The sequence below is a fragment of the Sprattus sprattus genome (assembly GCF_963457725.1).
Source record: "Sprattus sprattus genome assembly, chromosome: 19".
Classification (NCBI taxonomy): Eukaryota; Metazoa; Chordata; class Actinopteri; order Clupeiformes; family Clupeidae; genus Sprattus; species Sprattus sprattus.
Genome location: NC_137917.1, coordinates 25006585 through 25076921, shown reverse-complemented (window position 1 = coordinate 25076921; position 70337 = coordinate 25006585). Strand labels below are relative to the sequence as shown.

Below are 70337 nucleotides of genomic sequence, written 5' to 3'. Positions count from 1 at the left end.
TCGTGGTACAGTTTGTGTTTGAAATGGTTACCTAAATACTTGCATGTTAACTCTTGGCTTACTTTAATAGCTTTTACCAGCAAGCACAACATAATAAAGTAGTCAAAGGCTCTGTAGCAGAAGCTGCTTACCAACTCTTTAATATATTTTGACATATTTTGTGCTGGCAAGACTGGCATTACCAGAGACATAATAATAATAATAAACTTTATCTATATAGCACCTTTCAGGTGCAGCTCAAAGTGCTCAAAAGCAAATACATTACGTACACAGTGATCCACATAAAAACAGACGTAAAAAAAAAACATAAAAACTAGGATAGAGTGCATAAAGGTGAGAAAAAAATGTCATACATACAATGTATAACATAAGATAGAAAATAACACTCTGCAGAGCTATATTTCATCTAACCCCTTAATATCACGATTATCTCATTATGGGAGGAGACAAACCAGTAAAGGAAAAATTAATGGCAAGTCTATGGGCAAGACCGGAGACCTTACAGAGGCACTCAGTAGTCAGATGCTACTATATGTTTTGGGGATATACAGAGTAAGTCCACATACCAACGTTAGTGACGGTACACAGAGTCTTCTTGGGATACATCCTTACTTCCTGTTTGGCTAATTCAGTCTCAGAGTTGATCTCTTATAAGGTAGTTTAATTAATTCAGTAGGTTTTGTGAAGCAAAAGATCAGGTGACACATTTGATTAGGAAAAAATCAAATATGGAAAATCTTGTGATACAAAAATGTATTTTAGAGATGCTCTGATCTGGACCCCAAGATTATTTTCACTGTATGGTAAGCTATGAGTGTAAACCCAGCTCTTTCGCCTGGTGACTCCGGCCAAACTTGGTAAAAGGATCGGTTGGATTGTCTCCACCCGGTTTCAAATTTCTCCCGGTTTCAATTTCAAAATGTTACGGGGGCCTAAGCAGCTTGGGCCCTTATCTGCTAATTATTGTGTTAGAAGCTTCTCCAACCCACACGTGTGTATAACTGTTGCTGTGTAAAACAATAAGACTATTCTATATTCTATTTGCCTCCAGTGGCAGTCTTTACTCATCAGGTAGTTGCCCATTTGGCTGTACCTTGATCACCTTGTCATTTGCATTTTTCTTACACAATGTAAACTGTATTTCACCTTCGTATACACTCCAGCAAACTCTTAACAGTTTGTGTTTGAAATGGTTACCTTAATATTTGCACGTTAATTCTTGGCTTACTTTAATAGCCTTAACCAGCAAGCAGTACGTCTCTTCTACATGCTTGTAACTAGAGCTAAGCCTTGCCATTGGGCTTTGACTATCTGGCAAAACCTATATTTGGGAGCTGGTAGGTAGGGTTTTAGCCATGCCCAACCTATCACTGCTCACATTCATTGTAGTAACTTCAATGTTATCAATATTAATCAATCAATATTATGTAATATATAATCAATATTAATATTAATATAGAGGGGGAAAGACCAGATGACGAGTAGAACATTTTCAAATGTCAGAGTATGTAAAATATTCAAGTTGAGGCTAATACAAATTATATGAAATGTTACTTCACAAAGAAACAATTATAATTAGAAAACAAAAAAGGGGGATGGGATGCATGATGACAATATGTACTTGTTTCATGTCTCATGTCTATACTTACATGGTTGTAAATGTATTCTTTTCCTGTTCTTTTTCTTTGCAGGTGCCCCTAGACTTTTATGGAAGTACGCTGAGCGGTGATATTAACATTGGACAAAATGTTTGGGCTTGGAGAAACCAGTGGCCCTGACACTCCACCAGTAAAGACGTATAGATGTGTGGCTTGTTCAAGCACATTTCTTGGTTTGGCATCCTTGCTGGTGCATCAAGCAAGTCATGCAGGTGAATTTTCAAGTCCGAAGCCACCCCCTCAACCTTCATGCTCCAGCTGTGGGACTCTGTTCTTTACCAGGGACCTCTTGAAGCAGCACGTGTGTGCTGCAGCCTCTCCACCCACTGACCCAGAGTTTTACATATGTGATTGTGGAAAGGATTGCAAAGATTTCAATGAATTTTTGGAGCATAAAAAATCCCATCACGGAGAATCATACCAGATGAAAATGATACCAGGTGTTAATCCCGAGGGTCTGAACAAAGAATATTCTGGAAAGGCTGCAAACAGTCACTCCGTCCCTACGCATTCTTCCAGTGCTGATGTCAGTCTTCCGTCCAGCTCTGTCGACATGCCACCTGACTGCAGTGATTCTTATGTTTCTGGAATTAACGTAAATGAGAAGATTGCCACACAAAAAACAATTCCCCCACAGAATTCCAATTTATCGGAAGAACTTGACCCAGCATTAGACCCTTCAAAGCTTGATTTGCCATTGAACATCATAGAGATGCAGAATAATTCATTGGAAGCACAAGACCCCCCAGCGCTCGACCCTGCAAAGCTTGATTTACCATTGAACATCATAGAGATGCAGAATAATTCCTTACCGGATACTGACACTGATGAATCTTTACAAGTCTCGAATAATTCTGCTACCTACAGTGACAACGTTGAGGTCCAGCTGAATCAAAATCAAGATGTTAAACCAGACCGTAACAAAGTGGTGATGAAAATATTGGCAAAAGCATACATGAATGTCAAACAGCCACCTGAGCTTGAACCGAGTGCAAACAATCTAGTGGGCTCTTCTGGAGATGTGAGAACACCAGGTGGGTCTGATGCGGTGACATCCTCCATTAGACAGCTAAGACCCTCAGTAAGAAGGCCTTCCAACACAACAAGAAGCCCAACTGGCAGTCTAGGGTATGGTAATAATCCATCCAAGAAACCACTTGTAATCTCTGTAGCTAGGAGGTATTGTCCAGTAGTGCTTCTTGAGACTCGGCAAAAGTTTGTTGGCAGAAACGATGAAGGAAATTATCAGTGTGGTCAATGCAGGCGCCGTTTCAGTAACATAGACGAGCTAGCGCTACATCATGCTTTGCACAGGAAGGAGAAGATGAAGCGCTGTCGCCGCTGCACGCAGTTTATCATAAGTACGTCTGGACCTGATAACCACATCTGCTCCAGAGCACCAACCGCAGCTGATCAGGACCTCCTCAGCAAGGAGAAGGAGTTCACTAGCTTGCCCAAAAAATCGCTCAAAGCAGTTAAAACAACTCAAGGTTCCAACCGGTTTCACTGTCCTTTGTGCAATCATAGCTATTCACGCTTATACTCTCTTAAAATGCACAACTGCGAATGGATCTCATCCTTAAGAAATTCCGCTCAAGAGGCTGTGGTGAATGATTGTCCGGAAGTTGAGGTTAATGGAGGTGAAGTTAACTCTTTTGAGTATGTAAGCGTTGGCGTTGGTACAGTTGCTCAGCATCAAGTGAAGAAAGAGATGTTCAATGAGTCAGTAGAGGAGGCCAAACGTCAAACAGAGCCCAACAGTGAAAATCCTTTTGAGGTTTCAAATGAGCCCAATTCAGTTTTGAGAGATGGCCTGGTTCCTAATGTGCAGGCTGGCACAATTGAGCATGTTGGGTCAGAAGAGGCGGGTGATGAGGATACGGTGCAGATATTCATCGGTGAACAGGGAGAAGAGGAGGAACTAACCTCTTCAGCGGAGGAGGCTGAAATTGATGTTTTAATTGAAGAGGATGAAGATGATCTTGATCACAACGATGAGCTACATCAGTCCATGGTTGAAGGCAGTGCAGTTTTGAAAACAGAAAATGAAGAGATTCCAGTTGCTGTTTACGATGAGTACGGCAAGCGCTTTACTTGTGGACGCTGTCACAAGTCATTTACTCGCAACTACGGTCTGAAGAAACACCAGAAGATTTGTGCCAGAGGAAGAATAGGGCAACCCCATATTGGGGCTTCAGTTGCACGTAAAATCTTGGCATCTAAGAAGGTCTTTGATTGCGTCCAGTGTGGTAAGATATTTAGCCATATGGACAGTTTGGCAATTCACAAGAGAAGCTGTCATACTGAAATGACAAGGCTGAATGAACTCCCAGAGCCTTTTAATACAGCCAGTCAAGAGAGTGTTTTTGTCCTGCCGCCACAATCTGAGACTCCGTCCAATAGGCCAGCATCTACTGCTGAAAGTAAGGACACTAACTGGGGCATCATGTCTCTGCCATCTGTTCTCCCGCGGAGAGTGACGTGCGAGTGCGGATCATCCTTCACGTGTCCTAGACGTCTTTTTGAACACTTGCAAATGCACGCACAGGAGTCTTACATCTGCCCCCACTGTGGTGAAAGCCTGCAGTCATGGATGAAGTACGAGGTTCACCTGCGATCACACCTGCAATTCCCACCACAGCCACCTCCCGCGGAGCAGTCACAGCAGTATTACGTGCAACGTCCACAGCAGCCAGCTACCGCGCAGCTGAGCAGCCGGCAGCCTTCTAGTCACGTGGCGACCCAGGCATCGACTAACTGTCCTAAATGTTTCCAGACCTTTAAGAACCGGCGCTGTCTACTGAGGCACATGCGACTGCGTTGCCATGGTGAAGCAGCATCAGCACCCAAGAAATACTCATGCTCTCGCTGTGGGATGTCTTTCCTTTCAACTTACACACTCGATCTGCACAGGCAGAGTAACACGTGCACACCTTCTGTCAAAACAATGCGCTGTCCTGTGTGCGTGCGTTGGTTCAGAACGGTGGAGGGGCTTAAAAGGCACCTTATCGTTCATAGCCAACAGAAAGCTCAGTTCAGTTGTGGCTTGTGTCCACAAAGTTTCTCAAGTCCAGAGGATTTGGAGGGTCACAAAAAGAGTGTACACGACGATGTATCGGAGGAACAGGAAAAACACCAGTTTAAATTTTTCCGCTGTAATACGTGCCCTCGAGTTTACCACAGCATGAAGTCACTGAAAGAGCACCGCAGGAAAGTCCACAGTTTGATAGGAGGAATCCATGTGTCAAAGACTACTGAGACTTTGGGAGTTGTACAAAACAGCCAAATGAGTTTCTTCCGTTGTCAGCTCTGCCAGAGATCCTACCATAGCCAGCAGGCACTGAAAAATCACAGGAGGAGAGTCCACCGCATATTGGAAGGTGGTAATGGTCCACGCATATTGGCAGGTGGTAATGGTCAACGCATATTGGCAGGTGGTAATGGTAAACAAAGAGCAGATTCCTTAGGAGCTGGTAAGCAGAGAGCAGATGCCTTAGGAGCTGTGCAAAACCACCCGTCTAACATCTTTCGCTGTCAGATTTGCCAGCGTGTCTATCCTACTCTGAAGGCATGGAGAAATCACAGAAGAAGGGTTCATCGCATTCTTGGGGGAGGATCTGAGATGCAATTAGCGGAATCTTTGAGGGTCATGCACAACGTGGCAAATACCTTTGCCTGTCAAATCTGCCATAAAACCTACCTGACTTTGCAATCTCTTAAAGACCACAGAAGGAAGGTTCATCACATACCAGGGGGGCGGATTGAACCTCAAAGAGGTAATGCTACAGCCAGTCAGCCCTTTCTTTTGCCCTGTCAGATCTGTCATCGATCATATGGCAGTCTGCAGTCATTAAAAGACCATAGACGGAAGGTCCATCACATACCAGGGGGCCGGCTTGATGTGTAAAGGTAGAATAGATGGGAGCAGTGGTGTGATGGTAGCCTATTCATTGTGCAGGTGTCATGGCAACTTGCTTGTTTGCTCTTTTCTGTAAGGTTGCCAGGTGCTAACAGTGAACTGACTCTAAAATAATAAGTTCTATAAACAAGGCAATGCCACAATAGAACAGACTTTTTTTTTTTTTTTTTTTTCAATCATTCCTGATCACACCAACTTGTAATATAAACATGAAGATCAGTACAAGGAAAACATACTTTTAATATGTTCTGAGGATTGACGTCTCCCCGAGACTATTGTACATAAACAAGACCGGAGTTTTAGAAAAGTTAAGATGGACTAGAGCCCAGTCTTTTAGGGCTCTGTATATTATGTTATAGTGATCTTAATCTTTTTTAAAACTGTTGTAGAATGTAGTAATTACATATTTAATTTCCCCATGTAAATATATATTCAGCTGTAGGCTCCTGCTGTTAAACTTTTACGTGAGTTAATGAAATCTACCATCATGTGTGCCAATTTATTTCTTGTTAAGTCTTGCATATCTGTTGGATTGAGCCAGATAGTCTGTGTACATGCAATGTTAACCTTTTTGTATTTGTATCATTAAGAATTATGTGGAATAGCGCAGTTTATTAGAAACTGTTTTGTATACAATCTTTGTTCATGTATCAGAGAACAGAAAAAAAAGGAACATGCAAGGACAATAAAAAAAAACATCCAGACCCATTCTTCTCACTTAAAGATAGATTTTGTTTCACATGGTCATACATTGGAACTGCATGTTTAATGTAGTGGTACTTATTACATTATACATTATGGTATTACATGAAATTATACATGACCTTATTTTGTTATGCATTCGAACTGTCGTCTTAACATGGTACTGTTGCCATTGTATTGCATGAAGGGGCAATACAGCATATTTAAAAACTAAGTAGTAGGTTTCATTAGTCCTGAAATGATGTAATCACAACAAATCAAACTTTATTTTAGTAGCCACGTTCAGTTTAATTCCGCATTTGTGTATTGCAATATGAATCTATTAGTTAACTAACCACGTTCAGTTTATTTCTGCATTTGTGAATTGCAACATGAATCTATTAATTTTCAGTCAACCAGAACAAATGATTCACATTAATAATTAGTTGCATTAAAACATAATATGGACTTCCTTGAAAGTCAATCTGAAGTCTAAAAAAAGACACATTGTGTTGGATTTAGTGGTATCTAGCGGCAAGGTTGCAGATTGCATCCAATTTAACTTTTAGCCTTACTTAAGCGGTTGCGAAAACAGAGTTCACACCGTTTGTCAGATTTAAAAAAAGATTCAAATGATTTACTTTTAAACTATTTACTACCAGAGGTGCATGTATGCGGCCACAATGAGTTGTGAAAGAGCATCAACATTGGCGCAGTAACATCTAGCTTATTAAAACATTGATACAGTGCTTTCACTATGTTAACGTCAGAGTAAATATATTGTCAACAGATCGTGATTGGTTTAAAAGTACAAATATGCAAATGAAGTAGTTCACTAGACTTCAAGAAATACGTTTTGCTGATGCTATATTCCAGGGTGGAACCTTTAGCTACGACCGGGCACTGATGGATATTGGCCATAGTTCCGTTGGCTTGCTGAAAGAAAGCAAAACTTCTTGGGGAGGGACACACGGTAGACACCGACAACTACTTAACTCTTTTTCAAGAGCGCCACCTGCAAAACACCTGCGCGTGCGACACTGCTTGCATGAACAGGAAAGGCATGCGTCCACTTCTAAAACTGCGTCCTTTCGAGATGCTGGCACAGTCACTGTCCCCTCCATCGTGTATGACAAACTGGTGATGGTAATGTTTAGAACTGCCATAAGCAGAACTTTTATTATTAAGTGCACTTGAACCGGAAACGGGCAGTAGATTGTACCATGCACGGCATGAGGAATAAAGCACTCTAATGAACTCCCAGACATTGCGTATACCTGGTGATAATTATACACAAGTACAAGTCAGAACAGTGATAAATAAACGAGTGTGGAGCAACGGCCCTGCTAGCTACAGATACACAAACCAAAGTGTGTCGAGGACTACAATCGTTTCATGGGAGGGGTGGACCTCGGAGTTCAACACTGCTTATGTTTTTGTTAGCAACACAGTGCAATTAAGTGGTACCATTGGTTGTTCCACCATATCCAAGAGGTCGCATTTGTGAAGGCTCTTATATTGCACAAGGTGAGTGGCATCCCGATGCCGACTGCTTCTTTCAGAGAACTTGTCATTAGGGGCTACTGAGACGCGGGCATATCGATCTTACTCCACCTCGCAAACATCCTGGATACGTTACGCATGAGCATTTCTACCACTGATTATTTTTACACTCAGTTGTACCACTTAACGTTGGTTAAAAAGTGGCACTACTGAGCTCAGTGCTTCATCTGACTACAATGTCGAGAGTAATTTCTCCTTGTACGAAATGGCGAGTGTTGTCTATGTTTCGTAAGTTGTTAACGTTACATTAATAAATATATAGATGCATGCTTAAGTAGCCCTTCCATGTCTTTTGGCAATAAACCCAATTCTGATTTTGTATTAAACACTTTTCTCTCTGGCTAGCCTTTAGTGGAAAGTGCTGTGAGACATGGTATGACTAGTTATGTTCGTCTGTCTATTTTAAGTGTCATAACATGTAGCATGAGTGGTCAAACATTGTAGATAGCCTTTATGATTATGTGATATTTGTACGCATATACAATCATAATTGGAAGTATTCATGTTGGCTATTGGATATAGTGCTTTGGCTATGTTGCTGCATGACTTAATTCTTACCTGTCATTCAAATATCCTACCCATGTTCACACAGAAACGGATGTGTCAGAACTGTTATTAAATAGGATTGGTCTGGGTTTAGGGTGACCACCTCCATGACACGCAAAAAAAGGATAGGATAACTACACATCGAGTAAGAAATATTGATAAAAGTTTATTGATCTGTGACGAGATGATGTACTCACAAGCCTAACGTCTAGTGTGTCTCATGTTTTCCAGTAATGTCACCATGGAAACGCTGTGGCATCAGATAATCCAGAGGCCACAGAAGATTCTTTCCACCACCCGGAGCACATCCAACCAGATACAGCCCGTCCCTGTGTTCTGCACCGCTTGCGCGAGAAGGTTTCCAGACAAAAGGTCTTTGGAGGACCATGCATGCCCTGCAGCGAGCTTCATCTGCACCTGTGGAATGGGGTTCACTGAATACCAGGTGATGCGCTACCATCACAACGGGCACAGTGACACAAACTCTCTCCAGTCGGATCGTGGCAGCATCGTGAAGCAAAGCGTGCGAGATGCACGGCTGCGGGAGATGAAGCTGAGGATGCTTCGGAGCATCGATCGGCGGGAGATGAGGATGAGGCTGAGGATGGAGCTGAGGATGCTTCGGAGCGTCGATCGGAAGCAGCAGAAGCTGCGACCAGAACAGAACCCTAGCTTGTCAACGGCCTTTACAGCGCTGAGGAAACCCACACCGCCTTTGACCCATGCCATTACTAATCTACTGCGTTTGGCCGCTCACACGTCACATGTGTCCCCTGTTACAATTCCAATCACCTCTCCCGTGTCCTCCTTGGCTTCTGTGACTCCTTCCAACTCCTCTTCAAAAACCATTCCCTCTACAGCGCTTCCTATGCAACCTAGAGGCCCGGTTCTTCCAAAGCCCGGCGGTGCCACCGTGAACCTCAATGGGAAATTTCAACCTGTTGTGCTGCTTAGGACCAACAGGAAGTTCCCCGCCGGGGCCCGACACATGTGCGCGACCTGCAGGGCCGTTTTCAGGGACAAGGGAAGGCTGATGGAGCACGTTGCTTCTCATTCCTTTACGTACGTGTCCGGCTGCTGGCGCTGTGGCCTCCTGCTACTCGCTACTACGCCTCCCTCCTACTACCATTACTGTGGGTTGTATTACGCAAGCCGCAGAGAACGATTCACAACAGGTTCCTTCATTGGTGACGTAGCAGGTTCCTTCATTGGTGACGTAGCAGGTTCCTTCATTGGTGACGTAGCAGGTTCCTTCATTGGTAACGTAGCTGGTTGCTTCATTGGTGACGTAGCAGACCAAAAACAAGAAAACGTATTACGGTGTCCACATTGTGCGGTGACTTATAATCAACCGTGGCGATTGAACCGACATCTAAGGTTAGAGCATCTGAGCAGAGATGTGCTTTGTTCACCACCGACTGTAATGAATAAAGGAATAACAGAGTCAATAACACAGAAGGCTGTGGCATCAGTGACCGATAGACAGGTGATCAGGAAGTCTCAGGAACCTGAAGAAAAGAAGACTGAAGTGCTAGGAATGAAAGTGATCAATGGATTGGTGAAACGCACGGTGCCTCAGCCTGATGGGAAGGGGCTTCAACGAACTGTGGAAGATGTGATGAGAACTGGGGGAAAGGAGCCAGAAGCACTTTTGGAGATGATCACACGTGTAACAGGGGGAAGTGTGGCTGAGGGAAGACGGCACAGGTTGGTGGCGGCACAGGGATTAGAAGATTTAAAGCAAGAAAGGAGGGAGGTGGAAACTGAGACAGAAAAATGCACTCTGAATCCATTGAGGTGCGTGATCTGTGGCGAGATTCTCAGAACAGCACAGATGCTTGGGCAGCACTGGTGCAAGAGAAAAGTGACATTGCTGAGGCAGGAGAAACTGCAGAGTAGGGATCTCAAGTTTAAAGATGGTTACAGAGGTTCGCTTAGTAGGTCAGCCCCTTGCTCTATGGCGGGGAGAGACTTGGATGGGATGGTGACACTCCAACTACAGACTTCTCATTATACAGAGATAGGTGAACCAGTGCTTAAGAATATGAAAGTAAAGCCCACTGAGTTGAGTTGCACTGGTTTGTTGAAGACGGTTGCTGTGCAAACTAAAGCAGAGTTTGATGATGGTAGTTACGATGCAGCAATAAATCACTCGATTACTAGTCACTTCCCCACCAATGTTTGATTTTGGGGAGGAGATTGAGGCCATCAAAAGATCACTTGGAAATGATACTCTGCAGAGTGTAATGAATGTCCAAACATTTGATGGAGACTTACAATCTGTATTAGAGAAAGTAAATGCCTCATAAAATCTAAAGTTGTTAACATGGTTTGCCGCAAATATTTAGACAGTAGTAGACTCAATTACTCTGAATATTCTAACAACTTTGCCAAAATGTTTCAAAACTTTTTTTTTTTTTAACTAAACATGCAAGATTACAATGCAAACATAGATTTTCTGGAACCATTGTGTGTTTCTAGGTTGGTTAAGCTTGAAGAGTTTTGTATCCATTATAGGGGAAATCACTTTTTGTACTGAACATGCATTTTTTTGGTTTGAGTGGGAAAGGTGTGTGAAGTGTCATGAAGCTATGCCATTTGTTATGCAAGATTGCACTGCTTTTTGCAAGACAGTATCAGTCTGACAGATACAGTACGGGCTCATCTCTTGGTACAGCTGTTGTAGTTGATTTAGAAAATAAAATGACATTGCACTTACATTTTTAAAATGCATAATGTGCTTCTTTATGAATTTGTTTTTTGATTCCGCTATGACAGAAAATATCAGTACGAGGTACTTTTTGGTGTTTGTGAACATGAAGGGACTTGACCCATTTAGGAATGAAACTAATATACATACATTTTGTCACTCTAACTAAATACAATTAAAATCTCATAGAAGTTTATGTTTTTCTTCAGAACCTCCAGTGGGGGCACTAACCCTAACCGTAAGTCTGAATCAGAATCAGATTTTATTGGCCAAGTAAGTTCGAACAAACAAGGAATTTTACCTGTTGAACTGACTCTCAATGTGCTTACACATACTATACATTACAACACAATACAAAACAAACACAATACAAAAACAAACAGTGCAATGGTCTATGAAAGTTTGGGAAAGTATATACAGGCGCTGTGAATTGTTACAATAGTGCAAAGAAGAAGTGGAGAGTGCAAGAAATGCAGGGATATAATATATACTGTATGCTACATGGATTAATATGTATGTTACTATGAGTTGTTCAATAGTGAGACGGCGAGGGGGAAGAAACAGTTTTTGTGTCTTAAGGTTTTTGTGAACAGAGATCTGTAGCGCCTACTAGAGGGGAGGCGTTTGAAAAGATTACAATGCAAACATAGATTTTCTGGAACCATTGTGTGTTTCTAGGTTGTTAAGCTTGAAGAGTTTTGTATCCATTATAGGGGAAAACACTTTTTGTACCGAACACCACTGAACTGAACCAACCGTAAGTCTGAATCAAATTGTGATGTACAAGTGAATCCTTTAGCTACATTCGTATTCATTGCACATTAACCTAAAATAAACTTTGGGTTTAAACATGAAAATTGACTTTACGTATGTAGGCCTACGCCATCTATTATATCTTGTACTCAAAGTGCAGAAATGACATGCTTGAATAATAGCAACCTTTAAAGAAACACGTGCTGAATGATCTACCACTTTGCAATAGCCCACGAATACTCAAATAGAGTTGGGTCCCTGATCGCTATAGAACAGCACCTGCTGACTGGATTTTTTATTCTTTTATTTATTGCAATACAGTATACAAAATCATACAGACAAGTGTTCATTACATCAACCATAAAACATCAGATAAGTAATATCAAATAAAAATATACAGGACAGATACATTACATAAATTGGAAGGAAAAAGGATGATATTATTCCACATTGAAGAGCTCTCTGTTCATTTAAATCGCTCTATTACTGTTGGTTGTAGAAATAATGTCCAGCGTTTCAGTATACTGTGCACATTAATGTGAGAATCTGGTACCTGCAGGCTGGATGCTTATTCCTCCACATAGAAATAAACACATGATTCCTCCATACATGCCTATGACGTAGCAGACCTTTTCCGCTATTGCGCTGATGCATTCCAGCTAATAAAATGCTATGTGGTTAGCAAACCATGAAAAGCAGTGCTAGCAAGCTAACGGCAGTCTACCAGCATGTAGATTTGTAGTTCCAATTGCGACAAAGGAGAATATGCAAACTAGATAACGTTCGTCGGTGTTCGGTTATAGTCACTCGTTGTGGATTTTCACATTTAACCAGCCATCTAGTTACGTATGTTGCTCGCTGACAAATCGTCTGGTAAGAATACTCAATTAAATGTCAGAAAAGTCATGCGTATTGTATGTTTTTCACAACAGGGCATTTATATTCAAGATTTACATTAGTTACGAAACAGCCATGGTGAACAGTAAATTATTTGATTACCTATTATGAAAGAATAGAACATGAATGCGTAGTTGGTAGCAGTGTGGCTATAGCATTTTGTGCAGAACTTCTTGCCTCTTTCTTCTGAGATTTTTAAAGGTGTTTTTTTTCTGACCATAAGTGAGGTTGTTCTTTTGCTAGCTAGCATGCTCAGTCTTGAAGAATGTCCGTTTTGGTGCATAGCACTGACTTAATGGCAAACTCTAACCAAAGAGTGTGTTTTCGTGTATAAATTGGAATGGTATTTTACGTTACGCAAAGCTATTGACATAACCGATTCTGGTCATCTTTTAGGTTGTCTTCAGAAGTGGTCTAATGTTTACTATCGGTTTAGCCACCAGTTCATCGAACTGTCCGTGTCTTAAGCCTCCTCCAAAAACTAAAAGTGATCGGTTTGAAAACCTCAACACTGTTAGAAATAACACTGCCCCATCACCTGTGACATTTCTTGTGTGGACATACATTTCCAAACATATAGCCTACTGTAATTACTCTTTCACAACTCTTTGGGACATGGTTTGCTATTACCGTATCAATAGTGTTGCAGTTAATTGCAGTCTTGCAGGAAATTACTTAATTAACTTAACTTAATTGCATAATTGTTTTGAATCACAGTGGTTCTGCATAGCCGGGTGGAACATTGGCATGGGTTCAGGTCCCAGGTAGCAGGCCTACAGGTCAGATGTATGCCCGGGGGGGGGGTTAATATGGTGGTTTGGATGGTCGGCCACTGATATTCTTCCACATGTGCAAGAGGGCCCAGCACTCGACAGAGACCCTGAAACATGCCAGGCCATGTAAAGAATATATATAATATTTAGACTGAGGGGGTTGAGATTTTCCAGGGTCCCCTGAAGTTTTTAACCTTCCTCATGTGTAGTTGAACAATGATAGAAAGTAAAGAATAGGCCAAGGTGAATTATTTCATTCTTAAGGCAGGTCTACCACTTAGTGGAATTTGTAGTGGTAATCGCTCCTTGTGTAGCCTGGTTTGACTGCACTCCTCAATGACAGGTTAGGGGCAAACCTGCTTGAGCTGTTAAACATAAACCCAGGTTTGGTTACACATAGGCCTACACCAGTATAGCACAGCTGTTAAATAACTAGGCTAAATGCTCACGTAAATGGATTTCGAGTTTTTAAAATAATGTGTCCCAAATCATGTGTCTACTACAAAGAAAACACTGCCTGCTTTATAGTTTTGCCAGTAATGAAATGCAGGTCGAAAATGTGCATCTGTAAACATCACAAGGAATTTATGAGCTCTGTGCTCATAGCCAAACATCATGGGAGATCATCCCACAATGTCCAAAATATGCAATACAAGTGTGCTTGCATGACATTGGTGAATGTGCTGAGTCATGTTTAAATGCTCGATGGTGAATGTGCTGAGTCATCAACTATAAATGCTTAAGAATTTGAGAAGAAGCAAGTGAGGTCAAAAGCTAACAACAGAAAGTAGTACATTATGGAAAAGGCAGTGTGTTTCAGGGCAAGGCCCTAGGTGATATGACCTATCATAAAGATCTCAGTGGTTTCACAGATGTAGTACCTTGTGATAAATCCACAAAAATGTTTCATATAGCCTACTGGTTATGTTCAATAACAAATGCCAAATGCCTTTAGGGCAATCAGATTTATTACTAAAACACATTTGAGCAACTAATTGATGATTACACGTGTAATAATACAATCCATTAAAAATGTGTTCAGACCACTTTTTTACATTTTGTTGTGTTGTAGCCTTATGCTAAATAATAATAATAAAAAAATGCCCTCATCAATCTACACTGGAGGTCCTATCATGACAAAGCAAAAGCGTGGAAAATATGCTTCAACCAAGTACTGAGTAAAGTGTCTAAATGCTTATGTAAATGTGATATTTCTTTATAATTTCCATTTAAAAAAACAATCTTAAATCGTGATTTTTGCTTTGTCATTATACTATATTAAGTGGAGATTGATGAGTGAAGAACATTCATTAAAATGATTTTAGGATAAGGCTGCAAAATGAAATATGAAAAGGTGTCTCAATACTTTCTGAATGCACTGTACTGAATGAGTAACCAGGTTGAATTGCTTTTCCAAAACTTCACATTGGAAACTAATTCCATAGTTTTTTGTATATATTGCTACTGTAATTACTTATTATGACAGTACTTTTATAGTAATTTTATAGTAATATATATATATATATAGTAATTTAGTTTTCACCACAGATTTTATAGATATACTTAAGATGCTACTGGTGGATGAGCAATTTTGCCTTTAGAATCTTTGTATGAAATTTCTAAAGAGCACAACTTCAAATGGCCACCAAGAGAGTGTATGTATTGCAGAACCATTTTGTGAGGAAAATCTTATGATCTTTTTCCCTTCTCTGCAGGCCTTGCTATTGTCCTGATCTGGTTTTCACCTGTGACGACATCAACGATTGCGGCTGAAGTGACCAAGGACCCTCCTAGCACTGGCGATGACGATGCAGGACTAGGCAAGGACAGGATTTTGACATGAGAAGGGCGAATCATTATTTTGTGATGAGAGATGACAGTTGTATTGCCACCTCTGGAAAGATAGAAAGTGTACAATTCATTTCTGGTTCCAGTACACGGAAACTCTCTAGGGGCTACCACCAAATATGGACTGAGTTTCTATGAAAAGGAAAATAAACAGCTGCAAAAAAAATTGAAAGAAAATTTGCATCAGGTATCTGTAGCTCTAAATACAAGAGGCAAAAACAGACGTAGTGTAAAAAACATGACATCACAAATTCCTCTGGAAGATTCTGAAATCAAAAAAGATGTTTCAAATAGCTGCGAAACTGCTACAGGAAATACAAGGGATCCCAAAGATGAGTGGAGCGAGACGCACAAGCCTGAGGAATGTGTACTCAAAGTAACGCGCAAAGTTGGCCGACCCTGTAAGAAACTGCCTGCCTTGGAGACGCAGAGTGATACCCTGGACACCACCGCACCCAAGCAGACACTCCCTCCTGATCTCATTGAATCTCCTCACAAACGTTCAAAGAAGCATGGCTTACAAGATGGCGGCGCTGACTTGAGAAGATATAGCAGAGCATGTAAAGAAAAGAAGGATGATGTATCTGGAAATGAATCCCGCAGGACGAAACGGCAACAAAGCAACACAACAAAGAGTCTGTCTCAGACAAAGAAGTTAAAGTTAATCCCTTCACCACACAGGTCAGACCACAGTCAGCCTGTTCACTCACAGCAGGCGATGGGAAGTAAACAGCCAGCTTTTGGCATTACGTTGAGGGAAAAAAGTCCAGAAGTTTCCTCAAATGTACCTGACTCACCTGCCCAGGATTTAAAGCCCCTGAAACACGTTTTGCTCAAATCAAATGAGTCACTTGAAAGAAATAGGCTGAATAAAACAAGAAAAACCATCAACCAAGGAGTCAATGTAGTCGTGCCAATGAACCAGTCAAAATTACGAAAGAAGTTGTTCACTAAGCCATCTAGAATGGATAAAATCAGAGCTCAAGAAAAATTTAGTTCACGCCTTAAAACTAAGAAAACTGGTGTAAGAGCTAGGGGATCGCTACAAACTGAATTGATTAGGAATGCTACCTCACAAGGCATCCCGGTGACCCGTAAACCCGGAAGGCCGAAACAGACCAACATTGTTGTTGATGTGAAATCTGAAAAAGATGAAAGTGATTCTATAGCCTGCCATTCTGACACAGTCAAGGAAGGTGTCTCAAGTAAAACCAAATTAAGTAAACCACGGAAAATAGACAAACGTAGTAAAAGATTCCGAAGGATGAAGGCAGAGGCATTACTCAACTTAAAGGAAACATCTGTTACTTTGGGAAACACAGAGGATGAGAAAAGAGACGCCTTAAGCCCCATGTTGTGTGAACAAAGTGTAGACAAGTCTTTGTCCAGTGTAAAAGAAGAAGGCCAACTAATGGCGGAGCAAAGAGCAAATGCACTCACAAAACTTCCCCTCCAGCCCAGTGGGCCTAAGCGGAAACAACGGAGGAAACGCTCGTGGTGGAAAGATAAAAGGAGAGCACAGGGACTACTTGCTGGGAGACAAGACATCAAAAAAGAACCCTCCAGTGTGGAGAGAATCCCTAATATTCAATCTGTTCCATTAAACAACCAACCTCGTGTAGATAGTAACGAAACAGAACTGGCTGTACGTTTTGGAGATGCCCTGCTGCAAGGCTCTGTGAAACCTCAGGCAGCATCTGGCCCTGGTCAAGCGGTGGACAGTGTAGAGGATGACAATGGCTCCGCTGTGAAATCACAGTTGGAAAACAAAAACATTGGAGTGAATGAGAAAAGTCCAGGTGTAGAACAGTCAGACATAATGGGACCGAGTGATGGTGAGCTGGAATCTGATTCTGGTTCAAACATGGACGTTTCTCAGTCATTTAGTCTGACCAGTCCAGACCTTTCTGGACCACCTGACAAGGACATGTCTGATATTTCATCTCTTGTGACCCCAGTTGTGGTAGGCTTTGATGTGCTAGATAACAGCACTGAGCAGAGTCATCCCAAATCTGATGACTCCCTTACCAATAAAAGCTTCCGTGCTGCTAGGTCTGACAGGGTTTCATACATTCATCCTGACCACCAACCCACCAGAGGCCGAAAGCGCAGGCAAAGAGGGCCTATGAAGTGTGAGTTTTGCGGTCGTCTTTTTATTCACATGTCCGCCTATGTCATCCACCGCCGGATTCACACTGGTGAGAAACCCCATGCGTGTGACATATGCGGCAAGGGATTCGCTCAGAGGTCCAACCTTAATGCTCACATGAGGATCCACGACGGGGACAGGAGGATGCAGTGTTGTGGCGTGCACTTCGCCAGTCACGCGACATACCGCACACACCGCAAAACCCACCACCAGACGAGCAGAGAAGAATACGAACACTCGAGTGGGTATGACGACACTCCAAACGCACAGGCGGCAGGAAAATCCTGCCCCTGTCCCATTTGTGGCAAAGAGTTTCGCTATCGCTCCATGCTGAACACGCACATGCGTGTCCACAGCGGCGAGAAGCCGTTTTCTTGTAAAGTTTGTGGCAAGTCCTTTTCCCAAGCAACCACAGTTCGAGTCCACGAGAGGATACATTGGTCAGTCAAGCCTTACGTGTGTCCTCATTGTGGCCGGGGTTTTTCCCAAATAGGGACTCTCAGGGTCCACGCCTGCAAAAACAAAAGCGACGCTCCCCTCTCCGTAGCTGTAGCTTATCGTTGCCACATGTGCCACAGAACATTCAATGAAAAACAACAGTACGACCTTCATGTACAGTCCCATACTGATACGCACCAATATGCTTGTGAATGTTGTGGTGAGACTTTCAACCTTCCGTCCGAGCTTCAGGATCACCATTTCTTTTGCACCCAAAGGAAGACCACAGACCCTGAACCCTCACCTCCTTTGTCTCGTTCTCCCAGCCCTGCTTCACCGAGCCCCTCTACCCCCCAAAGTCCCTTGTCTCCGCTTTCGGAGAGCCTTCCCAAACTAAAGCTGCTAACAAACGTGCACACAACTTCTGCCAGACCGAAAGTCAAACTTCTCAAACTCAGAAGCACAACTCAAGAGCAGGACACCAACCGGAACAGACAACTACCATTGCTGACGTGTCCCATTAAGCTAACGACCAACTCAATTGAGGATAACGCACATCCTGTAAAGGCGCCAGCCATCAGTCCTCTCATATTTCAATTGAATAAGTTGGATCAGAAGCCTGACCCAAGGAAGTATTTCTGCCCACGCTGCGGCCGTCTCTTCAGGCACGTGATGAGACTCCGAGCCCACATGCTCACTCATTCCAGTCGTCGCGAGGGCTTCACCTGTGGGTGTGGCAAGACATTGGAAAACTGGAGGAAGTTCTGGCAGCATCAGCGGGTCCACAGGCAGAAAAAAGGACGCTTCTTTTGTCCCACATGCACCCGGGGCTTTCGGTTTGTCAGTTCATACAAAGACCACCTGCGAGAACACCCGGAGCTGAATGCTTATGCGTGCCCCCTCTGCCCACTGACTTTCTCCAATTCAGAAGGCCTGAGAGCTCACCAGCGCGACTGGCACAAAGGATCTTTCCCTTACATTTGCGACGTTTGTGGGAAGGGATGTAGCAGCCAGAGGACGCTGGACCGACACAGTGTTTCACACCGGGCGATTGGCCAGACGTGTTGTAACCAACAACAGGAAGTGGAGGAGGAGGAGGAGGAGCCAGATGTGATGCCTTATCAGTGTACAAAATGCGAGTTTACTGTCAAGACGATTGATTTGCTCTTCCAGCACCAGCTTTGCCACTCACCTTCGGGGGATAACCTGTCGGAAGAGGTTGGAGGCCAGAATCAACTGAACAGAGATCAGTACACCAACACAACCAGTCCTCGCCTAAGCATAGACCCTAAGACACAAACATCTTCCACTACGACAGCTTCTGCAAACCCACAAGTCTGGCCTCCCCTGGATCCTTTGCCTTCACATTACAGACAGCCGAGACAGCCAAGCCCCCAGACTGGTCAGGTAATAAGCACGTCACTCCAAACACCTCCTCTGCGCTCCACTCCTCATTCCAGTGCCAGTCCTCAGCCTGCTGACGGGCGACTGGCGAAGCAGACATTGTTTACCTATGGAAGAGCCTCCATGAGTGCACAGCGGCATCTTTTGGAGAGCATCCCTCCCCAAGAGCGTGGGTTTGTGGTGGAGAAAGGCCCTGGCTCCAGCTGTGCAGACTGTGGGGCTGTTTTCGCTGGTGTCTCGGAGCTCTTTGAGCACTATGTGCTACATGCAAGAGGAGAGGTTTAAAAAACAAACAAAAAAAAAAAAACTAAACAAATGTTTTGTCATTCTCGCCTTTTTCCCCCACATCATTTGCACCAATAAGTTATACTCATTTTTTGTGTGTGTGTGTGTGTGTGTGTGTGTGTGTGTGTGTGTGTGTGTGTGTGTGTGTGTGTGTGTGTGTGTGTGTGTGTGTGTGTGTGTGTGTGTGTGTGTGTGTGTGTGTGTGTGTGTGTGTGTGTGTGTGTGTGTTTGTGTGTGTGTGTGTGTGTCTGTGTCTGTCTGTGTGTACAAATGTTGTGTTTCAAGAGTCTCCAAGTAGGGATTCATGGATTTTATGTTTACATAAATATCATGGAGATTGTAATTACATCTGTTGTTTATACTATGGAAATCTGTCTAGTGATGAAACCTACGCCTATACAGTAGGAGCAGAAGGAACCGATAACATTTCCGATACATGTCCCGTGGGCATCTTGTCCCCTTGGCAACAGGTCCCGTGGGCGTCATGTCCCCTTGGCAACATGTCCCGTGGGCATTCATCGCATCAGAAATAACTAAATAAAGTGACCTTTTTTGCTTTGAGTAAATGGCCTCAGTCTTTCTTAAATGCCCATACAAATGAGTTCAATGTCCTTCCTGCTGTACTGCTGTAGATATTATGATTTTAAAAGGGAAATTATGTTTTCTGTGTGGATTCTCTTTACTTTTATATTCTTTAAAGACTAGACAGCAGGTATTTTTTTTATTGAGTACTCGGTTAACTCTTGGCTATTTAAAACTGTATGTAGAAGTGCATGCTCAATTTATTATTTATTTTAGGCTTATCTGACGGTCTAACACAACCACTACAGAGACCCCTGCCTCTCCCCTTCATCCTAATGGAACAAACTAACAGCGTTGACTAGTTGGAACTTTCTGAGTGAAGTTGATACCATTTTTCTGCTGTATATGGTTTTCTGGTAAGAGCTGCAGCTATGCCAAAAAGAGTATTCTGCAGTTTTCCCCTGTATCGCTCGCGTCTTGTTAGTTTCTTTCAGGCCTTTCGTGCTCTGTCCTATAGGCAATGCAAACACACAAGCATAAAATGCTTGAAACAAAGAATAATACACATATGTTTTGGTAGACGTTATTCATTTGACCTGCTTTGATCCTACTATAAATGTCCCCTTTTCCCTTACGATGACCGTATTATAGTTGGTCAAAACATCATTGTCAACAAAAGCCACACATTTTACCTGTAACATTTGGATGTCACAATTGACCACAAGATGGCAGTCATGAATAAGTCAGAAGGGAATTTTAGTAACCTTCACTTAGGAGACGGACTCCTCTTTAGAACCTGTTTCTTCAACATGCAGGTCAGCTCAAATGTCATTCAGTATGTCCTGGTCTTTTGAAATCTGCAGAAAACTAAACCGCATATTTTAAACTAAATAGACCTATATATGTATAATACGGTTTTTAAACTATAGCTTATAACAAGTTTTTTTTAAACCAAATAAGCTATACACATGTATAACAAGGTTTTTAAACTAAATAACCTGCTACACACATATAACAATTTTGTATTATTATTTTATAACCTATACACGTATAACAAGCCTTTTAAACTAAATAGCCTATACACATATGAATGACAAGATTTTTCACCTGAATATCTTCTACACATATGTATAACAAGGTTTTTTTTTTTTTAACTATATAGCCTAGTAGGAACATCTTAAGATAACCGAGAAAGAAAACGATTAATTTACTATCTAGCGTCTGTGTGTGAGCACTTGTGATGGACAAAGTTTACCAATAGGTAGGGTACTCCTTTCACGCTGACCCATATTTTCATATTGTAATTTAGGTTTAAGATAGGTCTCTACAATTTTCGTCGGCATATTGAAAACACTTCCGCCTATAAAATGTATCTGCTGGTACATCAGGGCACAGTTTTTCAAAAGTAATCCAGTGGGATTTCGGATAACGGATTGGATCAAATCTTGAAAATGGGTTGCTCAAAACAAAAGATGGATTCCGAAAGAAGATCAGATCACGTAATCCGATCTTACATTTGATCTGGATCAAACCTTCCTTTTGTGTTGTTCAAAAGTTTGAAGTTGGTTTGGGATACATTTGATCCAAAAAAACAAGATTATCCTGATCCCACCAGAAGGGTGGATTCAGTTGTTTTTTAAACAAAATGAATGATGACAAAATATTTTTTTTGCAAATGATATACATTTATTCATTTTTTGGATGAATTCAAATCATAAAAATGATAATCAAAATGATAATCATGAGTAAATGTACACAACTGGGAGAGATGACATCAAGTACATTTCAGACCTGCTCAGACCAACACTTCAACACAAAACCCGAAGGAGTCATGCTTTGTCCTTGAAGGAACAGTGCTTAATTGCGCTGCGCTTTTACGCTTGTGGGACTTTCTACCAAGTCATAGGAGACTATATGGGAGTGGACAAATCCACTGTGAGTAATGTGGTGAATGTTGTGTCCATGGCACTGGGCAGTCTGATAAATCAATTTGTTTCCATTGGACAGTGCTAACATTTGTTTATTACCAAAACTAAATAAGGAATGTAAATGTTTCAGTTCATTATCATTTTTCTGTTTCTTAAAATTTAAACAAACAATGGCTATTTGTGGCCACCTGTATTTTTAGGTGTACCTGTTGTTCTTTGCTAAGCCTGTAGGCTGCACTGTTGGTTTCATTCTAAAATTCGGTAATTGAGATTTGGTAATTCTGAAATTTGGGATTTGGATCACTTTGATCCTATCCAAAGTTTCTTTGAAAAACTGGCATAAAAGTAATCTGGATCAAGTGATCCTGGATAGCAAAACATGGGATTTCTAAATCCGGATAATTTTGATCCAGATTACATTTTTTGAACAACTGGGCCCAGAGCATCACGGCTGCACCGAAAAGGGGCGGGTATTGTGCAAATAAGAGACGGATAGGCTACAGAACACACAGGAGCTGAATACAGCGGTATGTATAAAAGAAGCAAAAAACATGTTTTGGTGTACATCTGTTAGCATGCCTCTTGTTTGATTATGTTTTGTATTATTTTATTGTTTCATATCTATGGTTGCATTCAGTGCTGGATAATTCATCTTTTTGTCACAGCCATGTTTTTGTCTCACAAGACAGTAACTTCGATCCTTTTTTTTTTATAACGCTACCTTGGAGAATGTCGCATGTTACTAGGCTAAATGTTTCTCATCCACTGCTGAAAACCACAGCTAGGGTACTCTACAACCCAGATTACTAAACAGGCGTGGGGGGAAACGGACGTAGTAGCAGACACGTACGTTATGTGATAGCCTACGTTATCTATCAGCTTATGAAGATTGTTCCATTTCATTTCGTGAAATTCATCTTTACACATTCCCCGGCGGTGACCCCTTTACTTTAGCATCCTATGGACAACAATTGCGTGGATATGGGTTTGGATTCGGACTGTCTGAGGGTGAACGTAAAGGATGAGGACGAGGAGGCTGTGAGTGTAGCCAAACATCCCCAAAGGTCATCTTTTACATTCATCAAGAAGGAGAATTATGAGGAGGCGGGAAGAAGCTGTGATTCACATCCAGGTATCACATTTTGCCAAAAATGTGCTTACTTACAGAATGTTATCAAAAGGAAGCTAAATACATTGAAATTATAAATCTCATGAAATGAATTAAACTATCGTAGACTTTTATTTTAGACTAGCATATCTAATTTGTCTTCATAACATTGAGACTATTTTATTTATCAAAAAAATGAAGAAAGTTTGTATGCCTATTGCTGATAGTTTTGTGAGAGATGCTATACGTTACTTTTGCAGATACACATATCATTAAGGATAGCCCAGATAGCCCCGGTGGAGTTAACAGGACGTGTAGGAAGAGGCGGAGGCGAAAGCGGGAGGAAGGGAGCAAGGACTTGCCCAGCACTGTTGTGGAGGCTGAGGGCGTGGGCATAGATGCACTGTGGCGATGCCGGCTGTGCCAACACTGCTTCAGCTCTTCCTGGGAGCTGACAGGCCACTGCTGCATGGGCATTATGGGCAGTGAGGGGGGCAAGGTGGGCACTGCTCCTGAGAGCAGCGGTTCAAAAGGGGGCATTATGGGCAGTGAGGGTGGCAAGGTGGGCACTGCTCCTGAGAGCAGCGGTTCAAAAGGGGGCATTATGGGCAGTGAGGGTGGCAAGGTGGGCACTGCTCCTGAGAGCAGCGGTTCAAAAGGGGGCATTATGTGCAGTGAGGGTGGCAAGGTGGGCACTGCTCCTGAGAGCAGCGGTTCAAAAGGGGGCATTATGTGCAGTGAGGGTGGCAAGGTGGGCACTGCTCCTGAGAGCAGCGGTTCAAAAGGGGGCATTATGGGCAGTGAGGGTGGCAAGGTGGGCACTGCTCCTGAGAGCAGCGGTTCAAAAGGGGGCATTATGTGCAGTGAGGGTGGCAAGGTGGGCACTGCTCCTGAGAGCAGCGGTTCAAAAGGGGGCATTATGGGCAGTGAGGGTGGCAAGGTGGGCACTGCTCCTGAGAGCAGCGGTTCAAAAGGGGGCATTATGGGCAGTGAGGGTGGCAAGGTGGGCACTGCTCCTGAGAGCAGCGGTTCAAAAGGGGGCATTATGGGCAGTGAGGGTGGCAAGGTGGGCACTGCTCCTGAGAGCAGCGGTTCAAAAGGGATTGAATTTCGTTGCCCTGTGTGTGGCGATCGCTTCCTGAGGCCCACGGCGTTCATCATGCACAAACGGAGCCACGTGGGTCAGTCCCACTATGTGTGCCGCGTGTGCGGACGCACCCTGAGAACCCTCCGGAAGTTAGCCGCTCACCGCCGGCTGCACACGCAAGCAGCAGTGTGTCGTCTCAAGGGCATATCAGTCGCAGCTCATCAGAAGGGCCAAAAGCACGAATCAGTAAACTCCCATGGCGAGGGGGAGGAGGCCAAAGACCGAGACAGCAGTGAGGATGCTGTTCCCTCCTGTGCACATCTGGCAGGTATGGATGTGCAATTCTTCTGTGTTGAATTTTCCTCATGGCCTTGTTCTCACCTTCATAACTTTTACCGTCAGTTGAAGATTTTCACTTCACTTCACTTATCTAGGGCATACTCTGCTAATCTTTCTGATCATCTATGGAGTGCCAGTTCACCAGATGATATTCACCCACATTTTCTGACCTCTGACACAGCTGATGATCTATCACTGTTTGTTGTTGTTGTTTGTTGTTGTGTCGTGTTGTTGTTGTTGCCGTGTGTAGCCCAGGTCCTCCAGTCCCCCCAGTGCCTGCAGTGCTTCATGACCTTCCGTGACGCGGAGACGGCCGAGAGGCACCTGCGTTTCAAGCACCCCGCCACGTACGGGCAGCAGATCAGGGGCCACACTGTCTTCGCCTGCAGCGTCTGTGACCAGACCTTCCCCTCCTCGCGCCTGCTGTCCACCCACCAGCGCACACACAGCAGGTGGACCCTGACCACAGCTGGCTCTGAGGACACGTCACAGGACTGCACTCCAGACAGCAACGTGAACCTCTTGGCTGATCGCCGTCAAGAAGAAGGTTTGTGAATCTGACATACTGTATAGGCATCTTTTCTGGTGTAGTAAGTCATATTCAGATATATCATTCTAATATATATTAGTGTGATGTAGGGCCTTATCAGCATCACTAACCTTTTATGCCAATATAAATTGTTAAGCAGAATATTTTATTCAATTTATTGTTTTGCAGGATGTCGCAAAAATGGCAGCATATCGATGAGTTGCATCTACTGTCACATTACTTTCACTGACCCTCGAACATGGGAGCGTCACATGACCGCTAAGCATCCAGGGGCACCCCCGTCCAGTCTTACTGCCCCAGCGACACCCCCCAGTTCCTGCAGCCCCCCCACCAGAGCCTCCGGGGGGCAACAGAGACCCTGCAACCCCCCCACCAGAGCCTGTGCGGGGCAACAGAGACCCTACTGCTGTTTGACATGCGGAGAGAGATTCATCCAAGAGAGCTCTCTTGCCAAACATTGTGATGAAGCACACACGCAAACTGATACAACTGGAGACACAGACATTGGTTAACAGACTACAGGTGCTAAAGTTTCCCTATCCAATTGTCCTAACAGGGCAGTTTGAAAGGGCATTGACACTTCTGATTTATAATAATTGATAATGAATCCACCATTAATCCATCATTTAAGGAATGAGAACATATGTAAAGGTACAGCTATTGCTGTACATTAGGCATATAGAAACCTGTTACATGGAAGAATAGGCTTGTATACTATTGCTAATAGAATGCATAGAATGACTCCTATCAGGGGCAGCCGTGTCCTACTGGTTAGGGTTTCAGGCCGGAAACCGTAGGGTGGCCGGTTCGATCCCTGACCAGTAGGAAAAATGTGGGCGGGGGAAGTGGTAGACCACTGCTCTCCCATGCCCACATCCACGGCTGAAGTGCCCTTGAGCAAGGCACCTAACCCCGATCACTGCTCCCCGGGCGCTGCCAATGGCAGCCCACTGCTCCGGGTTAGTGTTACTTCACTTCACTGTGTGTGTGTGTGTGTCACTTCCCTGGATGGGTTAAATGCAGAGGTTAATTTCAGAGTGTGTGTGTCTACACCACCTCTGCCATAGAGAGGACTTTCACTTCACTTTTTCACTATTACTCCCAGTACATTTTATTGACAGATTGCTGCAGCCTGTGCACAGTCTGTAATGGGTCCGTTCTGCAGAAGCCGTCTTGTTGATTAGTTTGAATCATGACTGTTAATGATCGGGTTGAAAGACCTCACGGAATGTCAATTATTGTGTTGTTGAACATATATACAGCATATTTAATTGTACTATTGTCAGGTCCTGTCTTTATTCATGTTACGTAGACATGGCTTCAGCAATCCAGGAGCTATTTGAAGATTGAAGAGCTGTTGGTGTGAACTTTACTGCATATTACCATATCCTACACAAAGTTTAGTTGGAGGACATGGTGCTGCTGATCCAGGAGTTGTAGTTGCACACCTTGGCGTAGACACCGGGTTTGTTCTTCATGGCACACCCATAACCCCAGGACACCACACCCTGCAGCACACCGTCACACACCACAGGACCTCCAGAGTCGCCCTGCGAGGGGCAAAAAAGACAGTAAAAGGGATAACTGTAAAGAACAAACAAGAGACGTTAAAAGGGGGCCACCAATCGCAAGTGGGCATAGCTTTGGATTTCTTGCCTGTAGACACAATTTTGTGGTCGGAAGAATAGACATCTCAGGTAACATTACCTGGCAGGAGTCCTTGCCTCCCTCCAGGTAGCCAGCGCAGAACATGTTGTTGGTGATCTGACCACCAGGGTATGTGCTAATGCAGGTGCTGTCACTTATGACAGGGATTTCTAGGCATCTGAGATTAATTGGATAGTAATCTTTTGAATATCAACACAAAGAAGAAGAAATACCAGTATTAGTAACCCTGTCAAAGCATGGAGGGAGAATATTCCATTTAAATGTATAATCAGTTCTAAATGTGTGTCATTCTAGAATGTACAATGAGTTCCTTACTGCCACTTCCACTGGTGTTGCCCCATCCAGAGACAAGGCAGCGTGCACCAGCACTGGCACAGCCAGTGGGCAGTGCCACTGTGCCCACATACTGGTTGAGGACAGCAGCCTTGCTGAGCTTGATCAGCATGATGTCGTTGTCCTGGTTCTGGCTGTTGTAGTTAGGGTGTAGGATGACCTTGGCGGTGTTGATGAACTGCTCAGTGCCCTCCGTCTTCTTTATGTTGTGCTCACCCAGACGCACCTGGATACGACTTACAGGGGAGTGAGGTAGGGGTGTTCAGACTGTTAGAGACTGGGTGAATATCCAGGGCTGTAGTCTACGTGATACGCAGGGTTACGCCGTATTACCACCTAAAACGTTCGTGGGTTTGCGTATATCCACTAAAACCTATGTCTCCACTAAAACCTAGGCCAGGGGGGAGCTGTGGCACCGACCCATCACAGACAGTATACCCACCACAGAAAACTAGACTACAGCACTGTGAATATCTTTGTGTCTCTGTGCCAGATGTTTGTGTTTGAAATGTTTATAATACATCTCACAAAATTCTGACAACAATACCAAGGTTCTCTAAAAGGCGTGCATATGTAAGCACACGTAACTTGAAAAAGCAGTAAAGCAATGGACATAATGTTTTCTTACGACTGGTAGCAGTGAGCAGCAGACACAACCCATTCACTGGAGATGAGGGAGCCGCCACAGAAATGGTAGCCAGCGTTGAGAGACACCTGGTAAGGCACGCTGTGTCTTTTGCACTCATGCCCTCCGACAATCTTATCATCCTCACTCCTTGCAGGAGCAGCAGCTAAGATAAATATTAATGTTAGTAATTACGTTTCCATTATTCAGTAATGAGACCTTAACATTTTAATAACATTAAAGCATTTGTGAGATTTGATGGGGAGACTAGTTTAAATATGGTTCTTTGTTACACATTTATGAAATTGTTTAGTAGGCTGTGTACAGACAGGCATGCAGTCTGTTGAACTATGGTTCAATGATTTAACACTCACATGCAACTGCAAAACACACCAGGAGAATGATGACACTCATCGTGAGATCTTGTGTGGCGCAAAAACTTCCAAACCTGAAACGTCTCTTATATATTTTCTGTTGCCTTTACTATCTAATGCTCTCAAGGACACCAATGTCATGTTGTCTAGCCTCCGTAAAAGAGTAACCCGTGTGTCTGAACATGAAGCTATTTGTACATTTTCGCTATTCACACACAAACTAGACTTAATGTTCTGGTAACATGTCGTTATCTGCAGTAAATCCTACAGGTCTTTTTCCTGATTAGAAAAGTGTTCCCTAGTCACGTGTATTCAAGGGAAGATTTTCAGCTGCAACCACCTGGAAATACAAACAGGCATTGCTTAGCAGAAATTACTCACCACCAATAGGTGTAGAGTATAAATTTGGTTTTAATAAAGCGAAAAGTAGTGAGAGCCAGTAAAATGGGTTTTAAAAGAAGCTTTAAAAAAAATCATACTGATAGTATGTTTACCAAATAACTGTATTTACATGCGAGGAACCACCACATCACCTCCTGTCTTAACTGCCAGTATGGAGAAATATTTTTCTCACAAATGAGTATTCAAAAACAGATTCTGACAGTTTTCTAGTTTTAACAGTTTGAAAGGGTATTAAGTCTTCCACAAGGGTAACTTCCATAAGAGTAAAATATCCATTTGCAATACATCCAACAATGAAATGTACCTTGTTTCACCCTGCCATTTTTTTTCCTTTAGAAAGTGAACTTCTGCTTCTGCATTAATGTATAGCAGCTTAGTCAAGAATCTGTAACGTTCCCTAAATGTGCCTGATTGGTTTTAGCTGAATACAACTGGAACGTCCAGTTATTTCCATTCCTTCCAGTTCAGCAGAAAAAAAGGTGTTCCAGGAATAAGCAAGTTTAGGAATATTGCCCTATCAGCACAACGGCTTGTCCAACGCTATGCGAATTGACCCATCTGACAGACATGTGTGAACGTGCAACATGTGTCCTTGAGAATCTTAGATAGCAAACCAAATGCAGAGTATATAAGGGAGGTGTTCTGGTCTGGCATTCTGTCATCACCGAAGATCTCACCATGAAGGCTCTCATTCTCCTGGCTTTGTTCGCTGCGGCATGTACGTTTTGAACCTTTTATGACTGAAAAAGAAAATGGATTTTTGAATTTATTTTCTTTTTATTGTGGATTTAGAGGTCCCATGACATAGTCAGTAGTATATTAACTGTACAGGTATTTCTTGGCCTGTATGGAGACTACATTTAAAGCAGATCAATCTGTGCCTTATATTACATGGAACTGTATCTCAACATTTTATAAATGCATCATTAATCACACCTGCATTTGGTCCAGATGCCGCTCCTCTGGAGGAGGATGATAAGATCGTTGGTGGGTATGAGTGTAGGAAGAACGCTCTGCCTTACCAGGTGTCTCTGAGCTCTGGCTACCACTTCTGTGGAGGTTCCCTGATCAACAACATGTGGGTTGTGTCTGCTGCCCACTGCTACAAGTCGTGAGTATCCAATTGTTTTTTCCTGAGCAGCTATTTCAAAATATTTGGTTAATTAAGTGATAGTTCACTTGTTCTTACTCCTGTTAGCCAAACAATTGCTTTTTCAAGAAAACATAATTCACAGCTCATTCTCCTTTCCTCTCTTTCTTATAGCCGCGTTCAGCTGCGTCTGGGTGAGCACAACATTGCTTCCAATGAGGGCACGGAGCAGTTCATCAGCTCTGCCAAGGTCATCCGCCACCCAAGGTACAACGGCAACAACCTGGACAACGACATCATGTTGATCAAGCTGAGCAAGCCCGCCACCCTCAACAGATACGTGAAAGCTGTGGCCCTGCCCTCCAGCTGTGCCAGCTCTGGAACCCGCTGCCTGGTCTCTGGATGGGGCAACACCAGTGGAAGTGGCAGTAAGTAGACTAGAGTAGGCCATACACAAAGTGACGGTGCTATGCTTTGACACTTGATTTGGAGCCTCACTCACATTCTTCGTTGTAAATCCACAGGCAACTACCCAGACCGTCTGAGGTGCCTGGATCTCCCCATCCTCAGTGACAGCTCCTGCAGAAGCGCCTACCCCGGTCAGATCACCTCCAACATGTTCTGCGCTGGATTCATGGAGGGAGGCAAGGACTCTTGCCAGGTAAAGTGCAGTCATTTGTTGTCACATTTTCATCTCAGAGTCTCTGACCGGCAACATATTTTATGTGTGATGTGATGTGTGCCTTTTTCTCACCACACTGTTACACATTCTTGTACAGGGTGACTCTGGTGGCCCCGTGGTGTGCAACGGTGTTCTGCAGGGCGTGGTGTCCTGGGGATACGGCTGTGCCATGAGGAACAAGCCCGGTGTCTACGCCAAGGTGTGCAACTACAATTCCTGGATCAGCAGCACCATGTCCTCCAACTAAACCTTGTGTAGGATATGATAATATGCAGTGAAGCTCATACCAACAGCTCTTTGATCAAATGTCAATAAAAACACCTGTTGAAATAATATCACTATTTTGTCATCATTTTTTAATCAAAACAAAAAACTTGCACCCCTTATCATTTCACAATGCGGAGGTCAAGACAGTAGTTGTTAACCCACAGCTGATCAAACGAATCTTTTATCATTTCTGGTACCACTTCGTCCCTAAACCATTGCTCACTTTTGATGATTTTATTGTAAGACAATCATGTACTGTTGTGCTGTGAGGAACAAGCCTGATATCTATACCAAGGTGTGCAACAACAAATCCTGGATTAGAAACACAATGTCCTCCAACTACATGCCATGTAGGATATGACAAACATGCACAGGGCTCACAACAACAGGTCTTCAATCAGATTTCAATATAAACACCACTCTTATATCACTATTTTGTCGTCACCCTTTTAGTCAAACAAAAGTAGTGCATCATTTATTGTTTCCCCGATGGGAAATTCAAGTGAAAATGTAACATGCAAATGATAAAATATAAAAGACAAAATAAACTTTCATAAAAGTTTTCACAATAAAATTGTCAGACAAACATATTTGTTAGTCTAAATGTATATCTAACATGGGAAGGTGTCCTGTTTGAATACAACAACAAATGAGAACTTTTTTGGATTTCACAAAAATAGTAACTTTAATTTACCTGAATGGTAAAATTCATGGAAATTAGCAGCTTAACTCCTGTCTAAGGTTGATCTTAATGCTTTAAGGGCACTGTCCACGTTTCTAATCCAATACACTTTTTGTCAAATTCAGCAAATTGCACCCGACGGTCCGCTAGCTGGCCATTCTGGGTTTTCATTCCAAAGGGGGAAAAAATCAGTGTCAGGTCACAGTCCTGGCTCTGTCAATAGGAAGCAAGCATAGTGGTTCGGTTTGAAGGGAGGTGCAATTTGATCATTAGTGTGGCAACATTCAATTTAAGGAAAAGAACACAAACAAAGAACAGAAGTGTCAAATAGTAGCCTGGATACCAGCCTGAACTCCGCCCACAAAATTTTTGGGCTGGGAGATTCAGTCTGGAATCGAGTTAGTTGGGAGAGATTTAACGTTTCAAAAAGGTTGAAACGCAATCTAAACCAATCAAATTGTAAGGGCGGGCTTTATACGTTGATGGACAGATATAGATAGAATATACCGGAATATACATCGAACAAAGATGGCGCCGTCTCGGGAGCTTAGTGGGACATATTTTATATGATTTAAGCTATCTACACGACTTTTTTATGTCTACATTGACTCGGTTAGTTGTGTATACGCAAAACGAGTGTTGCCGAGGATTTTAGGTCCTAACTAAAGCACTCTAGACCATTATTGATCGGTTATGCTAACGCGTTGGCCAAAATAATCGTTGAAACTAATGGTAGCTTCTAGCCTTGAGTGCTAATTAAGTAACGTGAGCAGGCAGATATTGACAGCGCATTCATTTTGAAAGAGGAACAGAGAAACGCGATCAAGGCATTTGTCGATTGAAAAGATGTTTTTGCCGTCCTTCCTACGGGAGCAGGTAAAAGTTTAATCTGTCAGATGGTAATACTATGTTGCGCTGATTGGTTCTAGGTATCCAATTCAGCGAAGAGGAATTTTCTTTCCTGGTTCGTTGAAACACGCCCCATAATCACAGCCCAATTGTCCGATCTCAGACTCATATTCTGACTAGAATTATGAGTATGACATCGTCAGGCTAGTCAAATAGAGTATCCAGCTTTAAGACGACTCATTTGTTATTAGTGGCTGCACAAGCTCAGACCCCTACAACCGCTTTTTTTTTCTTCAAAATCGTATTCAAAATTCAAAATGTATTTAAATGTGTCAACCAAAGAGTGATGCACATGTGTTTTATAAGTGAAAAAGACAACTGGTTAAGGAAACATTTAATCTCTTTTCATCTCCAAGTTAAACAACCATTAAAAAAAAAAATCTTTTGTTAGCATATGGCCAACTGCACCAGAAAACAGCTGTAGCTTATGTGAATGTTTCTTCTTCTCCTCATCAGTAGCTTTCCACATTAAACCATCTCTGCTCGACCAAGATCCTTCGCAGGGAGAACACCAGGGAGTGGTTACACTTGTAGCCTGTGTGTCAGTGCTGTCAGTTGGTCTCTTAAGAGTTCAGAAATATCAAATAGATACATGGATGGTGTCATCCATTGGGAAAATTACTTAACAACCTTTCACAAGGTGTTACCAGTTGATACCTAGTGAGGTGTCATGCCAGTAAACCTTATTTTACTTCATTACATTTTAATTTTGTGTGTTGTTAAGTTTGTCTTCGTGCATTTGCATGACAAGGTTTCACTTGAATTTCCCAAAAAGGAAGCAATAATTGAGTTTCTCTGAAGTTTAAATAATCTGAAGTAGTAATATAATTTCAACTGTGGTGTTTATTCAGAAATGTGATTTAACACCTGTTCTTGTGAGCCCTGTGCATGTTTGTCATATCCTACATGACATGTAGTTGGAGGACATTGTGTTTCTGATCCAGGATTTGTTGTTGAACACCTTGGTATAGATATCAGGCTTGTTCCTCACAGCCCAACTATACATGTTTGTCTTACAATAAAATGGTCAAGGTGAGCAATGGTTTAGGGACGAAGTGGTACCAAAAATAATAAGAGATTTTTTTATCAGCTGTGAGGTAGCAACTACTGTCTTGACCTCCGCATTGTGAAATGATAAGGGGTGCAAGTTTTTTGTTTTGATTAAAAAATGATGACAAAATAGTGATATTATTTCAACAGGTGTTTTTATTGACGTGCGATTGAAAAGCTGTTGGTATTTCATTTATTTTTCTGCATTTTATCATATCCTACACAAAGTTTAGTTGGAGGACATGGTGCTGCTGATCCAGGAGTTGTATCTGCACACCTTGGCATAGACACCAGGCTTGTTCCTCATGGCACAGCCGTATCCCCAGGACACCACGCCCTGCAGCACACCGTTGCACACCACGGGGCCACCAGAGTCACCCTGTACAAGAATGTGTAACAGTGTGGTGAGAAAAAGGCACACATCACATCACACATGAAATATGTTGCCGGTCAGAGACTCTGAGATGAAAATGTGACAACAAATGACTGCACTTTACCTGGCAAGAGTCCTTGCCTCCCTCCATGAATCCAGCGCAGAACATGTTGGAGGTGATCTGACCGGGGTAGGCGCTTCTGCAGGAGCTGTCACTGAGGATGGGGAGATCCAGGCACCTCAGACGGTCTGGGTAGTTGCCTGTGGATTTATATCAAAGAATGTGAGTGAGGCTCCAAATCGAGTGTGCAAGCGTAGCACCGTCACTTTGTGTATGGCCTACTCTAGTCTACTTACTGCCACTTCCACTGGTGTTGCCCCATCCAGAGACCAGGCAGCGGGTTCCAGAGCTGGCACAGCTGGAGGGCAGGGCCACAGCTTTCACGTAGCTGTTGAGGGTGGCGGGCTTGCTCAGCTTGATCAGCATGATGTCGTTGTCCAGGTTGTTGCCGTTGTACCTTGGGTGGCGGATGACCTTGGCAGAGTTGATGAACTGCTCAGTGCCCTCATTGGAAGCAATGTTGTGCTCACCAAGACGCAGCTGAACGCGGCTATAAGAAAGAGAGGAAAAGAGATTTGGTTGTGAATTACCTGTTCTTTTAAAAGCAATTGTTTGGCTAACAGCAGTAAGGACAAGTGAACCATCACTTAATTAACCAAATATTTTGAAATAGCTGTTCAGGAAAAAACAATTGGATACTCACGACTTGTAGCAGTGGGCAGCAGACACAACCCACATGTTGTTGATCAGGGAACCTCCACAGAAGTGGTAGCCAGAGCTCAGAGACACCTGGTAAGGCAGAGCGTTCTTCCTACACTCATACCCACCAACAATCTTATCATCCTCCTCAAGAGGGGCGGCATCTGGACAAAAACGATGAGGGTATGAGCGTTGTTAATCAAACATGTCCACTAACAGAAAAAATATGACAGCCTAAAGGCTGGTTTATGGTCAGAGGCGCAAGCCCGTTGCGCTTCTTTTCACGTCTTGCGTGCATCGGGCGATTTTTCTAGACTTGCGCCATTTTACGCAAGCCTATTGTTCTGCCGGTATTCATGGAAATTAGCAGCTTAACTCCTGTCTAAGGTTGATCTTAATGCTTTAAGGGCACGGTCCACGTTTCTAATCCAATACACTTTTTGTCAAATTCAGCAAATTGCACCCGACGGTCCGCTAGCTGGCCATTCTGGGTTTTCATTCCAAAGGGGGAAAAAATCAGTGTCAGGTCACAGTCCTGGCTCTGTCAATAGGAAGCAAGCATAGTGGTTCGGTTTGAAGGGAGGTGCAATTTGATCATTAGTGTGGCAACATTCAATTTAAGGAAAAGAACACAAACAAAGAACAGAAGTGTCAAATAGAGTATCCAGCTTTAAGACGACTCATTTGTTATTAGTGGCTGCACAAGCTCAGACCCCTACAACCGCTTTTTTTTTCTTCAAAATCGTATTCAAAATTCAAAATGTATTTAAATGTGTCAACCAAAGAGTGATGCACATGTGTTTTATAAGTGAAAAAGACAACTGGTTAAGGAAACATTTAATCTCTTTTCATCTCCAAGTTAAACAACCATTAAAAAAAAAATCTTTTGTTAGCATATGGCCAACTGCACCAGAAAACAGCTGTAGCCTATGTGAATGTTTCTTCTTCTCCTCATCAGTAGCTTTCCACATTAAACCATCTCTGCTCGACCAAGATCCTTCGCAGGGAGAACACCAAGGAGTGGTTACACTTGTAGCCTGTGTGTCAGTGCTGTCAGTTGGTCTGTTAAGAGTTCAGAAATATCAAATAGATACATGGATGGTGTCATCCATTGGGAAAATTACTTAACAACCTTTCACAAGGTGTTACCAGTTGATACCTAGTGAGGTGTCATGCCAGTAAACCTTATTTTACTTCATTACATTTTAATTTTGTGTGTTGTTAAGTTTGTCTTCGTGCATTTGCATGACAAGGTTTCACTTGAATTTCCCAAAAAGGAAGCAATAATTGAGTTTCTCTGAAGTTTAAATAATCTGAAGTAGTAATATAATTTCAACTGTGGTGTTTATTCAGAAATGTGATTTAACACCTGTTCTTGTGAGCCCTGTGAATGTTTGTCATATCCTACATGACATGTAGTTGGAGGACATTGTGTTTCTGATCCAGGATTTGTTGTTGAACACCTTGGTATAGATATCAGGCTTGTTCCTCACAGCCCAACTATACATGTTTGTCTTACAATAAAATGGTCAAGGTGAGCAATGGTTTAGGGACGAAGTGGTACCAAAAATAATAAGAGATTTTTTTATCAGCTGTGAGGTAGCAACTACTGTCTTGACCTCCGCATTGTGAAATGATAAGGGGTGCAAGTTTTTTGTTTTGATTAAAAAATGATGACAAAATAGTGATATTATTTCAACAGGTGTTTTTATTGACGTGCGATTGAAGAGCTGTTGGTATTTCATTTTTCTTTTTGCATTTTATCATATCCTACACAAAGTTTAGTTGGAGGACATGGTGCTGCTGATCCAGGAGTTGTATCTGCACACCTTGGCATAGACACCAGGCTTGTTCCTCATGGCACAGCCGTATCCCCAGGACACAACACCCTGCAGAACACCGTTGCACACCACGGGGCCACCAGAGTCACCCTGTACAAGAATGTGTAACAGTGTGGTGAGAAAAAGGCACACATCACATCACACATGAAATATGTTGCCGGTCAGAGACTCTGAGATGAAAATGTGACAACAAATGACTGCACTTTACCTGGCAAGAGTCCATGCCTCCCTCCATGAATCCAGCGCAGAACATGTTGGAGGTGATCTGACCGGGGTAGGCGCTGCTGCAGGAGCTGTCACTGAGGATGGGGAGATCCAGGCACCTCAGACGGTCTGGGTAGTTGCCTGTGGATTTATATAAAAGAATGTGAGTGAGGCTCCAAATCAAGTGTGCAAGCGTAGCACCGCCACTTTGTTTATGGCCTACTCTAGTCTACTTACTGCCACTTCCACTGGTGTTGCCCCATCCAGAGACCAGGCAGCGGGTTCCAGAGCTGGCACAGCTGGAGGGCAGGGCCACAGCTTTCACGTAGCTGTTGAGGGTGGCGGGCTTGCTCAGCTTGATCAGCATGATGTCGTTGTCCAGGTTGTTGCCGTTGTACCTTGGGTGGCGGATGACCTTGGCAGAGCTGATGAACTGCTCAGTGCCCTCATTGGAAGCAATGTTGTGCTCACCCAGACGCAGCTGAACGCGGCTATAAGAAAGAGAGGAAAGGAGAATGAGCTGTGAATTATGTTTTCTTGAAAAAGCAGTTTGGCTAACAGGAGTAAGAACAAGTGAACTATCACTTAATTAACCAAATATTTTGAAATAGCTGCTCAGGAAAAAACAATTGGATACTCACGACTTGTAGCAGTGGGCAGCAGACACAACCCACATGTTGTTGATCAGGGAACCTCCACAGAAGTGGTAGCCAGAGCTCAGAGACACCTGGTAAGGCAGAGCGTTCTTCCTACACTCATACCCACCAACGATCTTATCATCCTCCTCCAGAGGAGCGGCATCTGGACCAAATGCAGGTGTGATTAATGATGCATTTATAAAATGATACAGTTCCATGTAATATAAGGCACAGATCGATCTGCTTTAAATGTAGTCTCCATACAGGCCAAGAAATACCTGTACAGTTAATACACTACCGACTATGTCATGGGACCTCTGAATCCACAATAAAATGAGAAAATTAATTCAAAAATCCATTTTCTTTTTCAGACATAAAAGGTTCAAAACGTACATGCCGCAGCGAACAAAGCCAGGAGAATGAGAGCCTTCATGGTGAGATCTTCGGTGATGACAGAATGCCAGACCAGAACACCTCCCTTATATACTCTGCATTTAGGTTGCTATCTAAGATTCTCAAGGACATACGTTGCACGTACACACATGTCTGTCAGATGGGTCAATTCGCATAGCGTTGGACAAGCCGTTGTGGTGATAGGGCAATATTCCTAAACTTGCTTATACCTGGCACTGAGCAGTTCATCAACTCTGCCAAGGTCATCCGCCACCCAAGGTACAACGGCAACAACCTGGACAACGACATCATGCTGATCAAGCTGAGCAAGCCCGCCACCCTCAACAGCTACGTGAAAGCTGTGGCCCTGCCCTCCAGCTGTGCCAGCTCTGGAACCCGCTGCCTGGTCTCTGGATGGGGCAACACCAGTGGAAGTGGCAGTAAGTAGACTAGAGTAGGCCATACACAAAGTGACGGTGCTACGCTTGCATACTTGATTTGGAGCCCCACTCACATTCTTCGTTGTAAATCCACAGGCAACTACCCAGACCGTCTGAGGTGCCTGGATCTCCCCATCCTCAGTGACAGCTCCTGCAGAAGCGCCTACCCCGGTCAGATCACCTCCAACATGTTCTGCGCTGGATTCATGGAGGGAGGCAAGGACTCTTGCCAGGTAAAGTGCAGTCATTTGTTGTCACATTTTCATCTCAGAGTCTCTGACCGGCAACATATTTTATGTGTGATGTGATGTTTGCCTTTTTCTCACCAAACTGTTACACATTCTTGTACAGGGTGACTCTGGTGGCCCCGTGGTGTGCAACGGTGTTCTGCAGGGCGTGGTGTCCTGGGGATACGGCTGTGCCATGAGGAACAAGCCTGGTGTTTACGCCAAGGTGTGCAACTACAACTCCTGGATCAGCAGCACCATGTCCTCCAACTAAACTTTGTGTAGGATATGATAATATGCAGTGAAGCTCATACCAACAGCTCTTTGATCAAATGTCAATAAAAACACCTGTTGAAATAATCACTATTTTGTCATCATTTTTTAATCAAAACAAAAAACTTGTACCCCTTATCATTTCACAATGTGGAGGTCAAGACAGTAGTTGTTAACCCACAGCTGATCAAACGAATCTTTTATCATTTCTGGTACCACTTCGTCCCTAAACCATTGCTTACTTTTGATGATTTTATTGTAAGACAAACATGTACCGCGTGCTGTGAGGAACAAGCCTGATATCTATACCAAGGTGTGCAACAACAAATCCTGGATTAGAAACACAATGTCCTCCAACTACATGTCATGAAGATGATATGACTAGCATGCATACAGCTCACAACAACAGGTCTTCAATCAGATTTCTGAATAAACACCACAGTTGAAATTATATTACTATTATTTAAACTTCAGAGAAACTCAATAATTGCTTCCTTTTTGGGAAATTCAAGTGTCTTGTCATGCAAATGCACGAAGACAAATTTAACAACACACAAAATTAAAATGTAATGAAGTAAAATAAGGTTTACTGGCATGACACCTCACTAGGTATCAACTGGTAACACCTTGTGAAAGGTTGTTAAGTAATTTTCCCAATGGATGACACCATCCATGTATCTATTTGATATTTCTGAACTCTTAAGAGACCAACTGACAGCACTGACACACAGGCTACAAGTGAAACCACTCCCTGGTCTTCTCCCTGCGAAGGATCTTGGTCGAGCAGAGATGGTTTAATGTGGAAAGCTACTGATGAGGAGAAGAAGAAACATTCACATACCGCTGTTTTCTGGTGCAGTTGGCCATATGCTAACAAAAGATTTTTTTTTTAATGGTTGTTTAACTTGGAGATGTAAAGAGATTAAATGTTTCCTTAACCAGTTGTCTTTTTCACTTATAAAACACATGTGCATCACTCTTTGGTTGACACATTTAAATACATTTTGAATTTTGAATACGATTTTGAAGAAAAAAAAAGCGGTTGTAGGGGTCTGAGCTTGTGCAGCCACTAATAACAAATGACTTGTCTTAAAGCTGGATACTCTATTTGACACTTCTGTTCTTTGTTTGTGTTCTTTTCCTTAAATAGAATGTTGCCACACTAATGATCAAATTGCACCTCCCTTCAAACCGAACCACTATGCTTGCTTCCTATTTACAGAGCCAGGACTGTGACCTGACACTGATTTTTTTCCCCCTTTGGAATGAAAACCCAGAATGGCCAGCTAGTGGACCGTCGGGTGCAATTTGCTGAATTTGACAAAAAGTGTATTGGATTAGAAACGTGGGCCGTGCCCTTAAAGCATTAAGATCAACCTTAGACAGGAGTTAAGCTGCTAATTTCCATGAATTTTACCATTCAGGTAAGTTAAAGTTACTATTTTTGTGAAATCCAAAAAAGTTCTCATTTGTTGTTGTATTCAAACAGGACACCTTCCCATGTTAGATATACATTTAGACTAACAAATATGTTTGTCTGACAATTTTATTGTGAAAACTTTTATGAAAGTTTATTTTGTCTTTTATATTTTATCATTTGCATGTTACATTTTCACTTGAATTTCCCATCGGGGAAACAATAAATGATGCACTACTTTTGTTTGACTAAAAGGGTGACGACAAAATAGTGATATAAGAGTGGTGTTTATATTGAAATCTGATTGAAGACCTGTTGTTGTGAGCTGTATGCATGCTAGTCATATCATCTACATGGCATGTAGTTGGAGGACATTGTGTTTCTGATCCAGGATTTGTTGTTGCACACCTTGGTATAGATATCAGGCTTGTTCCTCACAGCACAACAGTACATGATTGACTTACAATAAAATCATCAAAAGTAAGCAATGGTTTAGGGACGAAGTGGTACCAGAAATGATAAAAGATTCGTTTGATCAGCTGTGGGTTAACAACTACTGTCTTTACCTTCGCATTGTGAAATGATAAGGGGTGCAAGTTTTTTGTTTTGATTAAAAAATGATGACAAAATAGTGATTATTTCAACAGGTGTTTTTATTGACATTTGATCAAAGAGCTGTTGGTATGAGCTTCACTGCATATTATCATATCCTACACAAAGTTTAGTTGGAGGACATGGTGCTGCTGATCCAGGAGTTGTAGTTGCACACCTTGGCGTAGACACCGGGCTTGTTCCTCATGGCACAGCCGTATCCCCAGGACACCACGCCCTGCAGAACACCGTTGCACACCAGGGGGCCACCAGAGTCACCCTGTACAAGAATGTGTAACAGTGTGGTGAGAAAAAGGCACACATCACATCACACATGAAATATGTTGCCGGTCAAAGTGAAAATGTGACAACAAATGACTGCACTTTACCTGGCAAGAGTCCTTGCCTCCCTCCATGAATCCAGCGCAGAACATGTTGTAGGTGATCTGAGCGGGGTAGGCGCTTCTGCAGGAGCTGTCACTGAGGATGGGGAGATCCAGGCACCTCAGACGGTCTGGGTAGTTGCCTGTGTATTTACAACGAAGAATGTGAGTGAGGCTCCAAATCAAGTGTCAAAGCATAGCACTGTCACTTTGTGTATGGCCTACTCTAGTCTACTTACTGCCACTTCCACTGGTGTTGCCCCATCCAGAGACCAGGCAGCGGGCTCCAGAGCTGGCACAGCTGGAGGGCAGGGCCACAGCTTTCACGTAGCTGTTGAGGGTGGCGGGCTTGCTCAGCTTGATCAGCATGATGTCGTTGTCCAGGTTGTTGCCGTTGTACCATGGGTGGCGAATGACCTTGGCAGAGTCGATGAACTGCTCAGTGCCCTCATTGGAAGCAATGTTGTGCTCACCAAGACGCAGCTGAACGCGGCTATAAGAAAGAGAGGAAAAGAGATTTGGTTGTGAATTACCTGTTCTTTTAAAAGCAATTGTTTGGCTAACAGCAGTAAGGACAAGTGAACCATCACTTAATTAACCAAATATTTTGAAATAGCTGTTCAGGAAAAAACAATTGGATACTCACGACTTGTAGCAGTGGGCAGCAGACACAACCCACATGTTGTTGATCAGGGAACCTCCACAGAAGTGGTAGCCAGAGCTCAGAGACACCTGGTAAGGCAGAGCGTTCTTCCTACACTCATACCCACCAACGATCTTATCATCCTCCTCAAGAGGGGCGGCATCTGGACAAAAACGATGAGGGTATGAGCGTTGTTAATCAAACATGTCCACTAACAGAAAAAATATGACAGCCTAAAGGCTGGTTTATGGTCAGAGGCGCAAGCCCCTTGCGCTTCTTTTCACGTCTTGCGTGCATCGGGCGATTTTTCTAGACTTGCGCCATTTTACGCAAGCCTATTGTTCTGCCGGTGAATTGCTTGGCAACACCCCCAACCATTAAGACGCAACGTGTAAGCACGTAGCCATACATGCTCCCTTAACTGAGTATATCTCGGCCTTAATGGTTTGGAAGGTTTCATACTTACATGCCACTGCAAAGAGAGCCAGGAGAATCAGAGACTTCATGTCTGCGATGTCTGTGATACGACAGTGTACTGGACGAGGAGATATAGGCTTATAAAGGCCTACTCCTTCTGTCTCTGTCAAGTATTAACTAGTATGCGAAATGCCAGGTGTTCATGAACTTGCCTGTGGTTCAAAATGTACAATGTGTACATACCACATCAGATATTTTCCCCTTCATCCATTTGCTCTTTGATGCCATATGGTGATTACAGTCGCAAGAGAAAAATGGTTACATTTTCAGTTATTGTAGAGTCATTTGCACATATCCCTTGTTCAAGGTACACAGATAAACATTAAAATATGTACTTATTTTATGACATAAATATCAATACAGTTTTAAATATCAACATTATCATTATGACTCAACAGTATTAACCTGTCCATCACACAAAAGGTTGTTCAGACTAAGGTTACTCTATTTAATTGCTATATTTGTTTAAGTTGTTTCAGTTTTGAAGAGAGAGGTGTAAAATCCAATATAAATATCAGTGGACGCAGACCTCCACGTCCTGACAAACCCCTGGCCAGTAGGAGCAGGAATGGAGCTGATGAAGAGTCTTTGTGACTTGTGACAAAGTTAACCACTCCAGTAGGCAGAAGAGCTGGTGTCTCTGGTCCCCTTCAGGCCCTCACAGCTGGTGTCTCTGGTCCTCTTCACAGCTGGTGTCTCTGGTCCTCTTCACAGCTGGTGTCTCTGGTCCTCTTCACAGCTGGTGTCTCTGGTCCTCTTCACAGCTGGTGTCTCTGGTCCGCCACTGGTTCCCCTCCAGGCCTTCACAGCTGCGCTGGTACAGGTCATCGGCAGCTTGTCTGGCCTCAGCGGTTGGAAAACACCGGCAGTGTGGACGAAGCAAACCCTCAAACTGGTGACAGCTGCGTAGAGGACCCCTGGGCTGGCAGCGGTGAAGCAGCTTCCCTCAGCTGGTGATGAATCTAGCAGCAAATCTGGCAGCAAATCTGGCAGCAAATCGGGCAGGAACCTTAATAATAATTCAATTTTCTATAGCGCTTTTCTAAATACTCAAAGACGCTTGATACTCAAGAACCTTGGGCTGGCTGTGACGGCGAAGCAGACCCTTGGGCTGGCAGCAGAGGTGTAGTGGTTAGCCCTCAGCTGGCGTCAATACCCGCTACAATATAAAATACAACTTAAATACAAATACATATACAAATACAACAGACTGTGAATAGGTTACGTAGGATTATAACAGATAAAATCAGTGTTTTCTAATTCTATACCTTCAAATAAATTGTTCTAACCATTGAAAATAACTTTTCATATGTTATATGGTTTTTATATGTAGTTATCTTTGTTAATATATCAAAGTTTTATAACAATTGAATTGCAGGAAATATTGGTTGCTGTGCATTCATTTAAACTTCACGGTTGATAGTCTCTAAACTTGATTTTCTGATGAGAGCTAATTAAATCTTAATTTGCTCTGGATTGGCTGCACCGACTTTAACAAATGACCCCATATTTTAAAGATAATTGAGTGTAGATTTAGAATAAACAATACATTAACTTTTCATTTTTGCGACACTGGGCTGATTTTGTTGTGACACGCCTGAGATGCTTACTGAATATCTAAGATTTGCTGTCTGCTTAACAAAATCAAACTATCTGTTCTGTCCCATAGTGAATTGCACTGCATTGTGTTCTTTTGCATCACATTGTGTTGACTTAAATTGTGACGAATCGCACTGCATTTAATAGGAGTGCATTGTATCATATTGCATTTGTAGAGGGTCTCTAATGTATCGTATAGTTGCAGGGCAGCAATGCATCGAGGTGTGTTTCATGTCTGCCGCAGGAGGAGATGCTCAACCCGAGCATGTTGGGCTACCTGTTTCACCTTTAAACCCGTATACCTGTATTTAGTTTGTGGAGTTAAACTGAACCTATGAAATACTATAAATGAAATAGAAATTAGAACAGTTATCAATCCAGTGAATTAACCCTGCATGCACAAGCAGGATCTTGCCTAGTACAATCTTTACTGATGAAACAAAGCATCGTTAATCTGGTAACAATTACTACAAAAGACCTTCATTTTGCAAATTAATTGCATCGGAAATGTCAGCGTTCTACAGTAGCCTAAACTAGGCTACTACTTAAGACCTTTTCATGTAAAAGGGTTATGCGCTTGTTTTACCAAACAATTTACATTTTCTAATCGCTTTTCGTTTAACATCTTTTTAACCAATGTGTATAGTATATGCGTATCTAAATAGGCTACTTCGTGTACCTAACTGAAAGATTTCACAGGATTTTCGAACTTGGTTCGCTGTGATAGTCCGTGCCCGTACCTCTGATCATGACGTCTAAATCTCGCGACGTTCAACTGTCTGTGTTCAAGAAAGAATTTCAAACAGGCTAGGTTTACAGTACAGTTTTGACGATCTGATAATGTCGTTCCTTGTTCTATTGCAAACGTATGCTGTAAGGTGAGTAGAATATCATTTAATTCTTTCAAGTGTCATTTACTCGGTGTGTAAATAAAGCAATGACATTTCACCGCAACCGGGGTCTGGCAAATGTAATGAAATCGCCAGTGCTGGCTAACATAGCCTAATTTATGCAGAATGCGCATCCATTGCGGATGTGGTGCAGAATAAATGCGCAGTGCGCTTTTACCTGCATTTTAGTCAGGCAGATTGTGATCTCATTTTTTACACTTAATGTAATCATTGTCGTTGAAATAGTAACTTCAGTTATGCCTTTTCCTTCTAGTCCCAACTATTAGCCCTGTTGTGTGGAAGCAGTGCCCCCCTTCACATTAATTTAACATAAACTAGGCTGGGCTTTGTAATTGTTTTTGTGTTGGTTTCTGCCTTTGGGTTTTGGTATGGTGCTGAGATAAATGGTTTATTAAGTTAAACGTCCCTCTTACCAGCAGAGTATCTTGATATAGACTTTGAATGTACTAAATGCTAGAGTAAAGTATGCTACTTGACTTCAGTGACTCTCTGATCCTGTGACAGTTTTTACCAAGAGCTACTTTTAGTTTCCCCCAGGTGCCCTTTTTTACATACATAATAGTTATACTTTTACCACCACTGCACATTCAACACCAACAGAAACATAATGCATGAAATTGCATTCATATGTTCATGAAGTCTGATTGCTCTGTGTATTGAGTGGCAACAGAACTAGTGTCAGTAGTTGAGTGAATGGCGCTGCTTCTGCCAACCTGTGTCTGCGAACCAGGCCTGATTTATGACTGAGTACTATGAGGAGGGGGGGCTGCTATACGAGCACTCGCCTCCCAGGCACATCAAAGAAGAGTCTCCAGAGGGACCCTGCGGAGGTGGCATCTCCGAGGACGGCTTCCCACGGGAGGACGATGACTCAGAGGGCAGCTGTGATCAAAACGGGAGCCTGCCGGATGGGCTCCCCTTCAATGTTGTGGTGGTGCACCCTAATGTTGTGGCGCCTGGCTTGTCATCCGATGACTTATTTTACACTGAACAGAGTAAGTCAGTTCCTTCATTACCGTCAGCCAAGAACTATCTTGTTTATGGCTTGGGGAGCAGTGCCTTTGCTGGAGGATTTGATTGACTGTTTTTTTGTCTTCTGTAGATAGAGGAGGGTCTTCTTCACTGGCAGGAGGAGGTGGGGGCAAACGGAAGAGCCGTTTTAGCGGAGCGGAGTTAGAGGTGCTGGTGTCGGAGGTGACGCGCTGTGAAGGCGAACTCTTTGGCCCTGCTGGGAGGCTCCGTCGTCGCGAGAGGGAGCGCATCTGGGCTGGAATACTCGAAAGGGTCAACGCTGTCTCCAGAGTTCCACGAACGCTGCGTGAGGTGAAGAAGCGATGGGATGACCTGAAGAGACGAAACGGTGGGAGGCTGGCAGACGCCAGGTATCGCAGCTGTTACCTGCCATCCAGCAGAGGAGCATCGGTTCTGGGGAGGTCTGCTCAGGCGAGCCCCAGGCTTCAGCAAGGCCATCAGAGACAGAGCACGCGAGGAAAAGGCAGGACCATGAGTTTCTCTGACACTGATGCAGGTACGTTTTCAAGACCAGAGTGTCAATGAATTTGTCAATTTCAATCGGTTAAGTGCAATTGAAAATGCGAACTTGCTCTCTCCTCAGCAGGTGGTGGCGAAGGATCTGAGAGAGATGGCTTTGAGAAGGAGGAAGAAGCAGGCGAGCATGACGGGGACGAGGGGGAAGGAGACTGTGGAGATGGTGCTGACAGCAGCATGGAAGACAAACTGGGATTGGGATTGGGTTTGGGAATAGTGCCTCCGCCGACATCAGAGCGTTGGCTACCTCCATCCCCCCTCTACAGTGCTCCGTTCCTCAATGGGACCCCCCAGCCCAGCCCCCAGCCATCCCTGGAGCCCCACCAGGGTCTCCTTGAGGCCCCCCCTCCACGTGTCTCCTGGCTGGAGGATGAGCTCCGGGGTCTGGGTGAGGCCGCAGTGCGGCTCGGGGACCGGGTGGAGCAGAGCTTGCGGGAGTTCGGGGAGGGTTTCCGGCATGACATGCGGACCCTGGTCACCTCCCAGGAGGCCCTCTCAGTCAGCCTACAGCAAAACAATGTCCTGTTGCAGCGGTTACTGGGGCTGCTGGAAAGCCAGCAGCAGCAGCAGGCTCAGCATCACCCCCAGTCTCATCCACAGCAGCAACCTCAGCAGCATCAACAACAACAGGTGTCACAGCAACAGGTGTCACAGCAACAGCATCAGCAACCACAGCATCATCCGCCCTTAGAACCAAATCAGGCGCCACAGCAACAACATACGCAGCAGCAGCAGCAGCAGGAGCAGGAGCAGGAGCAGGAGCAACGTCAACATCCTATAAACTCGAATGATCAGCTACCCTCTTCCCTTGCTTCCGAGCCGCCAACCCCTGACATTTTGGATGGTACGGCCCGCCCTGAACCATCGGCTAATGTGAATGGAACAGCCCAACGCTCACGGCGGGGGAGGACAGCGGATCAGCGCCGAAGAAGAAGACGCTAAATGCTCGATAAGGAATTAGAATGCTTTGATGAATGTTCAATTATTTATTTTATTTGCAGGTTTTCACTTTGTTATGGAGATAAGTGTTTTGTCTCATTGCTGTCTTATAAGTGATAATAGTATTACCTATACTTTAAAATGTATTGATGATTTATACATTTTGGCTTCAAGTAATTCATTCACAAATATTTCCCGAATGCATTCATTCTATGCCTTGTTGGAGTTGAGTAAACGTTATAGTTGAAACCATATGGGTCGACAATCATCATTAGAACCTTTAGCACTTTTGAATGCGTTTCACTCCTAGTCAAGACTCTTGAGAGTGGGAATGTTAATGACGGGAAAAAGGGAATTAAATTCAGAGTTGGAGGTTTCCGAATTGTCATTCTAGTTAGTTGGGTCAGCCAGAGGTTCTGTGAATCTCTCCTATATTTAAACACGTATAAAGGGTAGTAACCGTTCCTCCAAGCGAGATTTATAGCAGAGTCATTTTAACAACATGAACAGGGCTTAAATTTGTTGCATTTTGTGAGGACACATGAAATACTTTTCTCATGTTTAAAGTAAACATGCCATGTGTTCCTTAATAAGCATGTCAGAAGCTCTCATTCCAGAAAAGCACTTTTATCCTGTCATTCATTCCACATTATTGTGGTTTTAAAACCAAACAAAAAAAATACAGTATACTGTATGTCAGCTACTGTTATGCGTTGTGATTCTGCATGCAGTTTCTGGTTTGTAAGCAAACTAGTGCAAGGCCTTCGCAAAGAGGAAAACTTTAACTATTTTGCACATTTGTATCTGAAGGATATATATATTCTGGCAATATCTGTATATTACATTGTATCCTACTATCCTACTAATCCGAATGTAAAATAAAGGCAATGCTTATGGAAATGATCAGCAGCCTGTAAATGTGTTATTTTGATCCAGACAATGTTAAGAATGCAAAATGTCTATATAATGTACCACATTTGAATTCATATCTGCTTTTGGTGATACTGGTGGACACTGAAAAACTACAGCCCACCCTTGCTCCGTCTGTCTGTGTGCACGCTGTGCGGGTGTATTGGCCGTGACAGGTGATTGATAGTAGGATGATGTCTTGATTAGTCTAGGGCACGTGTCAAACTCAAGGCCCGTGGGCCTGATCAGGCCCGACAAGCCATTTAATCTGGCCCGCTAGCTCCTCAGAAAGTTGCAAAAAGTTCCATTGATTTGAATGAGCTACGATGACATTTTATTTGGTTTGACAAATTTTACCTCAGGATTAATAAAGTATCCATCTTTTTATCTATCAGAGCTTGGAGCTGGTATGTCGAACGCACCACAAATACTGCAAGTCCCACAATGCACTGTCCCCGCGTTGGTAGCATACGTCAATTTAGGGAGCGCTTGCCCCACTGTCCGGCCCTCGACTTACACCCATTTTTTTTATTTCGGCCCTCTGTGTATTTGAGTTTGACACCCTGGTCTAGGGTGTGTCTGAGGTCAGATGTTTCAACACAAAGCATATATTATAGCCTTTTGCTAGCCACCTAGATGTTAGGAGAAAATTGTAACCATTACCATACCTTTAAGATTTCCTTTAGAAAATAGCTAAAGCCAGATGTTTAAATTCTTTAAATTGAATATCAAAGTAAACAACTGATACCAAGAAAAAAGCAGCACTTTTCTCTGTAGGCTAAATATGAGATCCTATCCCATGCTTAATAATAAGGATTTAAGTAAGGATTGAGAGAAGATGTAGTTATTAGTATTGGTAGCTTAAGTGTAATGTTGACACTTACACAAATAATTATCTAATGTGTTCATACATTTAAGGAATGGTATTGAATGGCATGATGATTATAGTGCTTTCAAAGCAAATTTGTCAAACTTTCTAACCCTATTGATATTCGTAGTAGGCTTTTTCTTATTCTTTGTAGCCTACCGATTTCTGCAAATAATTCACCTTGAAACACTGACATACACTGACAAACATAAAAACTTTACTCAAGGTTTGTCCCATAAGACTTGTAAATAGCTTATATGAATGGCTATATTGTTTTCATTTTTGCTATGTATTTTTATCCAACAAAAATCTCCCATTGAATGAAAGGTGGAATCTTTCCTCCCTATCGATCTAACTTTCTACATACCTGTATTTCTATGGCTCTTGTCTCACCTACCCAATCTCAAATGCCCTCACATGGCTATGCTTTTCTCTGCCTGCCCCTTGCCCTCTCTGGGAATGCATTTAATATCTTTTCATTTAATATTTTACAATTCATGATTATTAAATGCATTTTATTGTTTTTGCTTGACAAGCACAAGTATTTCCTTCAGGAAATGCAAACGTAGTGTTTAAAGCTTCAACCTCCGTGACGGGTATCGACGTCATCATACAGTGCCAGCCATTCTCTCTGATGAAACGGCTTAAGGGAAACTGGGAACATGGCCGCCGAACATACACAAAAACCCGAGAGAGGGCTGCATGACCCGCTAATTAACTTAGAAAATTCTAAAGATCGGAAGGATGACGTTGAATCTGAAGTTTCTTTAAGAGATCATGATGTTAGTATAAAGGATGTTGGTAACGATGCAGAAGCAAAAGAAACTGTGGAAACTGATGTCGATTCAGGCTTAGTAAATCAAGCAGAATCCAGCACTTGTCCCGTTGATTTGGAGGCTACAGTTTCTGATGTAGAGATGAAGATGCCTTCCGTTGTTTCCACAAACTCTCGTCTCCAAATGGAATGGTCTGACACAGAGGAGGAATCGGGGCTAGTCATACTCAGCAACTGTGAAAAAAAAGGTAACGTTAAGTTCAGCAGTGAATCATTCGGACTAACAAGTAGCTAGCTAGCTAACGCGTTTTGCGTTTGCCATGCATGTGCAGTACTGACAGCAATATTTCACCCCGGTTTTGTTTGTATTTTTTCTTCGGGCTAGTTATTGCTTTGTGTAAACACCGTCGTTCCGTTTTCCGTTTGTTTGTTGACACAACTTTTCTTCATTAACGACGGTCGGCAAATGGGCAGATTATATTCATTACGAAAGTTACTGAGCTAATAACATGTTAACAGACATAGTATCAATAGTAGTTACTAAAAAACTGAAACATTTTGTAGCCAAATGCTCTTGTGCTCTGTTAATGTTAATTAAAATGAATTCGTGTTGTTCATCATTAGTGCTTGAAGCTGATGGAGCAGTAACACCTGAGCCGAGGGAAGAGGCTGCGGGACTATCATCCGGAGCTGAAACAACTTTGAAACCTAAAGTAGAACCACCACAGCTGCAGGAGACTGCGGGACTATCATCCGGAGCTGAAACAACTTTGAAACCTAAAGTAGATCCACCACAGCTGCAGGAGACTGCGGGACTATCCTCTGGAGTTGAAACAACTTTGAAACCTGAAGAAGAACCACCACAGCTGCAGGAGACTGCGGGACTATCATCCGGAGCTGAAACAACTTTGAAACTTAAAGTAGAACCACCACAGCTGCAGGAGGATCAGACTGTGTCAAAAGAAGTAAGCAAAGAATTGCATGCTGGGGAAACAACAGCATTAGAGGAGAATGGAGGAAGAGAAGATGTAAAAGAAAAAAAGGGAGGAGGAGAAGATGATGAAGAAGCAGCAGCAGAGGGAGGTGGAGTAAAGGAGAAGGAGGAGGTGGTTGTGAAGCAGAGGAAAACCCGCCTGGAATGCCGTGAGTGTGGGAAGTGTTTCACCCGTCGCGAGACGTATGACCTGCACCGTCACTTCCACATGCACCAAGATGAACAAGCCTCGCTCACCTGCAAAGAGTGTGGCCTCACATTCCAACACAGAAGCAGTCTCATCAAGCATCGAAATGAACACAAGGAGAAAGCTGAATCGGCAACACTCCCAGCGCCAGTGCAGGCATCCGTGTCCTTATCAGTAACAGCCTCCTCAGACAAAAAGTCCCTCAGCAGCAAAGATGACCCACAGTGTGAGTATTGTGAGAAGACGTTTGAGACGCTGGTCAAGCTCCGCACGCACAATTGTAAACTAGCCCCGGAGAAGCCCTACCGATGTCCGTTATGCCGCAAGGAGTTTCAGTATAGAGTGTCCATCACTGCTCACATGCAGACACACTCCATGGAACTCCCTTTCCGTTGCCTGGAGTGCAACAAGGGCTTTCAGTCTGCCTTGACTCTGAGGATTCATCAGCGATCCCACGCCGCTCTGAAGCCCTACGCGTGTCCCGAGTGTGGAATGGTCTTCCGGCATCGCTCCGTCATGGAGGATCACCGGCGGAGACACACGGAGGAGCGCCCTTACCGCTGCAACATCTGCGGCAAGTGTTTCAAGTACGCCAGCCTCCTGCATCAACATCAGTACCTGCACACGGGCAAGAAGCCCTTCCGCTGCCGCGAGTGCGGGAAGGCGTTCGCTTTTTCCCAGAACCTGCGCGCTCACAATCGCAAGCACACGAAGCACCCACACAGCTGCCCTCACTGTTTAGATACCTTCTCAGATGAAGCTAAACTGCAGGAGCATATTGCTAGCCATGAGATGTCGCACGAGGCTGGCGTAACAGACAAGGAGAATGCTAACTATGCTGTGGAGCAGCCACGGCTCTACAACTGCCCCCTTTGCTCCCAAGTCTATTATAGGCCCGCCGACCTGCGGGTACACATGTTAGTGCATGAGGCGGAGTATGAGGGCATGAGTAATGGCGTAATGGACCCAGACCTGACGTACGCCTGCCCTCGGTGCCCACAGGCATTTTCAGACGAGGCGAGCCTACAGTCCCATGTCATTACCCATGAGGCCTCATTTGCGAAGAGGGATGTACGGGGTCTAGGCGTGGGACGGATAGAGAACATGCCGGGAAGCGGTATCTACGGCGACCAGATAGACAAGAAGCCGCTGAAGTGCCGAGACTGTGGCCGAGGTTTTCGCCACCGCTCCGTTCTGGAGTTGCACATGCGCATTCACAGTAAGGATAAACCGTACCGTTGCAATGTTTGCGCCAAGTCCTTTAGGTTCAGTAGCTACTTACAACAGCACCTCATCATCCACACGGGAAAGAAGCCTTATAAATGCCCCGACTGTGGAAAAGGTTTTGCATTCCTCCAGAACATGAAGACCCATCAGAGACTCCACCAGCAGAAACCCTTCCGCTGCACGCAGTGCCGCAAAGGCTACAGCGACGAGGAGCAGCTGCAGCGCCACCTGCTGTCCCACGCCGGGGACAAGCCCCATAAGTGCCACCTCTGCGACAAAAGCTTCGGGCTGGTCTACTTGCTGCGCGATCACATGAACACTCACACAGGTGAGCGGCCCCACCGTTGTCAGGAGTGCAACAAATCATTCCAGTGGCTGAGCAGCTTGCTGGTGCACCAGAAGATCCACACGCGCAAGCATCAAGGACCCGGCCAGTCTCGCTCACGCTCCGTGGCCACTCCGAGCAGCAGGTTGAAAGAACAGGGCAAGAGAGCCAGGAGAGCGGACGGCTTTAGATCAGATTGGCATGGATGGGACGGAGCCCGTGGCACGATGACGCTTACGACGCCCAGCACCTTCCCTGCCCCTGTGGCACAAGTGCCAGACTGGCAGGGCAGGATACCACTGCAGCAGCAGCAGCAGCAGCCACCGCAAGATCAGTGGCCGCCTGGTGGTGCTCTAGTTAATCAGCAATCACCATGGAAACCAGAGCAGAAGCGGGAACCGCAAAGACAGTCAGAACCGCCAGCTCAGTTGGTCCATGCTGCACAGCAACAGCCACAGCAGCAGCACTGGCAGATGGAGCGACAGGCCCAGCCCACTCAGGTGCAGAACGTGACTTGGATCTCTGTGATGCCGCCACAGGCAAACCAGGTTGTGCAGCAGCAGGCACAGCAAAAGCCAGTGCAGCACCAACAACAGGCTCAGCCTGAGGCACCATCACACTCGGCCCAGTCACAGGGTGCTGGACGGACTGACCCGTCTCTGACCTCACAAGCAGGGCTTTCAGTTCTGTTTTCCAGACCCCACCCGCCACCAGAAGATGGAGGAATTCTTGCTTGGAGCACTCAAACATCCTCAGCTGTTCCACACATCCAAAGCTCATCGAAGGTAGTTGTGGCAGAGCTTGAACATCAGAGGACTCCTCTCTCTGTCTTCTGGGGTAGCCCTGGTACCTCTCTGCAGCCGCAGACCTCAACAGGCACTGTTCCTCATGACTCTGGGTCCACTGTCGCGTTCACTAAGCCAAATGATCAAGAGTCACTGCTGTCACACGGTCCTAAAGCTTCAGCTTCAGCCTCAGTTCAAACAACCCAACCTGGGATGTCCTCTCTACCATCAAAAGATGACCCTAAATTATGGAGTTATAAAATACCCATCGGTGTACCCCTAACGGTATCTGACCAACCTGGCAATAGTACAGATAAACAACAACAACAACAACAACAACGACAGCAGTCTCCAGGCTCAGCAAACCAGTCTTTGGCACCGATTCAGACTGGCCTAATAGACCCCTCTCGCATAGCCCCCGGGACGGAGAATAACCTCTGGACATTCCAAACTACCTCAGTCATTCCAAAGACTCTAAGTTCTCAAGACATATCCAGTAGTGCGCTAGAACAACATCAGCAACTATTGCAACCCCAACAACTAATGCACTTGCAACAACAAAAGCTACAGTTGCAGCAGCAGCAACAACATTTACAACTGCAGCAACACCAACAATTACAACATCAGCAACAGCAATTACAGTTGCAACAGCAACTACAGCTGCAGCAGCAGCAGCAACAACAACAACAGCTACAGTTGCAGCAACAACAGTTACAGTTACAACTGCAAAAGCAAAATCCGCTAACCTCGACCTGGGTGAATCCGCCCACGTCACAAATGAGCCCAATAACCATTCAGTATGGACCACCTCGCTTCTCGCATGGGGACGGAACTGCGGTCTGGGGTTTCCAGACGTCTCCAGCAGGGGCCCAGACACTGATAAGAGGACCAATCCAGCAGGGGCCTGTGAGAGCCCCGACCCAGTTGCCGTTGATGACGGGATCGCAGATCATCATCAATCAGGCCTCGCCGTTTCTCTCTTCTTCACTTCGCCAGCTAGCTCCACTCGGCCCGCTACCTCCGCACCCTCTTCACTCCGTCGCTGTCAACCAGATCTCAAGGCCACAGCCTCAGAACTTGTTCTTTAGCCCACAGGGCATTATGGGTGAAAGGCCTGCCCTGCCCCAAACACGGCCCTTTGCCCAGATAACTCCTCGGACCGAGCTGCCAAACCTGTCGGGCCGTTTGCCTTTCCCCACGGACCGCTGCCTCTGTGTTATTTGCGGATGCTCATTCTCTCAAGAGCTGGAGCTACAGATGCACTACATGCAGCATGCAAAAGGTGAACTCTGATTTGCACTGCAAAAGAAAAGGCAAACACTCTTGAGATTTTAAGCTGCTGTATCTCCTGCTTGAAGACTGACATGTCTTTGTTGTTGTTGTTGTTGTTGTTTATGGTAATTCATTGAGCTTGGAATTAAATTAATTATGTAACTTGATATCTTATGTTTGTAAACATTCGTTATCACTGATGAGAAGCTCTGAAATGTTTTTTTTTCTTTCGTCAATTTTGTGTACAGGACAGACATCTTGTTACTTTGACTCATTGATGTACATACACATTAAAGAAATCAAGATTTTATACCTTTTCTGTGTATGCCACTCGCTACATTTTCTGAGTACTACTGGGGGGCATTATTTTAACACAAACTGGGAAAAGATCATACTTTATGCATTTATTTAATTTGCTAGGTCCAGAAAATGCAATGCAAAACAAGCAAAGTGCACATTCTGAACAGAACTATTTTTAACATTTGTATTCAGACTGTTAATTGTGATTTCAGGACAACATTATATAAGTCAAGGGGCATTTCGGTTTTCCCACATCAAATCCTATGACTCCTTTAAATTAATATAAAAATGTAATCATGCTTATGTGTTATGGTAATTTAAGTGAAGTTCATTCCATCCATTTGGAAATTGTAAATATAGCATTTTGAAATTCATAGAAATTCCTTATGGACATCCCCAAACAGTCAATTTGTAATTTTGTAAGACACTCAGGAACAAAAATCTGATAATAATAAAGTGCTCGGTGTCCTATTACCATTCATTCAGTTCAGTTCTTGTGCTTCTTCCTCCCATTGTTTATGCTGAGAATTTGGGCACATTTTACTTGGGCACTACTGAAATATTCAGCTGTGCTGCTAATCCCTCAAATGCATGATCCTTACAAGTTGGACATCATTGGACACTCAGGAACAATCTTCTGATAATTTTAAAGTGCTTGATGTCCTGTCAGCATTCATTCAGTTCAGTTCTTGTGTGCTGCTTGTTCCTCCCATGGTTTAGGCTGTAATCAGCAAATCAACATTAACTCTTCAAAAAAAGTTTGTAATTTTGTGTTTGGGCGATGATTCCTCTGTCGTAATTTAACGTTTGCAAATAGAGCTGTTTTGGTTAAGATAACAGTTGCTATTTAAACTGCTGTTATAAGGATACCCGTAATTATTAACCATGTAGGCCTAACCTCTTGTCTGTGAGCAATGAACTAATTTAAGATAAGTTTAGTATCACTTCCCTAACAATTGTCTAGCACAAGTGTTCCTGTTAAGGCTACTAAAGGCTAATCATGTTTTTAAATTTAGAAACATTTGCATTCCCAGATATCAAGCACGTATCTCTATCTGCAGTGAAGTTTGGTAGGCACCCCACTGGTGGCGTGCCTTTTCTGGTCCACTCTCGGTTTAAGTTTAACTGGGCAGGATATTAAGAAAATAACATAAAATGCAATTCCAGGAATTTCTAAATCATATCCTTGTCATAGTCGATTCCAAATATCAGCCACTAAACAGAAGTTAATTCGTAGGCTACTAGTCTAGAAGGCTCTGAAGGCGAAAAATGACATGACCAATTAAAACTTTATATAGGCTATCACACACTGTTTACATATATGAAAATGTTTAAGGGTTTGTAAAAATGAATGAAGATTTGTACATGAATAAGAGTTCATGTTTTGAAAACAAGTGTGAAAACCATGGGCCGTTTGTCTGTAGTGGACGCAGTAAAAGACTAGCGGACTACCAGCTCTGCCTGAGTGGACGTCAGTGGTCAACTGGCCTTTTATATCTGGGATTGTGGGAAATGAAAATAGCTTTTTTTTAACCTCTGCCAAGAAAGTGGTATAAGTTGTGTTTATTTGTTTGTTGGTCAGCAGGATCACCCAAAACGAACCTGGAAATAAACCGAACCTATGATTTTTTTTATTTGTTTTTGTACTGTCCAAGGTCAGCGCTCTCCGAGTGCCCTTGTCGTTGGAATGTAGTAAATTGGACTTCAAATAATCTGTTGGGCAGGTTTAGAGTTTTCTATCGTCGCAACATTATTTTAAAATGTATTATAATATATAAATAATGAAATTGTAGTCGCGCCATTTTGAGATAAGGGAAGCTGCTGAGCGTCATTTCCTGGGGCCGTTGAAGTGTTTCCGCACTGTTGTGTGTAGCTCTAGCTGTGATACATTTCAGTCACTCTCGTTTTCCTGTGTTGCAGGGAATACGCGCGAGGGGCCCCTGGGGTTGAATAGAGCCATCATGGCTTCTGTTTACTCTGAGAAAGGTGGCACATTGCAAGGAGATATTGGTGTACTTTCGCAAGAAAATAAGGAGGGTACTAGTAATGTTGGTTTACCTACTCCCAGCAAACCTAAACAAATTGAAGCAGAAGACATAGGTGCATGCGTAGACTCAAGGAACGGCCCAGCTACATCTAAGAACCACGCCGAGATTGTTGAGATGAACGCCATGCCACCTATTATAATAAAAGAGGAGCCAATCGATGATGAAGAATATGAGCAGATAAACTTGAGTGATATCGCTGCAGGATCCGAGGAGAGAGCTTCTGATAATGAAAATGAGTCCGTTCAAGAAGAAAATGTTGATGGTGAGTAATGTCAGCTTACTATGATAAGCAAATGCATGTTACCGACTAACGTTAGCTAACTAGTTAGCTTTCCTGTAAAGGTTGCTAGCTAGTTTCCCCTGATGTTTGCTCGGCCCAGATCTTGTGTTGACTTTGTCTTAAAAACTTGCAAAGAACCCAAGGTATCATTGCAAGGCATCAGGTTATTGTTATTAGCTAACATGTGTCCGAGCTAGCTGGCTGTCTATAAGATGCTAATAGCTTTCTGTGAGTAAATAAACCAGACTAAACTGTTAACCAGTATTAGTCAACTTACTTTGCGGCGTTTAGTACACGAGTGTTCGTAATCCTCATTTATGCTTCTCAAATAATACTCACTTATAGTAGTTCAAATATCTTAAAGGGGTGCATGGTGTACATGTGAGAATTTACACGACCAAATCATAAGGAGACTAGCTAGCTAATTTAAGCTAACAGATAACCTTAATGATGTCCGCACCAGATGATATGAGCTAGTAATGTTTTCGACCAGCTGTTGAGACACAAGGCTATCGCAAAAGAAAACGTAGTACCGATGTATACTCTTTATACGTAGTAGTGATTCATAATCCTGTGAAATGTTTTGGGAAGAAACACCGTAGCCACATTAGTTATGTCCATCACATAAACTGGGCTTGTTAGCTAGCTACTTAGCTTGCTGAGCAACATCACTGTAACTTGCGAAGTTCTTCTCTAAATGCCAAATTTCAAAGGACATATCCAGCATAATAACAGGTCAGGCTCCCGACATGACCGTTGTAGCGTTGTCACATTTGCCTGTAGTTTTAACTGTGCGAGTGTTTAGACAGTGTTTACCACAGAGTTGGTCGGATCTGTAATCGTCTGCCGTCAGTTAGTTGTGAGGCCAGTATAACTAAACGGTGGTTGCTGTATCCTCTTCCATTTGCTGTGTACACCATGACTTGGGTGTAATGACGAGAATAATGTAATTCAGTTGTCACTTGCAGTCGCATGCAGTTAAAATAAACGTTTTGCAGGTATGGTGGCATCGGTGTAAAGAACCAAAATTATAGTTTTGAGGATAAATGGTTTGCAAAGACTAATAGTTAAGTCTGGCAAAAGTACAGTTTCCATTGTAGTATAGTTTACATCGAATTCCCTTGTTTATCCTATTTAATTTGTCAGTAGATTTCAATAGCCTACATGTTGTGTAGGAACGTTTGAGATGCTTACCATGGACTGCCCATATCAAGTTGTAGTTTATGTAATTTGGCGTTATGTCACATAAGGCCTTAAATTGACTCTGCTGTATTTTTGGCCCCTCCCATATTTGAAATGCAGACCAAGCCCAGTATCTTCAAAACAATAGATCGTTTTTTTTATAGTTTTTTTTTTTTTTTTTTTTTTTTTAAGATACAGGTACATGCACTGGAAAACACTTAGGTAATGCACACTAAAAAAGTAATTAGAAACATTGGAGACTTTTGTCATTTTATTTCAAGGATATTGGCTTCATTATAAGTACTTCCTGTGTGGCATGTTTGTGTTACCTAAATAATGAAATGAATGTGAACAAATCATGTGTGAAGTTGTTGTATTCCAGCTCAGAATGTTTATTTTTTTTTTAAATACAATAACTTCGTTGTCATGTGCAAACCAATTTGTGTGAATTTAATAAACATCTACGTTCTTAAAACAGTGGCGTTTTCTTTATTATCATTTAAAACGAATGGAGAGAAATATATTGATGAAACAAGGTAATATATTTTTTTAGCCTTATGCTACTATACTTTTTTTTATCCTTTTCTCTTTTCTTTGGCCACAGGAGTCGCCCTGACCTCCTATTTTCCGCTTTCTATTTCTAGGGGAGTGGCAATTCCGCTGTGTGGATTGTGGCGAGACCTTCGGGGACAAGGAGGTATACCTGGAGCACCGTCGACAGCATGACACCCACGACGGTCCCATCGTGTGCCTGGACAGTGACTCTCAGTGGGACGACCTTCTCGTCTCTCAGGATGGAGGTCGGCGGACTCTTTGCTGTGCCCTTTGTGGGCGCAAATTTTCAAGTTCACGTGGCTTCTTCAGTCACCAACTGAAACACCGTAATCAGGCACTGAGGCACGGTCAGCATAACAGCTATGGACTGGGTGGCGTAAAGCAGCGTTTTTATGAGTGTGAAGACTGTGGTAAGACGTACACTACCATTGGTCAGTATCTCAACCATCAGCGATCTCACAAGCAGGCCTCAAAGTCTGTCTTTCATCAGTTGGCAGACCTCAAGAAGAAGTCGTTTCAGTGCCCCACGTGTAGCCGATGCTACTCTCGTGCTTCAGCCCTTGATGCCCATCGCCGCTGCCATGAGGTGAAACTGATCAAACCCAGGGCTGGTGGTACAGGGAAGGCACCGGTGGCTCAGGAACCTGCGGCTCAGGAACCCGCAAGTGAAAATGAAGCTTCTGACCAAGCTGCTGAGGCAACAGATGAAAGCCAAAAAACTCCATATGCTTGTGAATGTGGGCGATCTTTTCGCACACTCTGTGGCTTGAGCACGCATCAACGCTTCAGCCATACATGCAACCCCCCCACTGTTGTTAAAGTTATCAAGGAGGAAAGGAAGCTACCTTTTAAGTGTTCCCAGTGTGAGAAACAGTTTGTGAGCCCAGTGGCGCTGGCGTGCCATGAGCGGTGGCACAGAAGGCGTGACTTGATTCGCAATAGCGGCGTCTCCCTTACTTGTGAGGAGTGCGGCAAGTCTTTTACCTCACTCACCTTCTTCCACAAGCATCAAAGACTGGCTCATAGTGAGGAGGCAGCTGCAAAGTCTTTCCTTCATCAAGTGTGTCAGCTCCAGAAAAAGGCATTTGAATGTCAGGATTGTGGACGGCGGTTCTCCCGAGCCTCAGCTCTCCAGTCTCATCAGCTTTGCCACACAGATGTCTACGGTGACATAGAAGCGCCAGCTCACGCATCCGACACGAGCCCTGACACGTCACCTCAAAAGCTGTACTTGTGTGACAAAGTGAAAGCGGAAAACTTTGCCATTGGAGCAATGGTTTATTCACAGGACAGTACAGAAGTGTCAACTGACCTAAACAGTAGTGAGTTAGAAGAGGAGAATGAGACGGCGGACCTGAATGTGGAGGTGGTTAGTGTAACTGCATCAGATGGCTCTCTATTTGGAAGTGAGGATGAGCTAGAGCAGGAACAAAACCCTGATCTGGAATTGGTGTGTGAATCTGATGCTGACGAAGAAGACTGGCTGCCTTCAAGTCCAACACAAAATGATACACCATCACCACCATCACCACCACCACCACCACCACCACAACAACATTACAAACCTGAGGTCAATGTGAAAATTGTGAAGGTCAACTTTGCTCACGTTAGTGACAAAAATGTCAAGGCAAAGGGCTCGATCAGAAGCGTGCCTCGAGAGCCTGTGAATTATGAATGTCCAGAGTGTGGCAGGAAGTTTGAAAGTCCTGTTGGCCTGCGTTGCCACAGGTTGTGGCACAGAGGGGGGATGGGCAAGAAAGCGTGCGTTAAGAGAAAGATTTCTCCCACCATCTCTGTAGTGAAACGCCACTTAATCTGTGAAATTTGCGGCCACAAAAGTTACTCCAAGCCTGCTCACAATGCTCACCTGGGAAAACATGAGGAGCGAACCGCGTACAAATCCATCTCGTACCAACTTGCCGGGCTTAAAAAGAACAGCTTTAGTTGCGACGAGTGTGGGATGCGCTTTTCACGACTCTCTGCCCTGCACTCCCATCAGCAACATCATAACAACGAAAAGAAACCATTTGCATGCAAGAACTGTGACAAGAGCTACTCCAATGCCAGTGGGCTCTACAATCATAAAAAGTCGTGTTATCCTGGAAAAGTCGTTAAGAACGACGCAGGACCCGCAGTGAAAAAAGAGACTTTTAATCCAAAGAAAAACCTTCTCGGCCCAAAGAGTCACCACTGCAAGCGATGTGGGAAGAGTTTTTGGTCTCTTGGAGCCTTGACTCATCATAAACAGTACCATACACATAGTTCCACGGCCGAGCCCGAGTCCAGTGCCCCGGTTAATGGCCGACCTCGCAGAGTCTCCTGCCCCATTTGTGGGCTCAAGTTTCGTAAAAGGGGTAGTTTGGCATGGCACATGCAGAGACATAAACAAAAGAAGAAAGAGGTACATACTTGTGGAGAATGTGGCAAGTCCTATCGCTTGCTCACCTGTTTCCTTAAGCACCAGTTTATACACGCAGGTGTCCAAGATAATCCTCCAGCAATCAAGTCTTTTGATTTTCAGGTAGAGCAGGTAAAAAAGAATGCATACAGCTGCACGCAATGCGGGAAACTCTTCTCCCGTGCAATGGCGCTCCAGTTCCACATGAAAAGTCATGGGTCCCAAGCTAAGGAAGAGTTGCAATGCCCAACCTGTCTTACTCAATTTCAAAATGAAGCAATGTTAGAAAACCATCAAAAGAGTTGTGGAAAGACAAAAGATGAGAAGGGCGATGAGGTGCCAATCACAGCAAGTGCACTGAAGTCAGAATCAAACATTTTACCAGAACCCAAAACAGCCGATCTGAAATATAAATGTGTGGACTGCGGAAGAAGTTTTGCTGTTGTTGGAGCACTTAATTTTCATAAAAGAATCCATCTTAAGAGTCACACTCGTCTGGTCAAAACTAAAATTTCCAGTCGGGTGGCAAAATTGGCAACAGAGCAGAAAGCTGGCAAGTTTCCATTTACTTGCTCTGATTGCGGCCGACATTTTACAAATAATTCTGCTCTAGGAACTCACAGGCGATGGCACACTGATAAAAAATTTGCTGGACACTTGTTAAAAGAGGAGAAATCTTCTGTTACTTCTGTTGACAATGGGCCATTTCTTTGTAATCTCTGTGGCAAGGGCTTCTTTTATTTATGTGTTCTTCGCCGGCATCAGAAACACCACCCTCCAATCGAAAACAATCCACCCGAAAAGGCCCACACACCAGACATGGTCTCTGAATCAAAAACTAACCCCTTAGCCAGGCTAGCTTGTCCAGAATGTGACATGACCTTTCGTGGAGGAACGCAGTTGGCAACCCATTTTGAGATGTACCATGCCACTTCTGAAAAATCATCCCCTCATGTCCCTTCACCCAAAGTCCCGTCAGGTCAGACTCACATGCCAGCCAATGCCGCTTCAAATACCAGCCCCTCAAAAAAGAACAGCTTGAAGCTGAAAGTTCACCAATGTCCCCACTGCCCAAAGAATTACCTCAAAATCAGAGGTTTGCGAGCCCACAAATGGCAAGCACACAGGAAACCAATTAAGCCCGTTGTGCCCCTGAAGCCCTTCCCTTGCCCTGATTGTGAAAAACGGTACAGTTCTCAGGGGGCCCTTTACAATCACCGAAAGACCTGCAAAACAGTGAAGGTAGAGGCCCCCAAACCCCCCGTCACAAAAGTGAAAGTGAAAGTGGAGACAGAGACTCACTCTGTTTCACGCAGGCCTGTGGAGCTGGTTAGCAAGTGCTTTTTTAAGTGCCACAAGTGTGGAAAAGCTTTCCCTAGTGAGGAGCAGCTGAAGGCTCACAAGGATGTAGCAAAGACTCGGCCCTTCTGTTGTGCCCTTTGTTGCCGTGGCTACTGGACAGAGGCCCAGCTGCAGCAGCATCTCTCCTGGCACGACGAGGTTCGTAAAAGGCTGCCCACTGAACTCCGATACAGGCTCAGCACCTCCGTCTCCTCTGGGCTCAAGCCTAAACCTCAGTCTTCTCTTCTGCCCAGCCCAGAGAAACACTCGCCGCCACCTAAAGTCAAGCAGTACCTGGCCAAACCTGTCGCACCTCCCCCTCAGAAGGGGCACAAGTGCCAGCACTGCGGCAAGTCTTTCCTGTCTCCCATGGCCCTGCAGCATCACCAGGCTCAGCATAAGACTGACCTAGCCCAACCCACTTACAACTGCACTCTATGCCCCCTCACCTTCACCGAGATCCGGGATCTCATTGATCACCACCAGGAGTGCATGGGTGATAAAGAGCGGAAAGATTCCGATTCCGCTCCACCCACTAGAGTCGTCACCGTCGGTGACGGTTTGACGTGCATCGAGTGCGGAATGTCCTTTGGTCAAGAGACTGAGTTGCATCAGCACTACATTGAACATGCGCGGGGAGATTACCACTGATATGAAGATGTTAAAAGAAGTGAAAGTGACTCTATCACTTGAATGTCCTGGGGTTAAGAATGAATGTTGGTATGAAGACACTATGATTTAGAAGATCCAGACTTGATCTTCTGTCCAAAAACAAGTTCTGTATTGAGACATGCAGTTTTCTATATGTGAATAATGTGACTGCAGGTTTCATTTTGGGAAGTCAATGTTTGTTTCTCAGGCAAATTTGTGTTGCGCTGGATGAAAAGACCTTAGTTGAAATCAACATTTCCTGTGTAGTGATCAGTTCTTTTTTTTTCCATTTTTATTTTATTTCTTTTACATGCAACACATTTGTCAAATAAGTGATTATAGATCATAGGGTGCTACCATATGGCCTTCACATTATCCTGGCATAACCACAGAGAAAGCATCACTCAACTATTCTTCAATGGAAGACATATGCAACTGTACCCGTAAAAACCTTATTTTGGGATACTCATGTAAACTTTGCGTTTGTGCTTTTTCTACCCCTCTGTGATTAGTACTACTAACTTTATATACTTGATTTCCAATCAGGTCATTTTTATTCATTTTACCCCCTTCCCCCCCCCAAATGATTAACACTACTCATGCTCTGTCAGTTCAATACTAGGCCTGTAAAGTTTGTTGTGTTTGATATTAATAATGTTCTGTTATTGATGATTTAAAAGAGAAATTATTTTTGTTTTAGTGTTGATTTGAAATCATTAAAAAAATTATTCTAGAGTAATTATAGCGGGTAAGTCTGTATCCATTTGGTTTAAGTTAGTGAGCAGTAGGTTGTTTCTTACCTCAAAAAGGTTTTCTGTACACTGATGCCACCTAGTGGGGGTTAGATGCAACAAAATCTAAAATCTTGGTGAAAGCTAGACTTAAAGTGATGTCCTTCTATGTATTGAGGGTCTGATACCCAGGGGTGAAGAATAGCATCTTCATTCCTTAGGATTTGATGAGATATAGTTATGCTATACTTTTTGTGTCAATTTTTCATTCTTTTATTGTTTATTTTGTTTTGTCATAGATTGAGTTACTTATGTAGTTAGAGGTGAGTTACTGGTTTGCAGCATTAACTCTGGGTTTTATAGTCAAAATGGCCAAAACACACAGGTTTGTTTCATGAAACTGATGGCAAATTAATAATAACAAAAAGACGTTTGTCACTATTGTGGATCCCGTAATTATTTTTATTTAATTTGTTTGCCAGTTCAGTGAGACTGGAATCTTTGCACTGTGTGTCTCATATGCACACCTTGTTTAAAATCTCCTCGCTTATCTGGTACATATTCCCCCACCGTAGAAGTGTTCTTTTATCTTAAATCCCCATAAATTAAGTGTGACCATGCAATGAATTGGTGGACTGCCCTGCCTAGTGACCGGTTATGTGGCATTTGTTGCCAATTTTGTGCTTTGGTGTTGATTAGTATGACAGTGGTCATAAAATGTGTCATTTGTAAATAATTTCTGACAACCACTTAAAGGAATATACACTCATCATTAAATTATTTCGGTTTTTCAGGTGGAGTTGAGTACCTATTTCTCCCTGAGTTCTGTTACACATTTCTTAAACTAGCTAATCTAACCTCAGAACTTCAATTTAAGTGAAAGGTAGACTTAATGTCCTTCACTGAACACTTAAATATCATCAAATATTAGGCTTTAAAGAACTGTTGTACTTGGAAAGAAATTGGTTGAAGCTCTGCTGGGCTAATGCTTAGGGGGAAAAAAATCAATGCTTGCTTTATAATTCGTCAAAACCTGATCATAGACTTGTCACTTCAGACCAGAAATACACACCATGTCATATGAAATCTAATGGGTTGTAGGGACAAGTTCCATGTTTTTGAATCCCAAATGTAAAAATGCATTGGTTTATTGAGTGATCTCTACTAGGCTACTACTTTTAACTATCCTGATTGTATGCGATGCCTAAATAAAGCACTAAGATATAGCCTACATCATTTGTGTCCTGATCATTTTGTCAATAAGATGTGTTGCTACAATTGACTTAAGTACATATTGCCATAGATTATGTCACCTGCATATGCTGGGGTTAGACATTTATCAGTATCTTTATCTGTAGCCTTAAGCCTTACTTCAGGTTGTTTTAAATTAAGTTGTTATCCTACAATTTACAGAACTTTAACGAAATATAAAAATTAATAATCGTATTTTCATTGAAATGTTTGCACTCATGTTTTTGCACTTTTTGGTTCCCTTCATGTTTAACTCCCCTAATGTGTTTCCCCCTCCCCCCAGTGAAGCTGCGTAGCATGCGATGCCAGGACTGTGGGCAGCAGTTCACACGCTGGGAGGCGTTCAAGGTCCACCTGCGCAAACATGTGGAAGAGGAGCTGGAGAGGGAGAGGATGGCAAAGAAGCGCCCCCTGCAGACTCACAGCCACAATGGTGGAAAAAAGAAGAAGAGAGATGAAGACGATGATGAGGCGGAGGAAGTTGACGTTGAATGTAAGGAGGAGATGGAGGATGAAGAGGAGGAGGAATTTTTCGACAGTACCTGCCAGATCAAACCGTCTGAGATCGCTACGGTCCGCCCACGTGTTGCCATGCTGTCGGCAGAGGAGAAACCGGTCTACGGAGGCAGCAATCAGGTGTATCCCTGTAAGGTCTGCGGAAAGGTGTACTCCTATCTGGAGTCTTTCAAAAACCATCAGAAGACGCACAGTAGCACCGAGGTGGAGGTCGGGGGTTGCCACCACTGCCAGGAGTGTGGAAGGGTCTGTACGAGTGAACTGAGTCTAACCATGCACATGAAAATCCACAGAACATCCATACCACTCCACTGCCACCAGTGCAACAAGTCTTTTAATTCCACCCAGACCTGGCAGGAACACAAGGAATGTCACAAGATCAAACCTTTCGGGTGCCTGTCTTGTAGCAGGGCCTTCAAGGATGCTGATTCCCTGGACCAGCATCTGCTTGTCCATGAGCTGAAACGTCACAGGTGTGACCTATGCATCAAGTCTTTTCGATTAGCAGCTGAGTTGCGCGACCACTACACCACTCACACAGACTTTAAGCCATACAAGTGCCATTTCTGTGATAAGGGTTTCTCACAGCTAGGTAATCTGATTACTCACCGTAAGAAACATCTAGGTGTCTACAAGGAGGGTACCAGCGACCTGTTGGCACCGGAAAAGAGAACGCATGCTGGGCATAGAAGGGCTAGTTTGATGGAAACGCTTATTGCTGGTAGCAAGGGTGTGGTCAAAACACCTGGAGAGTTTTCACACAGGGCCAATAATGAGAGTGTAGACGTGGAAGGTTCCGATTCCGATTCCAGTTCTGAGGATGAGTACAATGAAGAAGGTCTTCGTAATAACGGCAATGATGAAGATTCTGAATCGGAGTTGTCTGTTGGAAATGATACAGGCTTAGGAAATGTCGGCAATAACGGTGAGGATTCGGGCTCCTCTGCAAGTTCTGACGGTGAATCTGATTCATCAGAAGAAGAGGATGAGGAGGAGCAGGAAAAGGAGGTGCAGAGATACAATTACGGAGCAGGACAGAAAGAAGATCTGCATTATGAGGAGGAGGAAGAAGAAGAGGAGGAGGAGGAAGTGGAATTTGAAGGACTGGTATCTCAAGAAACACCTCAGCAACAGGAAGGGGAATGGAAGTGCTTTGAATGCGGTAGTTCTTTCTTCCAGGAACCAGAACTTCATCTCCATTACATGAAACATGCCAGTGGTAACCTGTGAGTGGGGCAGAAGTTTATTCTGTAAGGAGGTTGGGGGTTAGGTTGGAGAAGATGTCTACTGTCCTCCACCTCATTTAGATGGTTTCATTTACCTTGTATCTTAACCATGTTAAAAATCCAGGGTTCCTTTATTTTGACTCTTTTTCAAGTGAATGTTGTTCACATGTCAGGGCCTGTCAGATCTATGCAGTTCGTTGCCACACGGGTGAAGTGCTTCAGAACAATATGGCTAGCTTGTTTAGTATTGGAAACCCAATTGTGGACTGGACCTGTTGTCGCATGGTCTCAGGCTATACACAAGTGATTTGTCTTTAATATGCTCATATGCCTCTGTACCCTGACATATTATTAGTGTGCCTATCAGTAGTAGTGCCTTATTAACGTGGGATTACTGCAATTAATTGTACCCAAAGATGTCTGTAATGTTTCACAATTGCATGTAAATTCTGATTGTAGTGGCGGAGTAGCAGTTGTAGGTGTCGCAAGACTACAGCTTTGTTAAAACTTCCTGAACTGTGACAGTTTCAAAGATATAGAAAAGACAAATGTATCATTTCTGAGATGCAGTCCCTCTCGGAAGGGCCTTTTATACGGTTTCCTTTTGCCTTTTAAAAACTTTTTGGAACTCCTTTTAGCATTAATGCCACTGTTAAGCCTTGACCAACATATTCAGTATGTCTCTCGCTTCCAAATTTGTATGTCTTCAACTTTGTACATATCTTCTGTCTATCTATGTCTGGCTTTAGTGTTGATTTCTCATCATCATCTGATTACTATGACCCTGATAAGAGGACCATGATTCACTATTATGACCATGATGACATTTTGCAAGAGTAATAGTTTATTTGCGGTTTTGAATGTTACAAATGTTCATTTTGTTTTTCAGTTTTTATATTGGTTGATTTATGCTTCTCACCTTCAATGACACTTACTCCAATAAATTATTTGCATTTGATTAAATTGTTGTTACTTTTTTGTGGTCACTCTGAACACTACATGTGGACTTCTGTATGTGACTCCTGTTTGGAAACCTAGCTCAGCTGATAAGATGGCTCGATAAGAAGAGTTTGAACAGGTGGCTCGTTTCACTGAGGTAATCTAGTTATTTTTTCCACTGGTTCTTTTTTTTTAATGCATAATTTTGCTCAGTCAATACAAAAATGATTTCACAGTCCCGAGTCATTCTCCTGCTACCAGTTGGGGTTGCAATGAAGACTCTCCTGTTTGCTTTGTTTGTTCTGGCAGTGGGTAAGTTTCTTCAATAATGAGCTCCTGTGTTTCTCAAAGTTTTTAATTTAAATTCATTCAGCAACCATTCAAGGAGTTATAATAATAATAATAATAACAAAACTTAATTTATACAGCACCTTTCATGCAAAATAATGCAGCTCAAAGTGCTTTACTAATCAAGTTCAAGTGTTTTTATTTGTCACATACAATAAATTGAAGTGAAATGTAATAACATTTATTACATTTCACTTCAATTCAATTTTATTTGTATAGCGCCATAACAATACAATTGCCTCTAGGCGCTTAACATAGCCCAGAGCCTAAACCCACTTCAATTTATTGTACGTGACAAATAAAAACACTTGAACTAATCAATGATATGCTGGCGCAGAATGCCATGGTGGGGAAGACAAGATCATTGGTGGGTATGAGTGTCCTCCGCATTCCCAGCCCTGGCAGGTCTACCTCACTTATGACGATGGGGAGCGTTGGTGTGGAGCCTCTATGATCAACGAGCGATGGGCCGTTTCTGCTGCACACTGCTTTGTCGCGTGAGTAAGCACTCTCTTGCTAAAGTTATGTTAACAGTTGATCCCATGACATTGAAATCTAGTATTTCGTCCTCTTCTTCATGGAACACTGAAGAAGTTAGCTTTTTGTCAGATATGAAATGTGTAGCTATCTTAAATACAACGAAATTAAATCATACATATTTTTTTATTTACTGTGTTGTATTTGACATCTTTGGGCCCTCAGAACTCATTGTTTCCAAAAAAGAATACTTTTCTTTTTTCTTCAGGCATCAAAGCGGTCTCATTTCTAAATGTCTCATTTTGTTGCAAGATGTCTTTTGTGGTGTTTACATGCATCACATCTCCAGATGTATGGATCATCAATGATGTGACTTAAACCTGTACAAGTAATGCTAGTGAACCATTAAATCAAAGTGTGTATTCTCAGACTATCTGGTGTGACAAATTTCCCCTGGCGACCTCTTTGGCGTGTGTGTGTGTGTGAGTGTGTCCTGTGTCACCACCAAATGCACGAGTGTGTTGTGTGTCGTGCTGTGTGGCAAAAATAAACGACTTTGACCTTTGACCTGTAGTGCCCCTCGCCTGGCCCTCCACCTGGGCGAACACCACCTGTTCAAGGAGGAGAACACCGAGCAGCGGATCTGGGCGGAGAAGGTCATCCCCCACCCTCAGTACAATGACATCACATATGACAACGACTTCATGCTGATCAAACTGATGGAGCCGGCCGTCTTCAACAAGTATGTCCAGCCCGTTCCCTTGGCAACCAGCTGTTCCCAGCCGAGCGCTCCGTGCCTTGTGTCTGGATGGGGCAATCAGATTAACACTGGAGGTGAGCAGAGGGGACCACATTGTGTGACTAATACAAAGTTTATTCCTGCCCTCATCACTTTGTAAAGTTGGACTTGCATATCATTACACTTGAGGAAAAGTACGGCCAGCCACAGTATTACTATATGCAGCGTGCGATTTGTAAAAAAAAAAAACAGAGGGGGAATGTTTTTTATCATCATTAAAAAACAAGCAATAAATAGGCCTAATTCTTTTAAGTTAACGGTAGGCCCTATTAGGTTACATTTTGAACAGTTGAACATTTAATGCAACAATTTCACAATGGCAATGAGAAATTGTTGATTTGTGTGAGGCTGAATTTTAAAATATGACAGACATGAACAATGCAAATTATGTGGTTTGTTTAATTTACCATCATTATCAATTTCCTATTTTATGCATTATCTCTTTATTTTATATCCTTTAGTTGACTACGCATCAGTTTTGCAATGCTTGAACTTGCCTGTGCTCTCGAAGTCCCAGTGTGAGAATGCCTATGGCCAGGGTATCACTGATAACATGTTTTGTGCTGGCTACCTGGAAGGTGGCAAAGACTCCTGTCAGGTACATGTCCTTTTTTTTGTTTTAATTTTCAAAGAAATTAAAACAGAAAACGTTTCAGCTATACACAAAATATACCTCGTTTTTTAATAGCCTTAATGTGATAACATTACAAAAAAGTGCAAAAACTTTAATGACTAAATCACCGAATCTGTGTTCTCTTGTAGGGTGACTCTGGAGGCCCTCTGGTTTGCAACGGAGAGCTGTATGGGGTCGTCTCTTGGGGTGCTGGCTGTGCTTTAGCTGGTTATCCTGGGGTGTATGCTGCAGTTTGCCGCTATACTAACTGGGTTAAGGAAACCATTGCCAACAACTGAGAGAATATCCTGTTTATTCACATCTCAACTGTTAGGCACATCTCTCAAAAGGTTTTGAGTTTGAAGAATACGTGAACAATAAATATGTCAAAGCAACTTTGTGTGGTCACGTTATTTAGTGCTGATGAAGTTTATTCTTTCTAA

At 43.3% G+C, this 70337-nt stretch overlaps 11 protein-coding genes across 13 annotated transcripts; 8 read left to right on the top strand and 3 right to left on the bottom strand.

Annotated features, from left to right (window-relative positions):
• Positions 1-1746: 1746 nt before the first annotated feature.
• Positions 1747-5653, top strand: LOC308380699 (uncharacterized protein; the record flags this gene model as incomplete). Its single annotated transcript, XM_080858104.1, has 1 exon — positions 1747-5653. The coding sequence occupies one exon, from the start codon at positions 1747-1749 to the stop codon at positions 5563-5565; it is 3819 nt and encodes a 1272-aa protein (XP_080714230.1). The 3' UTR covers positions 5566-5653.
• A 9933-nt stretch (positions 5654-15586) lies between these two features.
• LOC308380698 (uncharacterized protein) lies at positions 15587-19624 on the top strand (the record flags this gene model as incomplete). The annotated part of the gene is made up of 1 exon (XM_080858103.1): positions 15587-19624. The coding sequence occupies one exon, from the start codon at positions 15587-15589 to the stop codon at positions 19622-19624; it is 4038 nt and encodes a 1345-aa protein (XP_080714229.1).
• Positions 19625-23055: 3431 nt separating this feature from the next.
• On the top strand, positions 23056-25670 carry LOC308380697 (uncharacterized protein; the record flags this gene model as incomplete). The annotated part of the gene is made up of 5 exons (XM_080858102.1): positions 23056-23206; positions 23443-23681; positions 24267-24597; positions 24859-25155; positions 25327-25670. 5 exons carry the CDS (start codon positions 23056-23058, stop codon positions 25668-25670), a joined length of 1362 nt encoding a protein of 453 aa, XP_080714228.1.
• An 888-nt stretch (positions 25671-26558) lies between these two features.
• Positions 26559-28198, bottom strand: LOC308380696 (trypsin-3-like; the record flags this gene model as incomplete). Its single annotated transcript, XM_080858101.1, has 5 exons — positions 26559-26708; positions 26866-27005; positions 27142-27395; positions 27788-27950; positions 28159-28198. The coding sequence occupies 5 exons, from the start codon at positions 28196-28198 to the stop codon at positions 26559-26561; spliced, it is 747 nt and encodes a 248-aa protein (XP_080714227.1).
• A 1040-nt stretch (positions 28199-29238) lies between these two features.
• LOC308380831 (trypsin-3-like) lies at positions 29239-30579 on the top strand (the record flags this gene model as incomplete). The annotated part of the gene is made up of 5 exons (XM_080858243.1): positions 29239-29278; positions 29512-29671; positions 29825-30078; positions 30175-30311; positions 30430-30579. 5 exons carry the CDS (start codon positions 29239-29241, stop codon positions 30577-30579), a joined length of 741 nt encoding a protein of 246 aa, XP_080714369.1.
• A 2890-nt stretch (positions 30580-33469) lies between these two features.
• On the bottom strand, positions 33470-37489 carry LOC308380832 (trypsin-3-like; the record flags this gene model as incomplete). 2 transcript variants are annotated; one of them, XM_080858244.1, is made up of 5 exons in its annotated part: positions 33470-33619; positions 33738-33874; positions 33971-34224; positions 34378-34537; positions 37450-37489. In XM_080858244.1, 5 exons carry the CDS (start codon positions 37487-37489, stop codon positions 33470-33472), a joined length of 741 nt encoding a protein of 246 aa, XP_080714370.1. The 2 variants fall into 2 exon arrangements, with proteins under 2 accessions (XP_080714370.1, XP_080714371.1); XM_080858245.1 differs by lacking the exons at positions 33470-33619; positions 33738-33874; positions 33971-34224; positions 34378-34537 and adding exons at positions 36155-36304; positions 36423-36559; positions 36656-36909; positions 37060-37219.
• Positions 37490-37513: 24 nt separating this feature from the next.
• Positions 37514-38390, top strand: LOC308380695 (trypsin-3-like; the record flags this gene model as incomplete). Its single annotated transcript, XM_080858100.1, has 4 exons — positions 37514-37554; positions 37654-37889; positions 37986-38122; positions 38241-38390. The coding sequence occupies 4 exons, from the start codon at positions 37514-37516 to the stop codon at positions 38388-38390; spliced, it is 564 nt and encodes a 187-aa protein (XP_080714226.1).
• Positions 38391-40527: 2137 nt separating this feature from the next.
• On the bottom strand, positions 40528-41724 carry LOC308380833 (trypsin-3-like; the record flags this gene model as incomplete). Its single annotated transcript, XM_080858246.1, has 4 exons — positions 41427-41724; positions 41020-41273; positions 40787-40923; positions 40528-40677 (listed from the first exon to the last, which is right to left on the bottom strand). Exons 1-4 carry the CDS (start codon positions 41459-41461, stop codon positions 40528-40530), a joined length of 576 nt encoding a protein of 191 aa, XP_080714372.1. The 5' UTR covers positions 41462-41724.
• Positions 41725-44295: 2571 nt separating this feature from the next.
• Positions 44296-47591, top strand: LOC308380820 (uncharacterized protein). Of its 2 annotated transcripts, XM_080858232.1 has the most exons (4): positions 44296-44377; positions 45141-45405; positions 45513-45938; positions 46026-47591. In XM_080858232.1, the coding sequence occupies exons 2-4, from the start codon at positions 45150-45152 to the stop codon at positions 46898-46900; spliced, it is 1557 nt and encodes a 518-aa protein (XP_080714358.1). In that variant the 5' UTR covers positions 44296-44377; positions 45141-45149; the 3' UTR covers positions 46901-47591. The 2 variants fall into 2 exon arrangements, with proteins under 2 accessions (XP_080714358.1, XP_080714359.1); XM_080858233.1 differs by having other exon boundaries at positions 44359-45405; positions 46029-47591.
• An 8909-nt stretch (positions 47592-56500) lies between these two features.
• Positions 56501-64778, top strand: LOC308380818 (uncharacterized protein; the record flags this gene model as incomplete). Its single annotated transcript, XM_080858230.1, has 2 exons — positions 56501-56849; positions 58694-64778. The coding sequence occupies 2 exons, from the start codon at positions 56501-56503 to the stop codon at positions 62992-62994; spliced, it is 4650 nt and encodes a 1549-aa protein (XP_080714356.1). The 3' UTR covers positions 62995-64778.
• A 3103-nt stretch (positions 64779-67881) lies between these two features.
• On the top strand, positions 67882-70193 carry LOC308380829 (trypsin-2; the record flags this gene model as incomplete). Its single annotated transcript, XM_080858241.1, has 5 exons — positions 67882-67969; positions 68343-68502; positions 69057-69316; positions 69743-69879; positions 70044-70193. The coding sequence occupies 5 exons, from the start codon at positions 67882-67884 to the stop codon at positions 70191-70193; spliced, it is 795 nt and encodes a 264-aa protein (XP_080714367.1).
• Between the last annotated feature and the right edge of the window lie 144 nt (positions 70194-70337).

Coding starts and splice junctions, on each gene's coding strand:
- LOC308380820 (XM_080858232.1), top strand. CDS start 45,150: ATGACTGAGTACTATGAGGAGGGGGGGCTGCTATACGAGCACTCGCCT. Junction 45,406..45,512: donor CTTATTTTACACTGAACAGA/GTAAGTCAGTTC, acceptor TGTCTTCTGTAG/ATAGAGGAGGGTCTTCTTCA. Junction 45,939..46,025: donor TTTCTCTGACACTGATGCAG/GTACGTTTTCAA, acceptor CTCTCTCCTCAG/CAGGTGGTGGCGAAGGATCT.